At 39.6% G+C, this 61,358-nt stretch overlaps 1 protein-coding gene across 1 annotated transcript; it reads right to left on the minus strand.

Moving 5' to 3' along the window:
- Positions 1-9,853: 9,853 nt before the first annotated feature.
- LOC145993742 (nose resistant to fluoxetine protein 6-like) lies at positions 9,854-59,955 on the minus strand. Its single transcript, XM_083129493.1, has 14 exons — positions 59,634-59,955; positions 42,829-43,062; positions 41,551-41,807; positions 38,678-38,892; positions 36,634-36,710; positions 31,782-31,978; positions 26,422-26,582; positions 24,385-24,553; positions 23,261-23,454; positions 18,742-18,871; positions 17,074-17,263; positions 16,568-16,713; positions 15,142-15,244; positions 9,854-10,299 (listed from the first exon to the last, which is right to left on the minus strand). Exons 1-14 carry the CDS (start codon positions 59,854-59,856, stop codon positions 10,121-10,123), a joined length of 2,475 nt encoding a protein of 824 aa, XP_082985619.1. The 5' UTR covers positions 59,857-59,955; the 3' UTR covers positions 9,854-10,120.
- Between the last annotated feature and the right edge of the window lie 1,403 nt (positions 59,956-61,358).

Consider the following 61,358-nt stretch of genomic DNA (forward strand, 5'->3'; position numbering starts at 1 on the left):
CGACTATCCCTGCATCAATTTCATCTAATCATTGCTCATCGTCGCGATTAACCGAAAGTGGAAGAAAAGCGATGCTAAGTAATAAAAATTCAAACAAATGCAGGTAAATTTTACTGATTATTGGGAGCACATTTCCACAGCTGTAGCTAGAGATTCGTACGCCTGGGACGAGAATAACATTTAACGCCCTTGTAATGAATTCATCCCCTTCCCTGCTGCTTGAAGCTTACATTGTTCCCCTCCCCCTAGTTTACTCACTCTCCCCTTTGCTTTTGATATTCCCCGGACCCGAGCATTACATCTGTTTTGTCCCATGTGGTTGGTTGGTTGGTCTTTGACTCAAGCGAGATTCACCTGTACACAAAACACTTTGTCCCTCCTCAATTATGCGACAAACGTTCGAAAGGGGCTGGTAACCGACCATACACCATCGAAAATTTCGGTTTCTTGCCTTGTAATCTACAGATTGTGATACCTTAAAGTTATTTCAACATGCGGAAACCACAAATAACAGATATTTAACCGTAAAATGTGACCACGGCACGCAGAATGCTTCGAATCTCGATGAACTTTCACCATTTTCCTTATACAACGCACAAAAACACGCTGGAAATCGAAGAATAACGTATAATTACTATTGTTATGAAAACTAACATAATAGGACCAGAAAATTATAACTTTCACATGTCTTGAAGCAAATTTCGTGATTAAAAGCACATGCAAATTTAAAAAATAACGTAAAATTACTATCACCATCACACCTAACTTCTAACCTAACTAGATGGTAAAATTATCCATACCTTGAAAATATGCAGTTCCCGCTTATGGCCATCACCCCTATCATAGGTGGATTGGTGACGTCATAAATCATGCTACATGAAATCGCCAATTACTCGCTTTTAAGTCATCTCCGCGTGCTAAAATAAACGACAAACGTTCATATGCAACGCAATCTCCCCAACTCACTCAAAATTTTCAACTTTCTCGCGGGTGCATATTGGAAAAATGACGTCATTACTAGGGCTCGAAAGTTGAAGACTTATAAATTGCAAAAAAAGACCTATAAAAAGACCTAAAAATATTAAAAAATAACCTAAAAACGGAAAAAAAGGACGTATAAATGTGATCCAAATTAATTAATAACTTCAGTTTTAACCTCCCCACCCCCTCCCTCTGAGCGGCACCTTCAGATCTTTGCAGGCGTGTGCTGTCTGGTCCTATACACAGTGACTGCGAACCGAATTTGAACTCGAACTGAAACATGCTCCAGTTCGACTTATAGTTCGCACCGGAACCTGAACTGAAATGTTTCGCTACAATTTGGTGCACCATAACCCTCCGTGTACTTTCAGTTTAAGTTTTGTTTCGGAATAAAACTTCGTAGTGAACAATTTTTGGTATTTTGGGGGCTGCTAGATCCGAATATTTGGAAATAGATAAGATCCGAAATGCCATTAAGGCAGTCCCCCTTGACATAACTGAATATTTCTGTGTTCCCCCTGAATTCTCAATATTTTATATAACTAAAAATTGTATGAAATAAGTGAAAAATGACACCAAACACGAACTCATTGCTTCCAATAAGCTACATAATAATATGGACACGTACTTATTACTTCTGAGCTGCAATATGTTTGTAATTCGTATATTTTGGTCGTGTTTGGTGTAATTTTTCATATTTTATAGCCCAGATTTCAATTATAACAAAATAAATGTAATATTGTTACAACATAAAAAATAACATTGTTGATTCAAATAGTCAGTAGGTGACACACTAGTCACTAAGGTCCGTCCCGTCCAGTTTCTATTGAGTCACCATCTGTAGGAAGGGAACATGAAGTATATAAGATTTTCCAACAGTGCCTTACATCGCATTGCATTCCCGTTCCCAACCAATCACGTGGCCTCCTACCAGACTACCATGCCATCAAACTGTTTAAATCCAGGTACTATAAATAACCCTGTTCATACAAGATATTAATCAAATCCACATTGGAATCGCGTTTTTCACCACAGCTGCAGAGCAATTCAAGAAACAATTCTCATATCGACATTATCCAAGAGTGGTGGTCATTGGTTGTGCGGTCAGGAAAGAAATTTGATCGACACACTGTCGGCTTAAACCACAATACATTTTCTTTCAATGGGGAACTGGGGAAGGCAAGTGTTCTCAATTGTGTAGAATTGACGGTAGACTCTACTGACATCACTGGTCAAACTGGTCGCTGAAAATAGTCGTCCATTTTCCATAATCGATTATGCTGGGATGCAGGAAATAATTCAGCCCATTCTTAATGCAGTGCAACGCGACGAACGACGACCCATTACTTCACGTACTGTGAAGAATGAAGTTGTGAAACGAGCACAAATAACAAAAAATAACTTGTCATCAGAGTTCATGGGGAAGATACTCTCTTTAAAAGTCGATGCAGTATCACGGCTCGGAAGAGGATTTCTTGGAATTAACGTGCAATTTATTACAGATATGACAGTACAGCTAAGGACGCTCACCGTTAAAGAAATACTTGTATCTCACACAGGTGAGAATATTAGAAGACTCATAAATGGTGTGTTACATGATTAGTCACAGATATACTCCCTCACCTGTTATAATGGCAGTAATATGGTGAAAGCAGCCACCTTGCTCCATGATGATCAGTTGCAAGGAGGGGAAATAGTAATGGAATTTGTAGAAGAAAATAACTCAAAGGGCCAAGACCTAGATGAGGAAAACATCAACATTGGGTCAGTCCTTGACGAAAATGAAACTCAGGAGGAAATCATTATGTCGGGATTGGAGGAATGTTCCACAAGTGGCTTCGCCCTGAGTTGCATTCGTTGTGCTGCACATACGTTTCATCTTGCTGTGGCTGACACCTTGAAATCAACCTACGTGTCAGGACTAATACAAAAAATGAGGGTCCTCTGCAACGACTGCGCACATCAAAAAATATCAAATTGATTCACGCGGTCTAACTCAATATTCCTGCACTTGACTGCCCCACAAGATGGAACTCATGCATCTCAATGCTCGAGTTTTTGCTGCCACTGCAGAATTTTTGTCCGGACAACTGGAATCCACATGAGATAGACATATCCAAGGATGGCTTCTGTGCCACCAAAACACTCATTGACTCTTTACAACCAGTCAAGGTGGCTATGGCTTCCTTACAGCGTGAACAGCTCCTCATGGGAGACCTTTTGGGAACTTGGGTACAATGCAAACTCCGTACAAAGCGCGTTGGTTCCCAAACCGCCAAACAGCTTGTGCTGCACATGGAAGAAAGGAAAGTTAAGCTGTTCGAGAATCCTGCTTTTGTGGCGTCTGTTTATATGGACCCAAGATATCTCCGTCTTCGTTCCGAATCGACCTGTCTTACTGCATAAAAACAAAAAATGAAATTGTGGCTGCAATTAGAGAAATGCAATACTAAAGGCAATACTCTAGAAGCTGATACTAGAGACACTGAAGATGTGACGGCAGATCTGGACGAGGAGGATGAAGTGGAGTTTCTTTTAAAGAAAAATATTCGAGTCGAATTACTGCAGACGGAGGTCAGTCGAAGAAGAATATTCTTCCCTTGCTGAAGGTTTTTCGAGCTAGGACGCCACGATTGCCAAGGAACAACAACGTATTAGAATTCTGGGATAGGAGAAAGCATTCCATGCCAGAACTTTATTCTGTTGCCATGGTGGTTTTGGCTGCACCAGCCACCCAGGTAAGCGTGGAGCGGTTGTTCTCAAGTGTGAAGTTTGTAATGTCAGATTTGAGGTACAACCTTTCCTCTCCAACACTTGATGATCTCATGGTCTTGTGGACGAATGCTTTATTCCAAAAGCGTTCTGATCAACACTTGCCAGCCTTAAACCAAGTTGAAAATTCTTTCAGTTCCTCCATTAGCTCCAGTAGTATTTACGAGTTCGTCGAGGAGGAAGATGAATAGTCGTTGTCTTTCATGCTCGCATGTTTTCTGTCGTTTTTCATAATTCTCGTTTGGAAAGACATTTAAAAGATTGACATTGTAAGATTTATTATGTATGACCTAATTTCCTTTTTTATTCAAAATATAAATAATAGCTGTTAAAGTGCAAATACTATGTTACATACGAGGAGGAGGAACTCGTACTACAAAATTGATATGTATCATTTACAATCAACCAAAGTTTGTGAAGCATATTTTTAAGTGCTTTATCTTTAATCCATGGTTATTTGTAGGTGTGAAAATATCCATCGAGGATAGATACTTATTGAGTTTTTCATAAATTAACAGTTAATACACTATTTTAATTTTCTATTTTCAGGAATTAAGAAAACCAAACAAAATTATGTAATTACATAGAAAAGAGTAAATGCCATTTTCCATGAATTGGAAAATTTGCTGCCATAGGAAAATCTAATGTGTATTAATCTTATTGATGTAGTTTTGCGGGAAAATGGACACACTAATGAAGCTAGCCACAGCTCACATAGAATTGTATCTGTTTTATTAACTACAATTTGGTTGCTGTACTGTGATGACATACGCTACTTTCATAAATGTATTTGTTTAACTACAATTTGGTTACTGTACTGTGATGTCATATGCTACTTTCAGAAATGTATGTTTGATTAACTACAATTTGGTTACTGTAATGAAGATACGTAACTTTTTTCACAGTTAATTTTCATCCTTTTTTGAATTGAATGAACTGCGGGAAAAGTGACGCAACGGTTTCATATAAACTTTTCGTTTTCATTTCACAAATAATTACAAAAAAGTACAATTGTCAGTACAATGTGAGATACAGTTCTTAAATGAAGAAAATGTAAAAGTTACTCAGTATTTTTCTCGATCTCAAACGTTTAAGTTCGAGAACTGAAACTGAACTGAAAACTTTCATTCCGGGCCAAACTGGAAGTGAAAGTTCAGACAATCCAATTACAGTTCGGATATATATACTCCGGTTTCGTTCCAATTTTAGTTCGAGAACTGAAAGTGAACCGCAATGTTTCATTCCGGGCCGAACTGAAACTGAAACTAGGTTTCAACTGCAGTCCCTGCCTATACACCGTGCTGAAAGCTTCAAAACAAGAGAAAGTTGCCACTTACAGCGCGACATTTCCAGACAAGTTACGGTTAAAGGATCTTGTACCGTACCTGCTTCAGTCATCCAAATATATATATATTTCTTTACTACAGAAAGGATGTTTAAGAGGTGATGAACTGATGATGATTCGAATTGAGAATGGGCAGTAAAAACGTAGTCGAAAGAAGGTGAAGTTGCAAAAAGAAAAAAGCCGTTAAGACCTATAAAAAAAGCTAAAAAAGGATCAATACGCCAAAAAAACGTCGATAAAGGCAAAAAAGGACAAATAAAACCCACCTTTTTCTGGCCTACAATGACCCAAAATGGACATACATTATGTTGGGCCTCGTCTTCGGACACTAGGAAGAAAAAGGATTTTCCTCAACTTCAGAGCCCTAGTCATAGCTAACACAGCATAAAATCACTTATTTTCTTGACTATAGCATTTCTGCAAGCAAAAGACTACGAGAAACATTCATGTGAGACAATATTCATAAACCACGCAAAAATTCTCAACTTTCTCGCGGGAGTACCTAGGTATTACTTTTCCCTGCAAAATGCTGCTACTACAAACTGTATTTATACTTTTTAGCATAGACATGCGCACGGAGGGGCAAGAGGGGGCAATTGCCCCCTAATTTAAGTCCGCAGATTTTCCAGGGAGGGGGCAAGCAATGTATTTTTCCAGGGGATAAGCGAAGCATATTACCCACATACATGGGCGTCGGGAAGGGGGATCGAACGGGTCGGTGGACCATCCTGAAAATTGACATTGTTCATTTAAAGATACAAGAGAGCCGAAAGTTTGATACTCTTATTGTTAAGAACAGAAATAAAGTCCATGTAGTTAGCATTCGAAGAAAATAATCAATGTAAATATGCATTGGATCGAAAACATTGAGTGAAAAATACATTTCATCCAAAGAACAAATGGCTTCACAGTTTTCAAATTTCTAATAATTACAGTTGCAGGTGAGAAGTCACACAACACACATTATATATAAAAAATCCCCTTAACATTTAAAGCCTTTTCTTGAACGAGACGTGCAAAAGTTTATATCAAAATGCATTTCAGACACTAACTGTATAAAATGTAAAAGAAATAATGGAAAATTGTTGTGCTGGTATTCACTCGTTTGGCGGATCGAGTCTCCTCATTTACATAATAATAATAATAATTATTATTATTATTACTTCGAATAAAATTTATTTTTGTTAGTTTGTAATATTTATTATTGTATAATAACATTTATAACCGTGGTAATAATACGGTATGACTAAAGATGACCGGGCCCCTCTCCGATTTTCTTCATATTTGGAATACTTACTAATTGAGGCCTCCTAATCACGAATCTGAAGTTAAAATTTGTCGGAAACGTCTAGAAATTGCAAAATAATTGCGGATCATTGACGCTAGCCCCATGAACTATTGGCGCTAACCCAAGAACCATTGACTTGTGGTTAGGGTAGGCAAGCAGTTAATATTTGCTGTCGTGGTAGTATCAGGAATATATATATTTCCTTATCAACCAAAAAATGTCGCGAAAATCGACGGTTTCTATTCCGAAAACTAACGCCTTATTTTCGCTTATTTTGCAATTTCTAGATGTTTGCGACAACTTGTAACTTCAGATTCATGATTAGCGGGCCTCAATTAGTAAGTATGCCAAATATGAAGAAAATCGGAGAGGAGTCCGGTCATCTTCAGTCGTTCCAATAATACTTATTATTTATCTAATATTCAACTTCTTTCAGTTGCCCGACCACCCCTGCAAACATTTCTGGCGACGCTCATGCCCACATAATATTGTTGCCCCCTCAAAAGACACCACTTGAGTTTTGAAATTACCACGTTAATTAATGTAAATGACTGGACTGAAATCAAATTACATGTGTGAGATATATTCTTGCCCCCCCCCCCCATTCTGGACTTATATGCCCCTATATTGTTATGCTTTCACCTAGAAATTTAGTGTAGAGGAATCTTATAGCCGTCGTTATTAAACGATATAATACTCTCAAAGAAAATGAGGTATTTTCAAGCCAATGAAAGTTCCAAGCAACTACTGGGGGAGGGGAGCATTATTTTCTACGTAATCCAAGTATTCCCCTTCGTTCTCTAGCAAATTTCTTCTTATTAACACTCTCACATGCTTTATTCGTCAGTTATGCTGCTTCTATGTTGCTGCATTTAACTTAAAATTACAATAACGGGATTTTCGATGAGTCCGGACTCACACTATATACGCCCCTGTTTCGTACGCATCAAATGCAATAAAGCAATGAGATAGAATGAGGTTTTTCTTTCCCGACTGAACTTTCATCAGTGCCTGTGCACGCCTAAGCTTTTTACTACATACCTACCTCTCACGAGCAGCTCCTTTTCAGCTTCAACAGATCGCCATACACACTTTTCGAAACGGGACGCGACTCCATCGAACTTTCAAATTGCGTCAACAGGGCCTCGGAATCTTCCACAAAAGCAGGCACGTCAACGTTCGTCAACGTGCAAACTACCGCGCCAAAGTGCATATCAATAGTTCCAAAATCGGCCACTGTGAGGCGCAGTTGTTGAAACTGCAGGATGACGTAAGACTCCGAGAAAACACAAGCGTACACCACTTTGTTTTGCAAGGTTTGTCGTACTTTAAAAGCGAAGCAAGGATGTTTTAGCTCACCTAAGATACTTTCAAGCACCATCAGAGGCGTCTCGTGAGCGCATGCGTCAATTGTGGGAAAAAGGACAGCTTGCTCTGCGACGACATTCATGAGCATTTCTACATTCTAATTTCTTCATATGGGAGAAGTATTTATTTTACACGAGAGCGCTGAACTAAGCTTATATTACATTTCTTGGATCTGAAGTGACGCATGCGTCAATTGTGGGAAAAATAATTATTACTTTCTTTCACTTCAGATCCAAGAAATGTAATATAAGCTTAGTTCAGCGCTCTCGTGTAAAATAAATACTTCTCCTAGCCTATATGAAGAAATTAGAATGTAGAAATGCTCATGAATGTCGTCGCAGAGCAAGCTGTCCTTTTTCCCACAATTGACGCATGCGCAGCATACGTTCACGAGACGCCTGTGAACACCAATAAGTATATCAACACGACTTTTGTTCATGCTAGAGGGGGACAGGGCACGTAATGAGCAAGGAAATATGATATGATAAAAAAGTGAGAGAACGGGATACAGGAAGAGGTAGAAATTGTACAAGAAGGGAAAAGCAAAAGAGTAGGCGTTGGAGAACCGGGATTTTTTCCACCTGTTCAAGCGGCTCCGGCGCCCACCCAGCATCTATAAAGTGGCTACCTGGAGGAAACTCTGGGGGGTAAAGGCGGCCAGGGGCGTGGTGCTGATCACACCACCCCCAGCTTCGGCAGTGATCAAGAAAGTGTGAGGCCCTAACCCCAAACCCCTTAAAAACCTTCATGGCGTGGTGCAAAGCACAGGGGAGGACTTTACTTTTTTATCTTTTTACGTACAAAAAAGAACCCAACAACTTGCACCTCAAACTCATTACGTACATCACGTTAGTCATAATCTAAATTCGGTTCTTAAAGATGCCGTGGAAGGTAACCGTTACTTTCATTTTTAACAGTTTGGAATATGTATAAATTTTGGTAATAGTATTTCGCGACGGCAAGAGTTAAAATCTTGAATAGGAAATAGGGTGAACCCAAATCTTAAAACGCTTAAGCCAACACGATGGGCAGGAAGATTAGAAGTTGTGGATCCCACTTTAAACCATGGTTGTTAAAGGTCCAGGAATTTTAAATAAATTCAATTCCGGTCCTGGAGAGAAAATCAGCAAGCGTAAATGGGTTCTGGACCGTAAAGAATCTTTTTATCTGTAAAGTATTTCAATTCGGTCCAGGAACCTTTGCTCCGGATGATTTTAAATTCGGTCCAGGAACCTTTTTTCAATGAAACTATACGCAGCTTGGACCGAATTGAAATTGTGCGAGAAAAAAGGTTTCGGTCCTGCACCAACTCAGTCAATCAATCAATCGATAATAAGCTGTGTATGATCTTAAAGAGAAGTTTAGAAAGTTTTTTTCTTATCTAATATTAAAAAGCAGTAATCTAAATGAAAGAAGTGAAGCTATTGGTCTTGAATCTTTCAATTTAATTTTCTATTGGCTGTTCATTGTAAAGTCTTGGAGCAGATAAATATCACTTCTAAGTCATCACAAGCAGAATTTATTCATATTATTGCTGCATCTGATCTCTTAGAAATACTTCGGGGATCATTTCAATCACTTGATGAAATGATGAAAATATGTGGCAAGTGTTGGATTTCAAGTGAATTTTCTGACCAAAGAATCAAAAAGATAAAGAAGCGTTTTGATGAACTTTGACAGGGCCCAAAGACCAACCGGGACAGCTGGTTCAAAGTATCAATATTTTATCCTATTGTAGACAAAATTTACTCACAACTTGATAATAATTTTCAAGACATGGAAGCAATTCTAGACATATAGACAGTGATTTCATTAAAGTTTTTTTGCGTCGCTTTATCTGCCACTTTTGGCTAATCGCGACGATGAATATGGGTGATGATATATGAAATTTATGAAGGGATGCTCACATTCCCAGGCTCTTGTGAGTGTCCCATCACCAATTTCATCACTCATCCACATCATAGCGATTAGCCAAAGGTGGCAGAAAGCGGTGAAAAATAATCTAATTCAATGAACCAATCAAAGTTGCTGTCGATTTTGTCATTTCTTCAACCTGATTACTCTGAGGAAGGATTTGAACAATACCACAACATTTAGAAAACAATATGGCAATCATTTTATTACATATTATAACAGTATACAAGTAATAGTGGAAACAAAACATCCACGAAGCGACTGTTCAGTCGGTAGCACCCTGTTCGACCTACACACTGCTGCAGATCCACCCGTGAAATCTTCCGATTTCAACATTGAAACCGCCACTGCACTCGTCACAGAAGGGAAGTAGCATCCTTCTTTCTTATTGGTCGTTCGACCAAATCGGAAGCAATGATTGGTGGTCTCCTGACCACGATCATTAATGTCTCTCACAGTGATGCTGTGTCCTGGACCATTTCTTCGTGAAGCAGATCCTCGTCCGCATCCACCCCAGATGAGAGGAGGTCAGTCTCTGGTCTTGCCTTCCTCTGTGGCCTCAATGCTGGTACACTTATGTCTTTCTTTGGACTGCTGTTTACTGTAACTGAGCTCGGGTTTGCAGAACTCTCTGTAAGAAATAATGGATAGGGTGTATTACAGTGTGTCTACAATGTCATAAAAAACAAAATTTCCATCACTTTTCCAGACCAGGAACCAAAATTTTCCAGTCTCAAGCCATTAGAACATTTCATAAATATATGTTTGTATATTTTAGCTGTCGTCACATTTAGGTCCGCTTTAAACGAAAACATTTTCCTTAACATTTATGCCCTGAAAATAAACCTACCGTATAAAGTCAAAAATCTTTTGGTATTATTTCAGATGCCATGGCATTTCTCAAGGGTAGAAACAATCATTTCAAACCATTTCCGTAGCACTTTTCGTAGCATAACCAATCAGAAGCGACCTCTAGGTCACGAGTGAATATGTAATGGCGGCCGCGTGAGATGTAAACAATGTATCACTTCACATTTTTAAAAGCCGATAACTATTCAACCGAGAGGAATTACGTTTCCTATAAAACGGTATTAGGTACAAATCAATGGCACTGCTGAAATACATACTTTACAACGTTTACTGTACACGTATGGAAGAATATTTTAGTTGTTTCAAATGTAAACACCGTGCACTCAGCATAGATGGTGTAACTCAACGCGCCTTTCATGCTGTATATATTACACATTGTAATCGCAAAAGCTAACCTAAATGTTACATGAAATGCTTCCGTGTAACGTACTAACTGCTATAAGATTTTTTTATGAAGGATTTACGAAGCATTTATGCTAGCAAATATGTTAAAGGAAATGTTTTCGTCTAATCTAATGCCTCTAAGCCATTCCATGTGAAAGTGGACAAACATGGTTAATTCGTTTTTATTGAAAATATCACACATTATATATGAAATTATAGAGTAAACTATGCAGAATTTGGAATAATTAATACAAACATTAGTTTCATGGCTTTTAAATATATTGCTTCAAACCTATTACTTTTTATAGTAAAAATTGGATTTTATGTCTGGTGTTTCCATTTAATTTTGTTTCATTATGATGCATTCATATAGTATACGAAAACTAAAATGATTCTAATTTCGTTCTAATTCTCTCATGTATTGTTTCTATATCTTAAGCTCTGAAGTATCCTACTTCATTTCTGATACAAACCTTCGTCTGAAGAATCTATTTATATGATAATTTTAATAGCCTTTACATTGTTCAATAATCCTACATGTGCATGATGTCACATCCGTCACAACATTTGTCACAGGCAAGACATGTTTATAAAGGAAGTATGTAGTAATATTTTTAGAAACTAAAAGTATCTAAATGTCGAGTAAAGTTTGATTTGTGAAAATATAATGAAATTATTTCAGTAAATCGACATATTTCACAGAGGTTTCTGAACAACTGAGGAAGGTCCTAATGTCAAGTCTAGAAAGTGCCACACCCGTCACAATTACAAAAAAATATATTTAGTTCAAAATTGAGATGGATGAGGAATATTCTGAAATTAAATAACTTTGATCAACGAAAATGAAATTACGTGAATTGATAGAGTTACATATTAAAGGTGCTGAGAAAATAATTTAAAAAGTAATGTAAATTTGTCTGAATGTCACACCAATCACAATATTTTCAGAATATTCACTTCACATGTAAAAATGATAATGTAAGGTTAACCATAAAATAAGGTAAAAACTCATAATGACACAATAGCAGCTACATAATTATAATAAAAATTAGTTATAAAATCTGTATTACTTCTAATATCTAACAAACACAACCCAAATTTGCAAGTGGTAATGCCAACAGCTACTTACTGTAGTAGATCTCTACTTGAAAGTAGTTCAAAACATGACATTTTTGTAGAGCAAATAATATATAAATTCTAATCTAATTACAGGTAATGCTCAACATATCAAATTGAAATATTCTGTGTTCACAACAAATTTAAAATTTCTCGTTTGTCCTTTGTTTTCTCTGTTCTAAAACTCACTTTTAATGCACTGTAGAAAATAATGATTTTTCCAGACACAGAGTCAATTTCCCTGACTTTTCCAGGATTTCCAGCTTTTCCAGACTAGTAGGCACCTTGCATTAGCATTCTCTGAAGTCCACAACATATGTACAGAAAACTAAATGCTTTGATTTATTTATTTATTTGCTTTATTTTACTTCTATTTTCTGCCACATTCGGCTCATCATGAAGATGAGAATGAATGGTTATAAGATGAAATTGATACAGTGGATTATTTACAAGTGGATTATAAAGCAAGCCGAACATATGGTGTATGTATAAAACAGCAAAACAATGCAAATTTAGTATTATAGGTGATTTTTCCAGAGAGGGAAAACTAAACATATTTTCTTCCCGTAGCAGCGTTGCTCCCTCAAAAAACACTAACTCAGTTTGAAGTTATCCTATTCCTGCAACACACGCAACTGATAATTAACATAAGTTACTGTGAATGAAATGAAATCATGCGTGTGAAATATATAGTTTTGGTTGATATGCATTTTCTGTGGGGAGAGGGGGACCCTTTGTGATGACACCCAAACGTCAACCTACATTCCACATAATATATCCTGGACTGCATTTTGCACAGTATCGAGGCTCTGGTGTATGAATCCTCTATGAGACCAAGATTGCGTCTTTTCCTGTGTGTTGATTGGTTTTTATATTGTGGTCACTTCAGCACATAGGCTATTTTGCCCGCCATACCGTATAACACCCATATAATATTGCAGATTTTATTAGAACAGAAATATAATTCTCTCGATTCTTGGCTATCAGAATCACAGACAGGAAACAGAGACTAGGAATTCAAGGATTGCTGAGTAAAGAAGTTATATAAGTCTCAGTCTTCATGGGTCACTCGGATGGGTGGATTTCCCCCCACTAACAGTCTTGGCTTCAAAAATCCCCCCACCAAAAATTTCCGGGGGTGTGTGTTTGTTATAAAAACAAAAGGCGAGCAATTATCTTCTACTTCAAATATCCTTTACTAAGGATAGTATCGAAAAACACACAAAGTAATGTGTTTGTAAGGGTTGCATACTTTCTCTCTCTCTCATTCAAGAGACCATTTACAGATCTTACACCAATAACAAATGTTATATTGATATAATATATTCATAATAAAGGTAAAATAACAATGCAATATAAAAATAACTATGATATCTTATTGATTTATACTAATAGAAAGCAAAAACTAAGCAAAAACTAAACAAAAAATTAAAAGATAATAAAAATATTTAAACTATTTTGTCATTTATTGACATCCTTAACCAGTCAGCATAGGAATTAGTTTGATACTTTTAAATATCTGATATATATAAAAGTATATATATATACTTAATACTAATTATAATTATAATAATAATAATAATGTATTTTAAATCTTAAGTTACTTGTATATTTATTATTATAAATATGTATTATATGTATAAATATTTATATATTTGTGCATGTGAGTGTGTGTGTAGATTAAGATCTCCCTTCCCCCCCACCAATCTTCAATGATTTCGCACCCTGTACCAGAGGGACAGAGCTGGGTTAGTGACCTCTGATAATGGTCACTCTTCACGTCGACACGCTGTTGGGAAAAGTCTATTCTTCGAGCCAACATCTACTTCAGCACCTAGTTGAAACAGGTAATTTTCCAATCACCATGCTGAAACAATCTTAGGGATACAATAAGGCGGTTAAGACCCTTACCTAACACAAAATTGAGGACAAGCCCCTAAGAAGAATATAAAATGTATGTTAAAAACTTCCACTCAATCATTCACAACTAAACAAGAACTAGAACTATCTGTGAGGACTAAAATAATCTTAACTAGGCTAAAAGAGGCTGAGGCTGAAAAGGGTGGCCTGCCAGAAGCTGCTACCGGGGTTTGCTACGTGGAAGTGAGGTTGACTGTTACACTGTGCGAATTAACCTTTTTGCTTTGGGAGGGTGCCCACTCAGTGGCGCATTTGTGAATTCATTTTGGGGAGGCAGATTTTTTTTAGGAATGTATGCAGATTTGTATATGCCAATCAATGTCTGGCGGTTCTAAGAACCTTAGGATATTACTTCTAACCTGGGCCATTAAATTTTATGATAACATTTAAACGTAACTTACAAACACTTAGTACATATATTTACAATCTAGGAAAACCAAAACCCATACACAAAAACAGCTATCGAAGTATTATCAAGGAAAACATGACCACATTTCTATTCCCAACCTGCCTACCTATCAGAACTTTGCCATGAAAACTTTAGTGGAAAACAGCCTGCTGTAGGCTCGGTGAGTTGTTCAGTTGCAAAATGATGATTTTTAATTCACAAGGCTAGACACACTTCAACAAGCAAATTTTTTAAAAGTGGACACGAATAGTTTTTCAATTATGTTTGTTGCATAGTCAAATAGGCTTCCAATTCGATATTCTGTGAGGGGTATTTATTTATTTATTAAACACTACAGGCAAATGCCCATTTACAGTGCTGTGAGGTTAAGTTCACATACATGTTGTCAAAACAAAAGTAATAAAGAATTGGAAAAACATGGCAGGGAAAAATTGCTGTATTTTGCCAGGGATATTTTTATGTATGTAAGGGGATCCCCGGCGTCCCCCCCCCCCGTTAATTAACACACTGGACTTTTGGGTGCCTTACCAGAAGGTCACACCCCTTACGTATTGTTGCCTATCCATTTTTCCAGTTTCATCTTATCGCCGGTCATTCTCATCGCGATGAACCAAAAATGGTAAGAATGCGAAGTAAATCAATTGGAAAAGTTCAATAGGGGCTGGGTTCAGTGAGCCAATGCTTGACTAGTTCATTGTTAAAGTCTTTACCAGCGGGCTGCAAATGTGCAGATGTCACATATATCCAGCGCAAAGCTAGGGAAAACCAACTCACCTCTGTCCAAAAGAGCTTTCTTCACCTCCTGGAAAGGCAGGTCAAAGAGGAGGGTCAACAGTATTGATGTAACGGAAATCGCTCCCAGTTCCCACGCATTTATCTGAAAAGAACAGCAACAAAGATTTTTTTAAAAAAAAGTAAATAGATTTTGGCACAAAAATCACATTATCACACTATTAACTTAATTGTGATGATTTTATACTGAAACTGTGCCTATAGTAGAAACAACAATAAAACCAAAACAGCACAAAATGACACATAAAAAAGTACATACCAGATGGCCACATTTAAGAAGCCCTACTCAGAGCCCTCTGGAGAATGTTCAAGGCAACGGATTGCGCTGAAATTTGGTACAGAGGCTATGGAAACTATGGGAAGCGAGGGCTGACGAAAAACAAATAGTTAAAATTTTCACCACCAGGTGGAAATGTGGCGCATAGAATTACATTTCCACTGCTCAGAGTCTTCTGGAGCCCGTTGTAAACAACAGATTGGGCTGGAACTTGGTACAGAGGCTATGGAAACCATGGAGAAGCGAGAGCTGACGAAAAACAAATAGTTAAAATTTTCACCACCAGGTGGAAATGTGGCGCTTAGAATTAAATTTCCCCTACTCAAAGCCCTCTGTAGCTCATTCGAAGCAAAGGATTGCGGCGAAACGTGGTATAGAGGCTATGAAGAACATGGGGAAGCGAATGCCGACAAAAAATTGAAATTTTCAGCACCAGGTGCAAATGTGGCACTTAGAATTAAATTCCCCCTACTCAGAGCCATATGTAGCTCGTTCCAAGTAACGGATTGCGGTGAAACGTGGTATAGTGGCTATGAAGAACATGGGGAAACGAATGCACACGTAAAAAATAGTATAAATTTTCACCACCAGGTGCAAATGTGGCGCAGAAGTAACAATAACCAGTAATTTGAGTTTATGTCGGTACAGCAGTCAACGTGAATGGCCCAACCTAAAAAGAATAACGAAACAGTTTTCTATGCTCCGTCCCAGTAGTCTGTGGACCGACGTCGCGCATACATGTAGAGAAGGGGAGAAATTGAGTGGAGGGAGTGAAGCAGTGCGCACTGCTGCAAACGGCTGGTAGCTGCAGTCGCGTTTTCCCCTCCGTGCAGTTACTTCTCTCAAGCGTTCATTGGCCGAGCTCTCTCGAGTCACTACTTACGCAGAACACTTGTTTTGGCTCACGTGCTCCACAGACTTCTGTAACAGTGTGTAGTGAATTACTTGGAATGAAAACATAAGAACCACTATTTGTAAAGAAAATGTAACACTTGATATGGAAGTGATGTAAATGGAGGTGTTATAATTATTTGGCTCCTTTCATTCGTTACTTCTCAGTGTTGAATCATTTGCGCACCTTCAGTCACTCAATCTCATGGTTGCGTTGTATAAAGTTAAGCTATCACTTACCAGTGCTGGCAACGTTGAGAAGTGTTTTGGAGACCTTGTTGTTCCGACGTTGAAGAAGAAGATGGGAAATTGCGTCAGGTAAACAGCGTAGGCTACTCTCGTGAAAACTATGAACCCTTTCCAAGTCAGAACTAAGTTTAGGTAACCTGCAAGGCAAAAAATCGCATTTTGTATTCTAACAAGTTAATTTCCAGACATTAACGCCACAATAATGAAACTGTTAATTCGATATTGGTGAAAATGTATTATAAGAAATCGCAGTCCAAAAGTATTCTTCTTCTAGTTGTATTACTCTCGTCACGAAATTAGACCAGTGAAGGTCGGAGCTTCCCCTTGCTTCCACCACCCCCCTGGTTCTCCAGGGTTGCCACACTTCGCGCGTTGTACGTATGCGGTTGATTTCGTCCGTTGAAATTGTCACTTATTGGTAACACTGTAAGTGGGCGGCGTGACCTTGACTGGACTATTTTCATGGCTTTAGCTTTAACAATTAATAGATATTTTACCTCCATGTCCTGTATGGCAGACAACGATGCCGAAGCACAGCATTGCGCACCAGGCCATCGGGGACAGAGCTGAGTACAATGCTGCTTCAGAGGCGTCGTATTTGTACCCTTGCACTCCCATGTGGCAAGGCCCAAATATGGCGGCTAGCCCGCTGCCAACAGCAAGCGTGTATCCAAGTATAAGTTGAGGCTGAAATGCATAGAAGAGATCTTTCAGTTAGCTTGTCTACAGCAGGGAACAGAAAATGAGGCGGATAGCACAATTTGCGTTGTTGCCATATCGGCACTAATGGATTTAATTGGCGATTTGTCTAGTAGTAGTATTTCTAACAGTTCGTTTTATTTTTGAAAGGAAGGTTACTAGGCAACGCTGCGTGCTAAATGTTGCCAGTGGCACAGTGGCGTACGCAATTTTTTTTTCGGGGGTGCTGGAATTGTGAAAATTGATATCACATAGGTGCGTTCTAAGTATACGCTATAAAATATTATGCAATTACCTTTTTTTAACTTCGCCTTAAAAGTTGTTCAAAGACAAAAATTATAATCATAAGATTTACTACTTTCGTTTTCCAGAGTTCTTGACCGGTTTCATTTGAAACATTTTTTTTTAATGTTTGGAGGGTCTGTAGCCACGTCAGCTCCCCCCTGCGTACTCTAGTGCCCAGACGGCTATTGTAGACGCTGGTGTAACATACCAAAGCACATTACATTATGTACTTATTCAGGGTCCTAGTTTAGGAACGTAAATAAACAAGGTAACTCAATTTTTTTGAAAAAATTACTCTACTAGACGAAATAACAATATATGAAATTTTGTTTTAAAGATTAATATGTGAAGGTCCGTAACATGTGCAAACAAACAAACAAGAGCAATATATGCCGTCACTCTATTTTTAAGATTATGTCCTCAAAAGGCCTTACAAGCTCTACACTAATATGAATTCCTGCATTACTCGTCTAGTTGTTAACTCTGGCATTGCTTCGATATAATGAAGAATAGCATCTTTCAGTTCGTCAGTTGTCAGCAGTTTGCGTTTAAAGACTTTCTTGTAACACCCTGTCACGGCACATGCTGTTCCTTTTCTTTGTTTGTACACATTGTAAATCTCCAGATATTGTTCCTTAAAACAAAATGGAACATATATAAAATATAGAATGGGATTTGATTGCTTTTTTTATTTACGTTTCAATACTATGAGATCATTTTGTTGGACCCTGTATTACTTTGAAGAACATATTTTATTTATTTATTTATTTATTTATTTACATAAAGTTTCAGATACAGTACTGAAAGTCCATTTTATACTGAAACTTTAGCAACAAGAATAAAATAAAAATAACATAACAACAACAAACAGAATTTGCTGGTTAATTTTTATTTAATTTTAATTTATCTGGTTATTACACTTGCTCCAATATCCCAAAGCCCTAAAAAAGGACATTAACATTCCAAGTTGAATAACTTAAGGTAGGTCAATAAAACGTGACGTTATCAAAAACGCTCCAAAGCTACAATTTTACAAATGATCCTGGAGGAAGGGAGCAACATTTGAAATAGTAAAAATCAAATAACTTAATATTGCAATTGACTGGTGACACACAAATAATACTGCAATTAGGTGAACGTCTGTTGTGTCCTGTTACATGGTAAAGTTAAACGATTCCTACCTTTGTGAAAGCAAGATCTTTTGGCATTCTCCTAAGAAGATATCCAAGAACTATTCCAAACAGGTACGTCGTTGCACGATGAGTTGGAAGAATGTATGAAAAATTTGCTGTGTTGAAAAGTTGCGAAACTCTGGAATGAAGACATCGGAAAAAGTATGATAGTTGTCACAAAGAGAATTATATCATCTGCGTATAGATTTCATAAAAACACAGAATATCACATTAGTATATTTTCATAATAAGATATGCATTTTGTAAGCCAACTGTTCTGTCATTCACAACTAGTTAAAACACGAAACGCTATGTTGTTGATCGTATCTAATTGCTTCACAACCAATTTAAGAGTTTGTTATATTAACGGGAGAAATTACTTCTGAAAATGGAAAGAAATATGATATGCAACTGCTATTAAGAGAATAACGGGTTAAACTGGTAGATTGTGTACAGTGGGATACACAAGGATTGTTCCGCAAATTGTCCATGATTGTTTTCATTAAGTTTTCACTTGTGGTGGCTAAAAGGTTGTCAGCAACATATTTAACGTTTGTACCAATTCTTGAAGCGCTTCATTGTGTGAAACAAAGTGAGTAAATATGATGGTGAACAATTTGTTTGGTAATACTTATGCATCCTACTGTACCAAACAAGATAACAGGAGCTACTGTGACAAAATGTAATTGTACCATGTGACCAAATATAACTACACTTTATATTAAACCGACGTTCTCTTGTCAATTAATGAAACTCATTCTCTTTGTGTTCTTATCATTTTGTTGCTCAAGATTAACCAGTAATATTTTTGACTTACCCTCGTATATGTTTTGTCTGAACTGTGCTAAACGGTCCAAATACCAATGCGTATGGTTTATATGGATTATAGAAATTAAAATTCAAAACTTGTAGGGCCTCCCCGATGTGGTAACGTTGTTGCCTTGTAATCAAGGAGTCCCGGGTTCGATGTGGAGGCACATGGTATAGTGGTTCGGACCCCACTTTAAACTGTAGGTCCAGTCCCGATTAGCTTTACTGTGCATAAAGCAAACTTAAACAACAATTCAATCAATCAAAAGTTGTAGCTTGATCAAGAAGAGAAAACTGGCGCTGTTTTCGAATTTTCAACAGTAACCAAGGGGAGGAAGTTTGGGTGATGCAATCAGCTGCTTACATGCAACCCTGCCATTGCGTTTCCAAAATATGTTAAAATATCACTTCTGTATAATCAAGCAGGGGAAAACGGTACACAGCGAAAGTAGAAACGTACTATTTAATCTTGTTGAGTTTTTGACAAGGAGGAAAGCGGGGAAGCTATATAGATATAGCTATGGGAACACGGGGGCACAAGAGAAGGGGAAACCAAAAAAGAAAATAAATGAATGCAAGTTTCGCTCGTTTCTTCCCATCTTTGTCAAACTTTAGTTCCCATTTTGGACCGTAACTGTTGAAAGACTGAACAAAAGCAGCTTATGCTTTGCAAGCAACTAAGCAATACATTTATTTATATTTAGAATAAATACAACACTTTCGGTCAACACGAAATGTTGGAACCATAGGCGTAGCTAGAACTTTATATTTGGGTGTGCACAAAAAAAATGAGGTCTTATACCTTTTTAATAGCATATTTTGCAACACAATCACTTGGCTCCTTAACTGCACTGATGTTTGTAAAGGAATATAAATTCACTAAATGACAGTGTTGAAAATTTCTGAATATATGTAGTGGAAAAAAATCAAATTGCATAGAAATTACACACACACACAAAATGTTCATAAATGTTACAAACAAATACATCAAAATACACGTCATCTATAACAAGAGACGTCTGTCAAAAGGTACAATGTTCTTAAACTCGTCAATAACTTCATTTACATCAATAGACTAAGCCTTTTCCTGTTTCACAAATAGCAAGAGCAGGGCTTCCAATCTATCCTGAGTTGCTCTTCATTTAGTTTTAACTTGGGTAAGCTTGGAGAAAGCGCTCTCTGACACGTGCAGCTTGAGACAGGTATAGAAGAAAAGCGCTGCAGTACAGAGTAGAATGCAGTAAATATCTTCTTTCTCCAATGACATCAAAAACCGAAAATCTATAGACACTCGTTTCATTAGCGATAATGCACACGTTTGTACCAGGTAATGACATTTTCAACTTCTTACAAACTGCCGCTTATTTTCTCTCTTATTGAAATATCTATATTTAATTCTCTTTGATAAAGCAGCCCATTAGGATGTGCCTAGGCACACCCGGTAGATACGCCTATGGTTGGAACTCCCAACGGGGTATACTAGAGAGTTGCCAAAGATCAAAGAACCCATAAATTCTAATTGGTTCTATTGAGTTCCATAACAGGACCGGAACGTTCTTTCTCGCACAATTTAAATTCGATCTAAGTTGCGTGTTGTTTCATTTCAATACGGAACTTGGACCGAATTTAAATTGATCCGGGACCGAATTGAAATACAGCGTGTCCGGCTTATAGCTATAATTAAAGGAACATGCACTACAGTTTACGAATGCCTGCCACAGTCAAAACCTCCGTATGCACGGTACTGCCATCTGTTGCCGTTTACGAAAAACAAAACACGAGACTGTGTATCGCGCATGCGCGTGGGCACAGTAAACAAACATGGCGGAATGGACTCCACAACAGAAGGTGTTCTGTGCGTTATCGTTCGTCGAATTGAAGCTCGTCACCCTAGTGCAACGTGCATTTTGTCGTGAGTACAACCTGGGAGCCAGTGTCTCTCATTTTGTGATGTGTAATGGCAAGGTATTGTGAATCAGGATACACCTTCATTCCCAATAAATTCTTATAGCTCTAAGCCGGACACCCTGTATATACTTTACAGATAAAGAGGTTATATACGGTCCAGAACCCGTTTACATTTGCTGATTTTTCTCTTCCGGACCGGAATTGAATTTATTTACAATTCCTGGATCTTTGACAACACAACTTTTAATATATTACACTGCTCAAAATAATTAGGGGATCAGGCAAAAATAAGTAGGGGATCAGACCAGATATGTTGTCAGCGCCTGTATGAGCTACAATCAGGTGTTAAAGCCCCATAAACGAAGGTTTCAGTGCCTTAAACATGACGTAACCTTTGCACTGGTGATATCAAAGGGTAGAGGGGAGGAGTGTGTGCGTGCTGGTGTTGTATGCTAGTCGTCTCTGGTTAGCGATACAGTTCAGTTGGGGAAGGCAAAGGTTCAGGTGAGAAAGGCAATGCCACACCAACGTGATTTACCAGAAGCTATGGCTTGGAGAGCCATAGGAAGGATTGAAGCTGGGCAGTCAGAATCCCAGGTAGCACATGTCATTGGAGTGTCGCAAAGTGTGATTTCCAGACTATGGAATCGTTTTGAAACAGCAGGAAATGTTAGCAGAAGACATGGCCAAGGCCGTCCACGAGCAACAACATCGAGGGAGGACCGTTATCTCTTAATCACAGCCCGTCGGAACAGAGGGGCAGAATGCAACGCTACTGCAATGTGCCTGGCAAACAGCAACGGGATGCAGAGTGTCATCGCAAACTGTCCGGAATCGTCTTCATGAGGGTGGCCTCTATGCACGTAGGCCCATGGTGTGTGTTCCATTAACGTTACAACACCGTAGAGTCCATAGAAACTAGGCGGAGGAACATCGTGGTTGGGGACATGCCGAATGGAGGTCCGTTCTGTTCTCTGATGAGTCGTGATTCAGTGTGGAACTTGACAATCGACGTGCTCTTATCTGGAGGGAACGCGGAACACGAAACAACCCAGCTTTTGTGCATTAACGCTCCCGATATGGTGGCGGTGTACTGATGGTGTGGGCAGGAATCAGTATTGGTGTACATTCGGACCTGCACATCATACGCGATGGCACCTTGACAACTCGAAGGTATAGAGACGAGATCCTCCGACCTTATGTCGTGCCTTATGCTGGTGCCATTGGTGATCCTTTCCGTTTCATGGATGATAATGCTCGTCCACACCGAGCTGGGTTTGTGGACGACATGCTGGACCAGGAGGGTATCGAGCATCTGCCCTGGCCAGCTTGCTCTCCAGACTTAAATCCAGTCGAGCACATCTGGGATGCACTAGGCCGACAAGTTGCAGCTCGATCAACACCTTCCACAACTTGGGCAGAGCTGGAAATTGCCCTTCTGGCAGAGTGGCGACGTATCCCCCAACAGCTCATTGATTCCATGCCACGCAGGTGTGCAGCAATATTGGCCGTTAGGGGAGACCATACACCGTACTAGAGGAGAGTTGCTGTAGTGTTTGTGTCTGATTTTGTGCTTTTTTGTGTGCTGTCCTACTGATGCTCTAATTGTCATATCAAGTCACATGTCATTAATGTCATTAACATCAGGTATGATGGCAGCATATCTTGCTGTAACTAATCTCAGAATGAAATAAAGGCTCTGGTATTAGTATGCCTACATGAGTTTTGATATCTGGTCTGATCCCCTACTTATTTCTGCCTGATCCCCTAATTATTTTGAGCAGTGTACATAGAACGTGCATGTACTTACTTGACTCCATAGTAAACGACGACCGACAGGTCCTTGTTGTAGGTGACGACGTAGCGAAGAATGGTGGACAGGAGGCTAGCAGTGGCTGCAACAGCGAATCCAATCTTAGGCCACCTCCAGAGGGCGTACACGAAGAGGGGGGAAGCAATAAACAGCTGCATGTCCATTCCTAGTTGATGGGTGTGAGTTAGGCACTGCAAGAAGGGATCGAAATTTGATTAAAAAATTATATTACTCCATATATACCATATACACTCCTCCACAAAACTTAAGGAACACCAAGGGACTATGGGAGCAGTAGGGTATTAGAGAATATTGTAAATCTTGAGAGTAATATTGCAATAAAATATGTCTTCTGCACGTCATCGTCCCAAGTTTATTTATGCTTTGTCATTGTACACTGGCGTACGCAGAGAAGGATTGATGAGGCTTCTACCCCATTCGAAATTGAGAAAAACAACATTTTGCGTTCATATGTTCGCAATTTCCGTGGAGCGTTTGGTCCTGAGTTCCTGTTTATGGATGACAATGCTCGCCCGCACCGCACACATATTGTGTCGGAATTCCTGGAAGCAGAAGACTGAGTGGCCTGAATACTCACCGGACCTCAATCCCATCGAGCATGCTTTGGATGATCTTGATCAGGGCTTATGAACACCAATAAGGCACAGACGCAACATGCAACGAAAATGACCAGCAACATTGCAAAATGATACACAGGGTGAACCCTGTTTTGTGTTTGTTTCCTTGGTGTTCCTTAAGATTCGTGGAGCAGTGTACAATGGTATTTGGAGGGTTTCGTACAGTTCAGACAAACAATATCGTTTCAAAACTTCTATAATTTACAATTTAAGTATTCCTGATTTAATAATAGCTTTTTAAATTGATTTTTGAACCTTGTCATATTTTCTGTGTTTATATAATTTGGTAAGTTATTCGAGTTCCCTACGATTATGAATGGGTCCTTTACACATATTTTGTAACTTTAAGGTAAGTGTTTTAGGTCAGAGGATGTAATCCTTGTACATTTTGAAGGGTGCAAAATTGCTATACGATGCACCCAAAAATTTTTAACTCATCCATTCATTCCATTTAAAAAATACAACAGAAATGTAGTGACTTACCATATTTTCGAATCCAAAGTAGTTGTGGATGTAGAAAAGATTCTTCCACATGTTCTCCTGGCAGATGTCAGAGTAATGCTTCACGACCAAGTTCCACTGAGGACCGGAACCGAGGAAGTTCACCAGGTAAGTTGAGAACAGGATGACTGCCAGCAAATTTGGTGTCAGTCTGAAACGAGGAAATTTACGATGTAGCTATATTTACAAAATACTTATCATCATTTGTAAGCTGACATCTTCCTTTTGCAATTTTCCTAACTTATAAACCTGCATTGATTCTGAGGTTTAGCTCGATATATATTCAGTATATTGTTATATGTTCCATGCACTGTGCGAATTAAGCTTTTTGCTTTGGGCGGGGGTAGATTTTTTGGGGGGTATGCAAATTTGTATATGTTACCAGCCAGTAAAATAAACTAAGGGGGTGATATAATCCATATTTTTATGTGACGTCACTACTAGAAAATATGTCACTTTATTGTGATTGAAAGAGTAAATTTTGTGTTATTTTATGTAAATTGCACCTTGTTTGTAATGTATATCTCTTGCTTAATAATTATTGTATTTTATGTTCTATTTTGAGCGATTCAATGTATCTTTATATTTGAGAAAATGCATTGCGTGAATTGAGAATCTAAACTTGTGTAGATGTCAGTTTTGTCGCTAGTATCTTTTTGTAAATAGCAAGAGATTCATCTGTATTTGATCTGTGATCTTGAAATGATATAAAAGCGAGGATTTTGCATAAGAATTTAACACATTCGCCGCAGATCGTCGATAGATTTTAAAACCAAGAGAATTGCTCAGTGTTGTGCATACATCTTGGGATGGTAGTTCGGGGCGGAAGCTATAGGCCTATGCGACCATAGGTACGCCGATAGTTATGCATTGAGGTTATGTGATATAGCTGAGTCGGGACACCGTTAAAGCGAAATCCTCACATTCAAAAGAAGCATATTTCCATTGCAATAAACAATGAATCCTTTCATTTCATCTACAGCAGTAATGTGGTTTTATTCATCTGTGCTGTGAGATATTGTTACCTAACACTACCCCTGTACCTGAGAGGAGTCTGTGTACTTGAACGAGTCTCATTGTTCACCGCTGATCATCCGTTATTATTATTAAATAAAAATAAAACCACTGACTACCTCGTTAATAATAATAATAATAACATAATGATATTGTAGAACGTATCAGGGGGTAAAAAAAATCCCTCGCAGGGATAAAGATAAGTTCTTTGACGGGGATAAAATTCTTTGTGGGGGAAATCCTCGGCGTTAATTCGCGGTCGCACACTTGTTCCATGAATGAATTAATAAATTAGGTTCTTTTACGTCGCTTTTCGGCCACTTTTAGCTAATCGTCATGATGAGAATTACTGATGATAGGATGAAATTGATGAATGGACATACTCACAAAGAACACCTATGCCCAGGGTCCCAGGAACTTCACGATTGTTTAGTGATAACGTCGTCGGCTTGGATCCTACTTTAAACTGTAGGTACAGTCCCGATTAGCCTATCTGTGCATAAAGTGGACTTAAACTAACAATTCAATTCAAACCTATTCCCAGACCTAGATTCGAATCCCGGACAACTGGCGTCGTAGAGAGTTATGCTAACCACTCCGATACGGAGGTCGGTCGAAACTCCGGAATGATTTAATCTACTCGGAATTAAATTCCCTACTCATGTGTAAAGACTGAGTTATTTCTTCATGCTGCCCAGTTGCGCCGATTGTGTTCCAAAATTAGGAGGACAAAGTGCCAAAACTAGGGGGGCGGGCGAACTAGGGGACTTTCCCTTGGCAGATAAGGTTTAGCATAGCGCGAGAGCAAATGTGGCAAAAAATTGGGGAGCAACTGCCCCCTCGCCCCCCCCCCCTAATCGCAGCCACTGATGCTGCCAATACACCAAATTTTATTTCTGTAGCTCCAGCAGTCTCCGAGATATTGAAGGATGGATCTAAAGCTATTTCACAGCTCCATATACTTTCTACAGCAATTCAGTAACAATAATAAAGCGTAAGATTTACCTGATGAACCTCGACAGAACCTTCTTCGGGACGTTAATAGTGCTCTTCCTGTCCAGTTCCTTTGTGAAGTTGTACGCTGTCAAAAGCCCGCTCAGCATTATAAAAGACTCTGTGAAGAGTATTGCTGTCCTTAGTATTGACGTCCAGTACCCGCTTGACACCTGAAACAGAAAAGGTGATCACAGTATTTAAAAAAAAGTGTTAGCGAAAATAAATTATCTACCAGATAAGTTTGTTACAAATTCTCATTATACGCAGATCGGATATTTTAGACTGGGCCTACAGTAGAATGGAAACCACTGAAAAGTTTTTCCAAAGGAAATAAAAAATTGAATTGTAGAGAGACAGCCACTGGAAAAATCGAGACGAGAACGAGAATCCTCGAGACTTGATCGAGACTTGCTGTCGGAAATATGGCACCGTTTGCAACTTTCATAATTTAGAAGGTCAGGTGTTCGAAATAATTTTGCCCAAATGAAAAATTTATGAACACCGAACAGTTTTGAGATTTTGGCGTCTAGTGAGGGGCTGAAATTGTTAAATTGTTATTAGTTCATATCTGCATTCTAGGGGGGCGGCATACACAATAAGATATTTCGCATATATAGAACTTTCTACTCTCAAAAACTGGTAATCGGGGGGGGGTGCATTTTCTATTCTGTTTTCCCCCCAGTTTACTGCTTTTTTTCGAAAATGTTGATATTCTCAAAATTTAGGAGTAGGCTGTAGCCCCATCAGCCTCCCTCTTCGTACGGCAGCGAACTGGGGTGAATTTTAATGCAGACCTCGTTGCTTCATAATTTATTAAAGGCACGTGCATTGTGATTGTAATATTGTTTGGTGAATATGATTGATCTGATTGGAAGAAGAATGATAAAAGGTTTAATTATACTAATAATTCCAGTTATTTCCACACCTTGAGCAGTGGCACAACCATGGGGGGGGGTAGGGGGTGCATTTCCCCCTCAACATTGGACGGAAAGCAATTCTATGGGGGGAGCAAACATTGACGGACAAGGGCACCTGCAGGGGACACAAGAGGGGCAATTGCTCCCCTCGATTCCAAATTTTATGCAAATAAAAATACATCTCGTAAAATTTTCTTGATCGCTTCGCTCTCAACGCCTGCTTTTCTTGGTCTTATTAAGTACAGAGCCGTAGCTGGGGGCGGAGGAGTGGGTGGGGTGGGCCCTGGGTGCCGAACGATCTAAATGAAACAAGTTGTAAAAGATAGAATGTCTTGGCGCCCCGTGAAATTATTTGCGCCCTATTAAAATAATATTGTTTTCAGTTTGCAAAAAATTCAGTCTAATAATTGTTTTGCTCTCTTCGCTCGCAACATTTGGTTCTTTCGGTAATGCATTCTAAATTACCAGAGAGAAAAATAAGTCTTATCATAATTGGTTTTGTCTTAAATGCATGTTTTGAGAGGCAATATTAATATATTTTTTCTGTTGTTTTATTATGAGGTGGATGAAATGATTGTCTTGCATGTTATATGTAAGAAAATTATTATATTTGTTATGAATTTACGTATCATGCATTTTCTGTCTTTCAAAATACAGTTAGGATGCTTTTTCTCATTATTAATGTTAAATTGAACGGTTTGAAAAATATAGATATTATTATTAATAATAATAATGTTAAATAATGATAATTATTATTATTATTGGTACGTTTACTCTGATACTTGGCCCCCCTCCAGACAAAAATTCGTAGTTGCGCCTCTGACCTTGAGAAGGGAGAGTAACCTAGTTTAGTCCTCTTGCCTATTGCGATAGAGGCAAGGGCATCTTCCAATTGCTGCGAACGTAAGTACGTCACAAACTGCTATTATAATATTTCATTTTGTTGTGCTTAGGATAGATCGATCCCCTGATCGGGCTTTGCGTCATGGTATGGAATATTCCAACACAGTAGGACATGAACTTATAAGAGAGATCTGCCTCAAAAAGTGTCAGAGGTAAAGGGACAACGAAAACAATGTGACGTGATCATCTGTGACGTAATCATCTATGACGTGCTTTAATTTACAAGAAAGTAAAAGCAAAGCGTGTATGAGACCATGGGGATTTCCAGTACGCCATAGGTCATTGCGTATAATTATAGAACCATATTAGTGGCCAATGACCTTCCATTCGATCTTTTTACCACTTCCGCAGCAGAGAAAGATAGTGCCAGCAAAGCGAGATATTCCATGTGCTGCCATCTATACGCGATTAATGAAAGCAGTACTCATCTTACTTTACATAATTTTTCTAACACTTCTTGCCTTATCGTGACTATCAGGATGAATGATCACTAGATGCAGGGGCGGACTATAAGTACACACATTGTCCAGTCTCATATTTCGTCAGCATTCATCTGACAAATATACACTCACAGACAGTGGCGGCGATTGTGTTCCAAAACCGGGGGTCAAGGTAACAATACTAGGAGGGCAAGGACAGTTTATTTCCCTTTGGTGCATAAGGTTTAGCATAGTGCGGGGGCAGAAGTGTCGAAAAGTGTGGGGGGGGGGGGGCAACTGCCCCCACGCAGCCCCGTAATCGCCGTCGCCACTGTTCGTTCACACATGGCAGATTGTGGAACCGGAACAAGAACAAATCTGGTCAACGTGGTGTTTTCTACGTTGGTTAAGAGCGCGTGAATGAATTATTATACATTTCCTCAGCAACCTTGCTGAACACGGAATAAAAATGTCCCTCCCACAAACTATAAATGTAATGCAAGAAGCAGAAACAGTCAGAATGACGTGCTAACTATGAGAAATCCTTGAGCATGCGTGAATTAATGTTTAGCTGATAAAGAGAACGCAGAAAGGGGCATTTAGTGCGCCACTGCTTAGTCTACTGGCCTTATCTGCAAGCGCTAACGTAGCAGAACGGAACAAGGAACAGAATAACAAACCAGAATTATGCAAAGCAGTAGTAGACCTTCTGGAACAAAGGTACATTTTATGCCTGCTATGATTTTTTATCACGCCCTCTCCACTTTCGACTATTGTGAAGCTGACTGTGTCGTTAAGAAATAGTTAACATTCTCTTAAGTGTTTCTAGAACGAGGATTAAGCGTTTTACTTTAGGAGGTGCAAGAAAGTGGCCTATGTATTGTTGTTGTTGTGTTCTTATTACGAGGGTGCATCAAAAAATGGCGGGTCTGATTTTAGCACTATTGGCTCTCTCTATTGAGATTCGTTCAAAAGCTTTCGAAATAGTGTTCTTCTCGTTGTTTGCAATCTCTGTAACTTGGCATATTGATTGTTGTGTTATTTTACTATTTTAGACAATTTCTGATGACGTCAGAGAATAGCGACTTGCCTGAAGTATGTACATTTTGAGAACTCTGTTGCTATTATTATGGTGATTGCATTGTATTGTTTCATATGGTTTAATGGGGTTGAGAAAAATAAAAAGTATGGATTAAGATTTAGTGGTGTAAAAACTTGTTAAAATGAGTTGTGAAAAGTTATATTTTTTCACAAACGTTTGGTATTATACGTACGAGTATCGGGGTTGGTAGAAGTGAAATATATTTATTCAAATTTGCCAAAATTTCGATTTAATTTTTATTTATATAATGAATGAAGGAGTGGCATCTAGTGAATGATCTAGTCTCGTAACATATTTTCACACTTTTCAAAGTTCTTGTAGTCCTTCTTTTTCAGTCTCTTTAGCACACCCAAAACATCATTGTTCAGATTACTGTCTGATTTAAAATAACGCCCACGAACACTGCCCCCGCACTATGCTAAGCCTTACGTACCAAGGGAAAGTAAACTGTCCTTGCCCCCCTTTTTTGCACCTTGCCCCCCTAGTTTGGGAAACCAATCGCCGCCATTGCCCACGAAGTTCTATTCCACAAACAACTTCACCGGTATTAGAGAATTACTGCGCAATGCCTGTAGACTGTAGAAGAACCGCTTTATTATAAATACAGTAGAGCGTCGATTATCCGAACGTCGGTCAACCGAACGACCGCTTAAGCGAACTGTGTACTCGCTCACTTTCAGATATCTGTAATGAAAAAAGTACGTGACTTAGCTGCTCGTAAGCGTGTAGGCTTGCTTAGACAGACCAAAATAAAGGATTTTTTTAAACGTTAATTTTGTGCACTGCTGTAGCTTCAATTCCACGCTAGGATCTATAAACACGTCTTGAATTTGAGTTTGAATTTATGTTTTAAGTCCACTTTATGCGCAGATAGGCTAATCAAGACTGGGCCTACAGTTTAAAGTGGAATCCGAACCACTGTGCCAGGTGCAGGTATCGAACCCGGGACCCCTTGATTACAAGGGGACGACGTTAGCACTACGCCATCGGGGAAGCCTAGAAACACGTCTTATTCGGATGGTTACCTCTCTCCAACTGAATAGTTTCAGGACAGCGGCAGACAGTGGCGCTGGCGATTATCTGATGACGTAATTCAAGGTCACGTGCATCTGTTAAGAGACACGCTAGAGCGCGGTATTTAAACAGAATAGAAACGTAAACAATAACATTAAAAACAACATAATAAATAAATCTGTCACTAATCTCTTCTCCGAATAATCATTGAACCTACTCGTATTGTGACACACTTTTACTGAGTGTGTGAACCTCGAAAGGTTCGGGGATCAAACCTGGAGCCTTTTGGATTAAAGTAATTATTCTATTGGGGGTTAGCGGTAGCTCGTAAGCTCTCGCTTGGCTGCATCTGCTAACTGCAGGAGGTACCTGAATAAACATAAATTTACAGAACACTTTATAGAATGGCAACTCTCTAGATTTGGGTTACAATGACCTTAAGTCTGCATTGGCAAAGGATGGCATTATAAAAGTATATTACCTGTCTTTCTTTAGAAGCGTGGACCGAAGAGTTTCTAAAGTAACTGTCACTCGCTTGCTGAAGTTCGCCTCTTAAATTCTCACTCAGCTTCGCTGCACTCCACTTCCAAACAAGTTTCTGAAAGTCTGCATCCAGCCTCAATCTCCTTCAAAATCCAACTCACTCTCCTCTCTCCAAAACTCAAAAAAACCCTTTTCTTACTCCCGAACCACTCTCCTGTTCTCTTCCAAAACTCAAGCCCAACTCCCTGTCTCCCTAGCGCCAGATCCAACTTCCATTCCTCCTCATCAAAACTCCTCCCCTTTTTCTCTGTCATCAATTTTCCTTTGCAAATATTGGCAAATGCTTTTCGCTGAGCTGGTGCTGAAGTTAACACTTTCCTATACTTCCTGCGAGGCTGCTTAGCTAAACGTAACTCGAAAATGAAAATGAGGGATACGTAACGTACTGAAGAGAGCGTGCTTAAATTATTATAAAAACCCGTGTAGAAGAGGAAAGAGTTTTTTTTTTAAATAGCAGGAATATGAACTTACCTCGGCCATGCCAGTCCTGTTTGTGTATGGATTGAAATACAAAGCCATGGCTTTGTGGCAAATGATGAGAGCTATGGCGTTCAGAGCTCGAATTCCATGGAGGCAAGTGATGTCATCCTTGGAGGTGCTCGTGTCCAATAGCGTCTTCACATTTCTTCTGAGAGAAAACGCAGTGAAGGCATTGGTTTTGTCAGACTCTGAAAGAGGAAAAGAAGAGATATTAGACACAAGATTTATTAAGGAGAAGAGCATAGACTTCAAATAATATTATAAATTAGAATTGTCGTTAATTAACAGCCTTATTATCTGCTCAGGTTTTCGATGTGTATTATATGTACAGTGTCTCTCAAAAGTTGAGGACAACGACATTTTAAACTAGGCAACCCAATTTACACAAGGCGTTGGTGGGTTGCGTGTAGAGTTAGGCTCAATTTCAGGGTTGCCACATGCACAATAGATATTTATAAAATACGCGAAAGAAATAAAAACAAGTATTATTGTATAAAATTATTTAAAATATCACTATTATATCTCAAGTGACAAAATTCTTTCTCAAAGAAAAGAAATAGGTTTTCTAGTATTTCATCGCTGACGAGTCTACAGAAAGGAAAAGAGGTGAGAGAAAACGAAGGGTGACAAAGGACAGGAGAAAGAGAAAGCGAGAGGAGAAGAGGAAAAGTAGAGGAGAGAAGAAAGAGAGGACGGACGAGGAGAGGAGATGTAGTGAGGAGAATGGAAAAATATTCTAGGAGAGATGAGGAAAGTGTAGCAAAGAAGAGAAAAAAGGAGGAAAACGAGATGAGAGAAGAGGAGATGAGAAGAGGGGAGTGCAGAGTAGAGTAAAGGAGAGAAAAATAGAAGAACGAAAGGAAGAGGAGAAGAGTCCAAAGGAGTCGGAAATCTAAGACAAGAGAGGAGATACGAGGAGTGGAGATGAGTGGGATGGAGATAAGATGCGAGGAAAATAGGGAAAGCGATACGAGATAAAAGCAGAGCAGAACGAGGGAAAAGAAGAAGGAGAAGGGACTGAAGAGAAGAGGTAGTTGCAGAAAATATCGTCTTAGCGTCAAGAATTGATGCATTGGTCAAATTATCGACATGAAACATTCAATAACATTTTGAAAAGTATTGGAGAATGTATTAGATCGGTTCGAAATGCCTTTTGGCTTAGTTCAAATCAAAGATATTACATGGAAGATTTTACCTGCGATTATACCACTAAAAATATGAATGAAGTTTTAATATTTATAAGAATTATCTAATTTTTGTCCCCTTCTCGGTTCGTTGAAATGGAGATTTTGTAATTTATTATTTCCCCTCCCCCATCGTTAATTCCAAACTGAATCATTCCATTTCACACGGCGTAGACAATGAACACAATGGGATTGGTCTAAACCTTACGAAAATTTTCTGCTACGGGAAGGGTTTGAACCTACGACCATCAGATTGACAGTCCTGAACGGTAAACACTACCCTACAAGCTTTCGCTCCTGAAAGTAAGTAGAAAGAGCTGACCAATGTGAAATGTAGATGCAACTCTCCTCCTACATGTAGTGTGCAAACAAGTATTGTTTGTTACAAAGAAAACGAAGGTAGTACGACTCGGCGAAAACATTTAATGGAGAATTGCACATGATGAGAACTTTTCATTCGATATTTGCGGAGGTATCCTTGCATTGAACTCGAGTGGGAAAAGGGTTAAAATTAGTATGTCCTGAATTGCCACAAATATAAATAGTCATTTCATTAATATTTGTCAATGTCTTTGAAGCAGTACACAATTATCGTTAGAGTATCATAATTCACTATCTTATATATAAAAATATCTCTTTGAACGTTTGTCAATTCATTTTTTTTATAAATTCCATATGCAGAACTATGTAGCCACTATACACTGCTATTACAAAAAATGTTACCATATGTTATAATGTATAATAAAAGGAGAATTACAAAAATAACGCCTCCTAAGGAGGATCGAACCATGGGACCGCTAGCAGCCCAATCGAGAACTCTAACCACTACACCATGCCTTTACCTTCGATTTAAACAACAATTTTACGTATTCTGCCTCTCCAATATTGTAAATATCGTTTGTATACATGTAGATGAACTTTTACTTTAATTTTTAATTGCTTTATTGTAGTATAGCACATATCTTCGAGAAATAATTTTCAAAGTGATGAAGAAAAACGAGAATATTGGTAGTTAAGAAAATGCGAGTTATTTCTTCTAACTTATTATTGTGATTAGACATTATTAATGGAAAATATCTAGAGGCTTGAACATTGCAGGACGATATTCTTTTCCTGTGATACTGCAACAGACGAAATGCTTGTTTACTGACGCAAGTCTCGTGTTCAGAACAGTCTTATGAAATGTATTTGCTGTTGCATAAGGTTACACGAAATAATTACTGCGTTTGCGAACTACCAAATCTGCGCAACGTTAGACGTAAACAGACGGAAATTTGTATTCATAAAATCACTTCATATTTGACAGTATTAGTCAAGAGAGACTCGTGGGACATTGTTTTAAGGTGCTGGAGTAAATCCTTCTTATTTTTCTTTCTCGAAGGACAACAATTTTGAAAGTAGAGCAACAGTCGTTCTTGTTTCTTATTTCTTTTAAATTCTTCCACATTCCTTTAATTGGGTTAAAAATAAATAAAAATATTTTTCCATTCTCCTCACTACATCTCCTCTCCTCGTCTATCCTCTCTTTCTTCTCTCCTCTACTTTTCCTCTTCTCCTCTCGCTTTCTCTATCTCCTGTCCTTTGTCACCCTTCGTTTTCTCTCACCTCCTTTCCTTTCTGTAGACTCATCAGCGATGAAATACTAAAAAACCTATTTCTTTTCTTTGAGAAAGAATTTTGTCACTTGAGATATAATAGTGATATTTTAAATAATTTTATACATTAATACTTGTTTTTATTTCTTTCGCGTATTTTATAAATATCTATTGTGCATGTGGCAACCCTGAAATTGAGCCTAACTCTACACGCAACCCACCAACGCCTTGTGTAAATTGGGTTGCCTAGTTTAAAATGTCGTTGTCCTCAACTTTTGAGTGACACTGTACATTTATCAGCAGCTATTACAATTCCCTTGAAAAATGTTTATGTGTAAGATACACAAAACGTTGAGCAAACTAGTAATTTAAGTCACTCTTTTTGTTTGTAATATTGACTGTAAGATGCCTGTATATACAAGGACTATTTGTAAAGTTTTACATACATTTCAAACTTATAAAAACCCAAAACTCTGGTCTGACTATTCTCTTTCAATTTTGTCGCCACCTAACTGAGCCATTGCAACTATATACATAGTTCGCATGATTGAACACGTACCACGTGACCATACACCACACTAAGCCGCTCGAGATGGTAGTGCAAACGGTGCAGACACCAAATACACTACTTTACACTAAATAAACAAAGTATACGACTCGATGTTGCACTTTGTAACGAACTAAACGGGTGAGTACAAAGAGAGTCAAAAAGTGCTGCGAAGTAGACGGGGCCATTGAATCTCTCTCTCTCTACACACACACCCATACACATATGTGCGTGTGCGTGTGTGTGTGTGCATGTATGTGTATATTATATATATATATATATATATATAGTCTCATAAGTAATAGCGCAAACTAACAGGTGAAAGTACACGATAATAGAAGCAAAAATGTCTCAGTAAACATGGGTATGCAAACGAGCCGTTTTCGAGATAATCGCGAATGTGTGATTACAAGCCTCCACTGACTTCATTGTTTGTAAACGTCATCCTAATTGGTAAAATGCTAAATATACAGTAAGAAAAGTCATTGGAGATCTCATTGCTTTTATTGAACATTCTAATCTAACTGTGTACTGATTGTATCCGTCCTGTTTGATTACAACGCCACCTCTATTCTGTTTTGTAAACAAAGAGCAAACCTCGGAACGCGCAATGAATAAAGCACTCTATGTTTACAAAATGCAATCCGTGACGGCTTCTAACCACACATTCGCACACATTATTAGCATTTTACTAACTAGGTCGACGTTTACAAACAATGAAGTCAGTGGCGGCTTGTAATCACACATTCGCAATTATCTCGAAAACGGCTCGGTTGCAGACCCATGTTTACTGAAACTTTTTTGCTTCTATTATCGTGTACTTTCACCTGTGTCAGTTTGCGCTATTACTTATGATACACCCTGTATAAACATAATTACACACACACACACACACACACACATAAACAAACATTATAAATGTATCTAGTTGTAAGTGTAGCGCTAACAATTAGAAATTAGGTCTGCGTTCAGAATTTTATGGGAGCGTCGATAGAAATTCAGGGATGGGTTAAATACTTCTTGGACATGTTAGATTAATCACTGTTGTGGTCGAAATCAAATTTTTAGAAAGCTTTGCTACAAAACTCTATCCTTGTTTTCAGCTTATTGATCATTCTGCCAGTTTGTTGAAGTTGGAGGAACTTTTGTCTCGTGCAGTACACGCTTTGTATTCTATCTGGTCTGTCCACATGACTTGAGGAGAATGCAAAGAGTAGAAAAATTATCCAGTGTCCAGTGAATATATTGAGACTCAATCCGGAACACGATATCCTATTTTAACTAACGTCTCTGAAGGAATACATTCTTGAGAGGTTAGGAAGATATTGAAGTGAGTGGATTCTATGATATGGTAAAGCATGTATTTCCTATATCGTAACATGGTACAAGAACTTACACAATGAACTGAAGAAATCATGTTCTGTGCTGTGTTTACAGAAAGACTTGTAACTGTTCAAATGAACAATGCTCAACTGTCATCAGTTTTAAACAATTAACAATTTAAAAGCATTGATTACCTTCGTTTTCATTGTTGACCAAGTAATCTCTTATGGTGGACGCCAATGCCAGTAATAACACAGTTCCGAAGAAATACCTGAAAAGTATTTATGAAAAATTATCAACTTACATAAAGGCACACTCACACAAAAGCATAAGTAACATTTTACATTGCTTTTCTAAGGGCCTTCCCAATGCATGGTGGTAACATTGTCAACTTATAATCAAGGGATCTCGGTTCGATATCCAGTTGAGTCACGTAATGGTTAGGATCTCACTTTAAACTATAAATCCAGTCCCGAATAGGCTTTCTACGCTTAAAGTGGACTTCAAACAACTACAAAAATTACTATACTACACTGTAAAAATAGTACACTTTTTGGTACACTTTATAGAAACTACTTTTGATCACTTTTAGTACACATAATAAGTGTATATGTTTAGAAAGAGCACTAAAACTGTTCTAAAAGTGTTCTCAATTCAAATGTGTTCCAAAAGTGTTCCCAATAAACTACTTTTGATAACTTAAACACACGCTTTTAGAACACATAGAAAACACTTTTTGATCACAATGAGGCATTGCAGTCAATAACTTTCTCAGTCTGAAAAAGAAAATCTTATTTGACTTTTCTTACTGGACATCCCACATTTTTTGCAATAGCCAAAATTGCCAAAAAAAATTTAGTCATATTTCTTGTGATACACAGTGTAACAAAAGTCTTATGATTGATTGATTGAGTTGGTGTTTTAAGTTCACTTTAGACAAAAGTATTATAAAAGTTTACTGAATTACTGTTTTAAAAGTGCGCAGAAAGTGTTCCAAATGTGTACAAGAAGTGTACTTAAAATGGTTTCCATCGAGTCGTCACATCTGGTACACCTTTAGTAAACTTTCAGTACAGATTTTCTGCACATTATATGAAAGGAAGTAAACCAACAGTGTTGAAGAAGTGTATTTCTTACAGTGTACAATGTCTCATTGTGAGCAAAAAGTGTTTTCAATGTGTGCTAAAAGAACTTTACAAGTGTTCAAAAAGTGCTTCACAATTGGAAAGGGTCCTAAATGTGATGAAAAAGTCGTTTCTTGGGAACACTTTTGTACACTTTTTGGAACACATTTGAATTGAGAACTTCAAAAGAAGTTTCTATAAAATGTACCAAAAGTGTACATTTTTTTTACAGTGTACCTTTAGGTTCTCTTTGTCTACAGGAGGCTGATTGCATGAATATGATGAAAGAACAAACTCAAAGGAAGGAATTTCCACCACCTGTTAACGAACTTGAAACCAGGGAATTCAAACTGTTTGAATGATTTGCACAATAAGTTATAAGTAAAAGTGTTAATGAATGTTAAGGTTAAACTATTGTTGTTTCTCTGAATTACTACTTGTAGGCTATAAGGACTTGGGTAAACTATACCAACGCCCAAGAACTTTGGCGTCTGGGCAAAATTGAGTTGGTGCCACATAATGGAAAAGTAAATCGAGGAAAGACATAGAATAACTGGTACCGGCACGCAATGTGGCAACATTGCCCATGCAGCGTTGCCTAGTCTAACCGCCAAGCGTCCCTCCAAAGCGACAGATGGTAAGGATAGCTGGTTTCAGGACACGATGTGGCAACAGCCACCATACAGCGTTGCCTATTATAAGCCTCAAACATTACTCCAAAGAGAGTGAGGGCCAAGAAACGTTGGTTACATCACACGAGCAACATTCACCATGCAGTGTTGCCTACTCCAATCGTTGACAATCCTTACAAAGCGAGCAAATGGCCAAGAATCGCTACTTCCAGAACATGTTGTGCCAACGTCAACCACGCAGTGTTGCCTACTCGAAGCGTCAAAGGAAAATAGACCATTACCATCCTTAATCGAGTATCTATACAATAATGTAGCATGTATACTAAAAGGACAGAACTCTAAAGTATACACTGTCGTTAAGTTGTGATAGTACACTTATTCATAACAGCGCAGATTCTGCTAGTTTCTTATCTTCTGGTTCCCAACTAACAAATAGCAATAATATAATAAAGAAATAACTTAAGTAGCATAACAAATCTTACATGGTAAGCAGCGTGGCTCTGCTCATTTCCACCTTCTGTTCTTCTTTGACGTAACACATATTCTGGTCGACCATGACGTCAAACCTAAATCCAGAAGTATTGTTGTACTCCTTCAGCGAGTCCCTCAGAGTCACCTCCAGATCGGCAGAGGAACAGGAGGCAGGAATACAGAAGGCCCAGTTGACGGCGGAGAATCTTGGGAGGCGGTGACCAGGCTGGAAACAAGATGAATTTGAACTTACACTAAATTCTTTGATTGACTGGCTGAATTGGGTTATTTTACGTCGCTTTTCTGCCACTTTTGGCTAATGCGGCAATGAGGATTAGTGATGATAAGTTAAAATTGATGAAGGAGCGTTCACAAAGAACAGCCGTGCCTAGGCTGGGAATCGAATTCGGAACCCCTGGCGTCGTAGCGCCACGGCGCAAAAGTATCACACGATGTAACGTGACGATAAATCAAACATATGGTGACTGTCATTCTTGATGTATTATCACTTAATAATAATAATAATAATAATAATAATAATAATAATAAAACAGACTTCTTGTTTCACGAACAAGTTGCTTATTACAACAATGTAACATTGACAACATCCATTGTATATAGTACATATGTCAATATTTCTATAATCCGTGGATTTTTGAATGAAGGGAATATATGACTACCGGTAATACGTTGCTAGTGTGGTTCATAATAACATACTACCAGGTGTTTTGCCGGCATTTTTTGTGGCAGAAGGCCTGTGTGACGTCATAAATCCAAGATGGCTACCGCTTCATGCACTAACTAGGAAAATCAATCATATCTTCTTTAATAGTGGTTTTGGAAACAAATGTATAGATACATGTTTTGTTCAGAATTGAAAAAGAAATAAATTATATTCTTACAGTTTTTTCGTATCTTACACTGTTATGGAGATATATCTAGTGAAACTATTTCGTGCCCTTTTCTGCAAGGACTCTGTGCATATTTTACACTTTACTTGACATTCTGGCATATAAAAGGGGAAAATTTTTGCCTGTGATATTTTGTTGATGCCTACTATTTTGGCGTATTGCCTGTGTGACATCATACATCCAAGATGGCTGGCTCTGCAGACATTAACAAACAAAAACGACCATATCTCCTTAACTCCTTTAGGAGTAATTTTGACCATTTGTAAGTTTGTTGGGTCTCTACACGAGGGGGAGACATGTCCATGGAAGATGCTTTCATTTGGAGGCATGCAATCATGTATTACAATGTGTCAGAAACCATACATAACGTCCGAAATCCAAGATGGCCGCCTTGGAGGTTCTGCACATGAAATACTGTCCATATCCTGATTTAGAGTTCGATTATCAGATTTTTCCACACGTACAATATGTGTTGAGTTGGTGTTTTAAGTCCACTTTATGCACAGTATGGCTAATCGGGACTGGACCTACAGTTTAAAGTGGGATCCGAACCACTTGTGCCTCCACCGGGTATCGAACCTGGGACCCCTTGATTACAAGGCAACGACGCTACCACTGCGCCATGGGGGAGGCCACGTACAATATTATTGTAAGGATAAAAATCGTTGAAATGAAGAAAGATACTTCATTTTCACTCTTATTAAATAAGTATTATGGGATATAGTAAAGTGTATGAAAACTCCTGAGTTGATTTCTGTGCTTTGTTTATCACGAACGTATAGGTGGGTTTCATGTAACGTCAGCCATGTTTGAGGTCAATTTTATTTGTCGTTTGCAAAAATATATCCACCACGTAGAGTTCGTTACAACAGCACCAACTCCACGTGTGTATTTTAAATAACGAATGCATGTGTGAGTATCTCCCGCCCAACCGGTTGAATTCCGTATGCTTATAAGAACTAGCCTCAATCATGGCTGCTCAAAGCCATAATTCAACAGTTTGTGACGTAGGTGAAACACAACTATGGGCTTTGCGTTTGTTGTGAATGTAAAAAATCAAACAGCAACAATATGGAAATCCGCGATGGCGATATGATGAGTAGGGCCCAGGACTTTATGTCCTATAAAACTGTAAAATATGTATGTAATTATGTCATATAAATTGGAAAATATGTCATGAAAAATTACAAATATGTGAGAATAATGCAGAAATATTCCCTGTAAAGTCAAACATATGTACAACAGTACTCTCAAATTTCTCCCATACTCGATAGAGTAGGGGCTGTAATGTACCGAATGTTATTTTTACTTTTGACTGATTTTTGTGAAAAGCGAAAAGGGCAAAGAAATGAGAACGAAACTTCTTTACTTCCCGTGCAACAATGAGAGAGAACATTTTTCCTCAATAATGTTTGCATGGCTATCAATTGTCGGCGGGATAAAAAAAGTGGGGTATTATTGTTCTGTAGTAAGAAAAGACGACACCTTTCTTCCTCCGTAATTTCCATATCCTGCCATCGACAATATGAACTATCCGTTGTGCTAAAGCTACGAAGAAAAAATTAGAAAATAACCGATTATGTGCGAGAGAATTACGAAATTACACAGAAATATGTCTTATTACAACAAAATTGAAGAAATATGTTGTAAAAACGCGAAATTGGTGAAATATGTCAAAATATGCTTTGTCAAGTTTGTCTATTTCGGCTAATTTTCATCAGATATGTAAAGATCTCACCCCAATATTAGATCCGAAGCCAAATGAAAAATATGTTATAAAGTCCAGGGCCCTAATGATGAGCTTTTGTGGGAGGGGGCACAATTTTTATAGCACAAGTTCGGATAAACTTTGAGCTTGATATCTCACAGAAACATAAAATTGAATCATGACAAAAATGAAGGAATGAGACATGCCAATAACCAAGGTAACCTTACAATACAGGTCAGAAATAACTTGCATAGGTTAGACTCACATCTTCCAGTTTGCTCCTCATTAGATAGTGGGAGTGAAGAAGGTCCGATACTTCGTTCAGCTCGCCGACTACATTCGATCCGGGAACTTCCACTTGAAGATTAGCGAGGCAGTACTTTCCCAGGATCCTGCTGTCTTCCAAACCGTAGCCTCCTCCTTCCACGTTGGATTCCACGTTAAGGCACTCGTCGAAGTCTCCGAATTGGTTGACATTGCCCCTCAGGATGCCAGAAGGGGGCTTAGCTGAGGAATCGAACACTGGAAAGAAAAATTATGTAAATGTATAAGTGTAAGAAATATACATGATTTGGCTTACTTATTCACTTACAGTTTGAGACACAGTACTGCCAAAAGTGGCAGAAAAGCAAAATAATATTAACCAAAGCAATCAAACATTTCACCATTTGAATTATATGAAGTCTTTCCAGATATCTCATGAGGGCAAGTTCCCGCCCTGTCCCCCCTCCGCGGGCGCCTTTGAAGGGATTGAACTGGCTCTTGTCTCAAAACAGTACAAGGTTGAAGTCTTATGTTGCTGCAGAGCTTATACTTCAGGTTCATGAATAGCAGAGAGAGGGAACGACGAAAAGATAGACTGGAAGAAAGAGATAAAGGAGATAGAAACAGAGAATGAAAGGGAAGTAGTGAGGAAGAAAGAGAAAGTGTGGAAGAAAGACAGAGAGAGAAACGGAAAACGACAGAAAGAAGAAAGGATGGAAAGAAGAAAGAGCTAGAGAGAAATAGTAAGAATGAAAGAAGAAGAGAGATGAAACGGAAAGGAGGGAAGAAAGAATGTTAGGGAAGAGAAAGAGAGAGAGGAGAAAGATAGTGAGAAGAAAGAGAAAGGAAGAGAGGAAAAGAAAGAATGGCAGAAAGATGGAGGTTAAAAAGAGGTTGTAACAAGGAGCGAGAGAGAAATAGTGACCATAAAGAGGAAGAAATAGAAACAGTGAAAGAGTCAGGTAGGAACAGAGAACGAAAACAGAGTGACGAAGAAAGAGAACACGAGAGAGAGAGAGAGAGAGATGAACAGAGAGCAAGCGAGGAAGAAAATGAAACAGAGAAAGAAAGAGAGAAGGGGGAGAGGAACAGAGAATAACAAGGACATAGTGAGAAAGGAAGAGAGAAAGAGAGGGGAGCAGCAAACGAGAGGAATTGTAAGAAAGAAAGAGAAAGAATGTGAGTGAGAGAGATGGAGAAATTGTGAGGAGGAAAGGAAAAAAATGATGAGGTCGCAGAGAAAAGGGAAAAGAAAGAAGAGAGAGAAGTATGTACTCACTCTGCAGGGCCCACAACTTCATTCTCCTCAGCTCTTCGAGGAAGACCCGGCTGTGATTTCGACAGAGCTCGTTCTCGGTGACAATGGCATCAGGTATCGTTGCTGGAGCGCTGGAGAAAAATTCGCCCAACCTCTTCAGCTGCAAACCTATCTCCAGGCGTTCCTCCAGGTCCTCAGAGCCATGTCTAGAGAGCTCCACGAACGCTGAATGTTCTGACTGGATGATCTGTGTGCCTGCAACAAGAAAACTGACTGTTATAATCAGGAAAATGGTGCTATCCTTTCTTTATAAATAATAGTGATATACTCGTATGTAACAGATATTTCCATTAAACAGGGTGTTTCACTCGCTCTCGAACACTGATATTTCGCTTATAAAAATCAAACTGTTAGCCATAACGTAATGAAACTTGCTATGGACATACCTTTGTGTATGAGAAACATGATGACGTCATTGGAGATGGCGCCACAATCTCTCCTTGCGTGGCCATGCGCGTGCGTATGGGCGATTCTGCCAATCGTACGGACGTGTGCTTTAAGTCTAAGTTCTTGGCCCTGCTGTTGTGACGCACCTGATTGTAGTTCGTGTTTGTTTTGGGTTCTGTTGAAAGTTTGTGCTCACAATCATCAGTTCGTGATTACAGTACGGTAACAAAGCAGTACAGTTATGAGTCGATACTCAGTGGAACAACATGTGTTTGTCGTTGAAAACGAAGTCCGGAAATCGCCAGCAAAGTCTTCCATTCAAATATTTGGCGATGAAACTGGAAACAAAGTGTGCAGGCAGAGGCGGCGATTAGGGGGGCGAGGGGGGCAGTTGCCCCAAACTTTTCGCCACTTTTGCCCCTGCACTATGCTAAACCTTATCTACAAAGGGAAATATACTGTCTTCCTCCCCCCAGTTTTGGACCTTGCCCTCCCGGTTTTGGAACCCAATCGCCGCCACTGTGTGCAGGCATGCATTGATGCTAATGGCGACCACTTCCAATAGTCGCTGTGACGTCACCATGCTTCTCATACACCAATGTATGTCCATAGCAAATATCATTAGATTAGTTTGATTTTTATAAGCAAAAATCAGTGGTAGAGAGTGAGTGAAACACCCTGTATTATATGATAAAACTGAAGGTTATCCAGATTATTATAAAGAAATACTATATTTGTTATTGTTAGCTAAAGAAGGTTTGATGAAAAGAAAATTCACGCCATTGCAGATCGTCGTTCGTTATTATGACATAAAGTTCTAGCACAAGATGGCGCTGATGAATTCTTATTGATAATTCGTAAAGAAAAATGTACCAAATGTGAAATTAATTTAATTATTGATTTTATGAAATCGTTATTTTTTGGGGGGAACAAAATAATGGCTTATATAGTAACATGTAGTGGAAGATTATTTAAAAATCCAAAGTAGATAGGAAAAGCTCGGGTACACATTGGTATGAGTAAATTAATTAACCATTGCTCATGTTTTGTTTAGAGGAGGTATCAAAATGCGGTGGTATTCTACTGAGGTAATAGACAAGACCATTGGAGACTTGTAGAGAGGAGACAGCAACGAGAACTAGTATCCGAGACTCTCGGTCTCGTTTGAGACTTTTGCCGACCTCCGTGGTGGAGTGGTTAGCGCGGTGGGCTACAACGTCAGGGCCCCGGGTTCGAATCCCAACATTTGCATGGGTGTTTACTGACTTCTTCAGACATATCAAGTCCATGTCTACCTGATTCATAATATATTTTGTAACAGATTTATTTATAGGTAAATTCATATTGTTACAGAACTGCGAAGTCAATCCATGAGTCTCAATTGTGATAACGTAGCGTGGGTTGCATATGTATTCCGAAGAAAAAATATATTATTTTAGGGTCCGTAGCTTCGCAACGAGGCGTCAAACAGAAAAATTTCACAAAAAATTTAGTCTTAACGACTTGTATAGACGGTGTCAATGTTTATATCGTTGTGTGCTTTACACGTTGTTTTTACTATAGAATTCGAGAGTATATACAAGACCGATAAACGGCAAATTCTCGTCTCGTCTCGATTGATAGATTTCGTTTATCTTACTTCAGTTTTCTGCCAGTTCTGGCTAATAACGAAGATGAGTATGATAATATGGTGAAGAGACACTCACAAAGAACACCCAAGCTAAGACCGGGATTCGAGCCCGGGACCCCTGGCGCTGTGGTAATCACTCCGTCACGGAGGTAGGTCGGCTCGTCTCGATACCATCCATAAGTTTGGTCAGAATTTTACAGAAACCTGTCGACAACTCTCGATTTTTTAAAAGGTCCTCTCGGCACTAGAGTCTTTTCCTGTCTTAGAAACATCCCTTGAGCCGGCCCCCGTGGCGGAGTGGTTAGCACATCGCGATACGACGCCAGGGGTCCCGAGTTCGAATCCCGGCCTGGGCATGGATGTTTGTGAGTGTCCATTCATCAATTTCATCATATCATCACTCATCCCCATCTTCGCAAATTACCCAAAAGTCGCACAAGTAAAATAAAGCAAATCAATCAAGAACCACCCCTTGAAAACCCCAGAATCTGATATTGATTTTAATCATTGATTTGGTTTATTTTACTTTGCATTTCTGCCACTTTTGGCTAATCACGAAGATGAAGATGAATGATGATATGATGAAGGAACACAGAAATAACACCCATGCCCAGATAGGTATTGGAACCCGAGACGCGCTGTCCTTGCAACGCGATGTGATGACCACTCCGTCACGGAGTCCGGATCCAGAAGCGGATATAAGCTAACTTAAAAATTTAAAAAATGAAAAAAAACGGAAGAATAAAAGTAAAAACACAAAGAAAAGAGAATTATGGCAATCTAAGCTTATGCAACACTAATCAACCTAACCTAAAAACAGCGATCAAATATTCTGACTCTGCACCTTAAATTATATTCGTTCCACCCAAGCAAAGTAATTGAATGTTGTCTATTCTACGGATTTCGGATGCGTCACGTTGCGAGAGAAACAGAATTTGTATTCGAAGGTAATTAATGTGACCTTCAAGGTTGAGGCCTGTAGCTCTCTTCCTCGCCGCTTTTATTTCCTTTGAATGTTGCTTCTCTTTTATGTCGGGCCCATTGAAGGTACAGTGACCAGTCACTTCCGTGTTTTTTGCCTAGGGACGTTCTAAGGAAGTAAATTGCAATTTTGCTACAAGGTAAGGACAAAGTACATATCGCTGAATATTTGTGGAGAATGTTAACCTCGTATTATTAATATTTTCTAGTCAAATGGTAGCGGGAAATGGCGAGAAATGAGTTTACATCGGGCCAAAATTTCGCTATAGAAGTATTGCCGATTTTGAATTTCAATTTGGAATTTAAAATTTTGGGTGCGTCAGCACTAAGGCTATTTTGCACCCGTCACATTATACGGGGTCCAGCCCCTTATCGTTACACATAACAACTCTAACGTTGCATAACTAAAATCATAAAATACTCTGACTTTCGTTAAAAGCTGAGGCTGTATAGGAGCACTCAGCACGCATAAGGACAAAACACAGGACAACACAAACGAAATGATACTGGCCATGGGGCCAGTCGCCAGAGCCTCGTTAGTCTGCAGTCCAGGGTGTACGTGGAAGCGAGGTTGACTATTGGGTGCACTACGTGGAAGGAGCACCCCTTACACCCCAAGTATTGCCGATATCTGTGGCGGAGTGGTTATCACAGCCGGGTTCGAATCTGGGTCTTTTTTTGTGTGTTGATTTGATCCTTGTTATTTGGCGTCGCATTTCTATCACTTTGCCACGTCCTCTCACGTAAGCATCTACCAGCTTAGCACAGGGGAGAGACAATGAGATACCTCTGGGTACAGACCAAGGTTACTAACGCTAAGAATATATGAAAGGAAACAACAGATTTAACCCACTACGGAGGGTACAATTCGTACTATATTCTTGAATAATTATATACAAATATTAATATCTTTGTAAATCCCTTTATACAGTATTATTCTTCTATTGTAGCTAATCTTCTTTGAGCTGCTTCTTCTTGTACTCAATATGGCCTCTTCTTCTTATGGCATCTTCTTCTTATAGCCTCTTAATTAATATGGCATCTTCTTCTTATAATCAATATTGCATCTTCTTCTTATAGCCTCTTAATTAATATGGCATCTTCTTCTTATAATCAATATAGCATCTTCTTCTTATAATCAATTATAACATCTTCTTCTTATATTTAATATTGCATCTCCTTCTTATAATTATTAAGGTGCCTTCTCCCTGCAATTAATAAGGCTTCTTCTTCTTGTAATCAATTATTCTTCTTCTTATAATTACTAATGCTGCTGCTTCTTCTTGTAATTAAGGCATATTGTGTATTTTTCCTTCTTTCTTTTCTATATCGATTTTATCCAAATTGACAGAAATATAAAATCGATCTCCCAGACAAAGAGAAAAGGGTTAGTTAAAGATCGCCGCCTAACCGGCGCTAACCTTAACTTGGAGCTACAGTGTATTCGCTTCCAAATGTGCTTGGGTGCTGCCGTGAAATGGCGCTACACCTGGGGGAAACAACCCAAAAGCCGCACGAAACTCTCAGTTCGTGGGAACTGTAATAGACACAAAATCGAAATTACAATTCGACTTCTTTACTTTTGTATATTAATCACTTATGCCATTACTGAATGATAATTCCCCTTTTCTCCTTATTTATATCCCATTATAATGTTCAATTTATTTATTTATTTCCTCATAATTAGTATTAATATATACAATCACTATTTCATCATATCTGCTTTTTCCGTTGTCTCTATTTACAATCGTATAAGTTCTCCTGGGTGGTGCCATCTCTTACCCACTTTCTAAACTGCTTTATGCATCACCTCATATAACCGTTGTTCCTTTTGCATGCTGCCATTTATGGTCCTTTATTTCAAAGAATAGCAATGCAGTTTGTGTACGTGACAACTTTTGGCTAATCGTGACGGTGAGTGATGATTAGCTGAAAGTGATGAAGGGACTCTCCCAAAGAATGCCAGGCCAGGATTCGAACCTGGGAGTCTTGGAGTTGCAGCGCTCTGTCGGCTGTTTTTGTGTGTCACTTTTTGACAAGAAATGTCACTCTGTTGACAAGAAATGACGTCTCACGTATTTCTCTTTATGTACAACCTTTATTTACACCGCTGCCCTTCTCCATATATACATTTCTCCATTACAGATCCAATATCAACTACTCCCGGTTGTCTTTTGCCCCATAACACAGAGAATTGCACTTCTCAGGACTTTTTTTCTACGAGCGCACTATTTACCATAGCGCTAACTCGTCCCCGCTGTTTATCACGCAGAGGTCCCTAAACCTACAGCGCTCACTCTGTGTGTATTTCTTTGCATCAATAAAAAACGGCTTCACTACATTGGTCCTTGGATTCTAAGATATGAGAAAGCGTGTAAAAAAACACGCCACCCAAAGGGCTCGCGGGGGTGAGTGGCCCCCGACCAGAGTCAACTGGCGACTGCCCCCAAAGGCGCAGACCTCGCTTGAGACGTTGATGCACTCTTGAGTACATCATAGCCCCATGTTCGGTCTTTTGCCTAGGCGCAGTTTTCCCTTCAGAATAGATTCAGTCAAGCCGGATTTCTCCCTTGGGGAAGCCTCCATTCATGCTCGGCATGCACTAGTGTGCTAACTACCTACAAGACATCGGGATTTGTTTAAATCTGGTTTCAATCTTGTAAAGAGATTTTTACCAGGCGGAGAAAATAGAAAAGATGTTTGGAAAAACTACAAACTAGGAAGAGAACAAAGAGAAGGGAAGCTCTCGAGGGTAAAACCAAGTATACTTGTAAAACCTCGGCTGCGTCTAGTATGCAAAGCTTCGTAGATATATGAGAGAGCGTAACAAGTCGGAACCGGTATTTATACCTCCGACACACGACCCGCCCCCCAACCACCGAGGCAAGGTCCTATTGTTACCTTTCAAACGGGGAAGCCGTTGAGGGAACCCAACCGTTGTTGGCTTCCCCGACTGCCGAGCATAAAACAACCTAGACAGAGCATGTACACCGAAATACACGTTTACATAAATATTTCTATTTTTGCAGCTGTGTGCGCAAAAGCCACACAGCACACTTTATCTCGCGATTATTAGCCAAATGTAGCAGAAAGGTGAAGTAAAATATACCCCATCAATCTGTAGAAGCATTGTGTCCCAGTTAACCTATTGATATTACCTTTTGTCTGTGCCGTCACCTGCAACAGCAAATCATGGAGTCTGTGTCCGGTCATGTTAAGTGATACAATTTCGATCTCGCAACAGATGTCCCGGGTTCCAGTCCTGTTCTGAGCATGTATGTTCTTTGTGAACGCCCGTCCATCAATTTAATCTAACCATCATTCATCTTACCGATCTCCGTGGCGTAGTGGTTAACAGAATGCGCGTTGACGCTAGGGGTCCCGGGGTCACAAACAGCCATGCCCAGGCCGGGATTCGAACCCGGCACCCCTGGCGTCGTAGCAGCCTTTACTGAAGTCAGACGAGTGGGCATGTGTCGAGTCACTGACTCGTGAGGGGTCCCGGGTTCGATACGCGGTGAAGTCACATAGTGGTTTGGATCCCAGTTTAAACTGTAGGCCCAGTCCACATTAGCCTTTATTTGACTCGTGTTCTGCATTTGCTGACATCACAGACTAATGAGTTTATAGTAAAGAGTTTTTTTTAAGGATATCACCGATTTAAATCACCTGGTCGACATCCCGAGAAAACCTCCTTTATCACTCGCCGACAGGAAAGCTTCAAGAATTAATCAGTTTGTCCAGTCATAGACTTGTAACCTGTCCTTGTTCAATTCACACGAGTCAGTTTATGTCGAGTCATTGACTCATGAGCTGTATTTCATAAGTTCGGACGAATTTATGACGAGTCATGAGCTGTCGTCATGAATTCATGCAAAAATGTTTATGTCGGATGTCATAATACTATCAGCTGCTTTTAGTCGACCTCCGTGGCGGAGTGGTTAGAGTTTTAATCCTGGCCTGGTCATGGGTGTCCTATGTGAGTGTCCCTTCATCAATTTCATCGCATCATCAATCATCCGGGCCTCCCCGATGGCGTAAGGGCAACGTCTTCGCCTTGTAATCAAGGGGTCCCTGGTTCGAGGCACAAGTAGTTCGGAACCCACATTAAAATGTTCGTCCAGTCCCGATTAGCCCTCCTGTGTATAAAGTTGACTTCAAACTCAAAATCAACTCAACTCATCACTCACACACATCTCCGCGATTAGCCAAAAGTGGATTAAAAGCGAAGCCAAGTAACAAAAATCAAAGTAACGAACGTACATCCGGTCCCGATTAAGCTACCTATACTTCAAATATACTAAAAACACAAACTCTAACAATAATGCAACAAAACTTTCCGTTCTAGTGTAATGTCGACGAAGAACCTACAAGGTTATTAAATCTAGAGAAAAAGTAACAGAGTTTGCAACTCCACTGAATTAACTAACTCCTCAACCTATTTCCTACGGGAGATGCAAACCACTCGACCTTGTTCGACCGTATTTCGTCGCAATAATATTTACGCTACCAGTTTCCATTTCATTACCGATCACTTACGCTGCAATCGCTGTCACCTTGACCTCGAGGACGTGCTAGAAAGAATATTTGCAATACGTTGCCAAGGGAATCATGAGTAAAGATACAGGTTTACCGCATGCAAATGCATTCCCGCATTGTGTTTGTTTAGCGGCGTGGAAGCTTATTGCTTTCAATGCATTATAATGATGGGATACATTACTTAGTACTGGTCATGACGACTTAACGCTGTTATTTCGTTCCACCTTAACGCGCCCTTGGACCATCAACCTGTGCCAATATAATTTCTAGAATATTTCCCCCGTTTCCAAAAACCCATCACGATGTTCCAAACTGGAATGTGTTTAGAATTACTTCTAGACCATTCTAGAGCATCAGTGGCGTATACAGAGTCCAATATCTGGGCTATCTCACTATGTCACGTGGTCTTAGGCTATGAATAGAAATAAATTTACAACTAAGAAATCAGGTTGCCAACCTATAAGAAATCAGATTACCAACTCATAAGAAATCACGTTGCCAACTCATAAGAAATCACGTTGCCAACTCCAGAATCAGCATCATCATGTCACTGATATGAATTTCTGGTCGATTTTCTCCTGTATTTTGTTCTCTAGGTATAAGAGAATCTATTTGGTCTTTGTAATCCATATGATGCAAACTGACAGTATTTTTGCTCGAAAGGTCAGGGATGATACAAAAGTGCCCCGGAGAGAGGTCAGTCTGACGCTCGAACTAGGCAACGCGGCCCGGTTGACGTTGCCACACAGTGCGCGGGAACCAGCGACTTTTGTACCACTCTCGCTTTGCTATTCCCACATGTGGCACCACTGCAATCCCGCCCAGCCGCCTATTTTCATGACCGAGAGTTTACATACGAAACAGCTCGTGGCGTCTAGAAACTATTAGGTATCTAGACAACAGCTAAAGCAAACCATACGAAGATTCCGTTAGATTCTAGAAGGAATTCTACGCAGACAAAAATTTTTAGAGTGAAATATCGTACAGCTTGCATTCTTTTCACTGTTGTCTTCGTTTCGTGCTTGTTAATTAGTTTGTTTTTGTTGTTTCTGAAAAAGTCAGATTCGATCCACTAGGTGTCTCCACTTGTATCGAACCAGGGCCCCACTTACTTCCGGGCGACGACGTTACCACTATGCCATCGGACGAGAGTAATAAAAGAGAAAAGACGAGGAAACTTTCGTGAACTTCATTAGAGGTACCATCCCAGCCTTTACCTGGATAGAGCGGGAAGGCTTTAATAGTACATGTGTGTGTTCTACTTGATCAGATTTCACATGTAGGAGGAACAAATTCCTAAATCAACTTGCATTTAGGCCTGTAGTAAATTTCATGGGCCTCACCTCGACGTACAGCTTCAAAGACGTCCGGGGTTCGAATCTCTAACCACTGTGGTAAAGAATAATATATTTCTATTTTTTTTTAATAAAGCCTATACTCTGTCCCGGTTATCTTTGGAGCAAAGCTGCGCATAGCGGCAGAGAAGGGGAAGAATCGAGTAGGCAGAGCGAAGCAGTACACTGCTGGAAATTGCAGTCGCTTTCCACCCCTCCACGCAATCTCATTCCCTGCCACGCCACTGCATGTGCAGAGACTTGTATCCGTTCGCTTGCTGCAGACATAACTGAGACAGAGTATAACTTGATTTGCGATTATTATCATCATTCAATCTGAACGTCGCGGTTAACCTTGAAAAGCGAACAGCAACTCGAAACTGACAGATATTAATGGCAGCTCAGTATGAAATGACACGAAAATAATCCGGAGAGAATGAAATAAGAAATTTTTACCAACACTTCCTGAAGATGTCTTATTTCTACCAGCGTTGGAAAAGGTTTTTGTTTGGACGAAAGACCTTCAATACCTTGCCTCGTGGATCATGATTTCGCAAAGGTCAATTCAACCCACAGCTTTTTTTACTCGGAAGTGGTGGGGGGGAGCATCCGTCTCCCGTACACCCCTCCCCCAGGGGCAGGGATAGTGCCGAATCGCCAATGAGAGACCTCATCGTCCTCCATAAATCACATATTGTCAGCTTCGTTCTTAGGAAGATGATTAATAATTTGGGATAGCCTTGAACAGATCCTTTAATAAACAACCATAAAATCCTTCGAAAATGTACTTAAACCTGACTTCAAATTACACAGACCGACAGACCGGACATTGAGAAGGATTAAAGGTACATAAAAAAGCTATAATACAAAGTGGATATAAAAAATTAAGCGCATATACTTCTTTTTGTAACAAATAATATATGTTTCTATTGTTTTAGTTTGTGTTTCAAGTATAGTTTGTGCACAGTAAGGCTAATCGGGACTGGACCTGCAGTTTAAAGTGGGAACCGAAACACTAGGAGCCTCCACCGGGTATCGAACCCGGGACCTCTTGGGCCGGAAAGACCTACTAAATATATAATAAACTTACAAAAACTAATTGACTGTACACTTTTAATAAAAATAATATCATTTGCTTTTTACTAGCCATGCTAAGGGAGGCCATTGAACCCCCCCCCCTCCCTCAGGAAAGGGTCTGTCCCTAAGCCCGAAAGTATGAACTTTACAAGATTTTCTACCCGGTGGAAGCACATAGTGGTTAGGATCACACTTTAAAACTGTAGGTTCAGTCCCGATTAGCCTTACTGTGCATAAAGTGGACTTTAAAAAAACAGATCAATCAATTTATAAAATTTTCTGAAGTTTGTGAAACAGTCATGAGCACATCTGAGTTGTAGCCACTCTACTTTAAATGAATACAACCGTTACAATCCAGAAGTGCCCATGAATGTATTATCCATCTCGATCTAGCAACCAAAGTTCCTGTGTTCGAGTCGCAGACGCGGCAAAGATGCTTTATTCTGTGTCCCTTCATCCATTTCATCAAATCCTCACTTCTCATCGTCGCGAATAGCCAAAAGGCACAGAAAAGCGGCGCTAAATAGCAATTTAGCCTACTTTGCATTTAGACTTAAGAATACGGGGACCTCCCCGATGGCGTAGTGGTATTGTCGTCGCCTTGTAACCAAACTATCCTGGGTTCGATACCCTGAGTGGTTCGGATACCACTTTAAACTGTAGGTCCAGTCCTATTTTGGTTTATTTTACTTCGCTTTTCTGCCACTTATGGCTAATTGCGAAGACGGGTGATGATGTGATGAAATTTATGAATGAACACTCACAAACATCCATGCGCAGGCCGGGATTCGACCCCGGGACCCCTGGTATCGTAACGCGATGTGCTAACCACATTGCCACAGGAGGCCGGCGTAGGTTCAGTCCTGATTGGCCTCTCTGTGCATAAAGTGAACTTCAAACAAAACTCGACTTATGCAAAATGAATAGAATCCTTAATAGCTAGCCGACTCATGAAATGAAAGTATAAACACGCCACTGGTTAGAGATTCGAACCCTGGACGTCTTTGGAGCTCTACGTCAACACTGTTGATGCAAGTTCCACGTGGAATGTGAGAAAGGCCAAGAGCATGAGTCAAGGGAAACTGGTTCGAGCATTGTAGAGGTCAGAGGAGCTGGCTTTGGCAATGAAATGATTTCTTGTGGTGTATAGTGGAGCATGACTCGGAAGATTATTGCCTCTCTGGTTATTGTGTACACTTTTCGTTGTACTGAAATGAGTTTTTCACTCTAATCATCTGGGATTGAGACTTAAGATAACACTTTGTCAACAGGATTATGTACAAGTTTATCTGTCATGTCTCCTGTCTCCATTTCTACCATCTATCTCATCCCGCTCGCTTACACTTTCTCTCTTCTATATTTCCTTTCTCTTTCTCTCCCCCTTCTCTCTCTCTTGATTGTGGAGAGCTCTCTCTTCCTCTCTATATGTCTCTCTCTGCTCCTTGCTCTCTTTCTATATCTTCCACTTGTTCTATTTCTCTCTCTTCCTATAGTTCTATTTCTCTCTCTTCCTCTGGTTCTATTTCTCTCTCTTCCTATAGTTATATTTCTCTCTCTTCCTATAGTTCTATTTCTCTCTTCCTCTTGTTCTATCTCTCCCTTTCTCTTGTTCTATTTCTCTCTCTTCTTGTTTTATTTCTCTCTCTTCCTATAGTTCTATTTCTCTCTCTTCTTCTTGTTTTATTTCTCTTTTCTTCTTGTTCTATTTCTCTCCCTTCCTCTCGTTATCTTTATCTTTCTCTCTTCCTTCTATCTTCTTGCTTTCTATCTTCTTGCTCCGTGCATTGATTAAAGGTAACTTCCCATCAAGAACGTGGAGTGACTGAGGAAATCATTGTCGCCAGAGTTTCTTATGTTCCGCCTATAAACTAAAAATTCGAATCTAGGGAAATATTTTGAGGCTTTTTCATATAAGCGCATTCATCATCGGTTTGTTAAGGAGTTGGCTGCGAAAAGTAACGACGTCATAAACAGTAGTCATTAATTCAGTTTGAGTTTTTAAGTGCACTTTATGCACAGAAAGTCTAATCGGGACTTGATCCAGACTTTAGACTGGGATACGATCCACCGGGTATCGAACCTTGATTAGGAGGCTACGACGTATTTACTACGTCACCGGGTAGGCTCTGAGAACAATTGGGGAGCTACTCTTAAAGATGTGGTGCGCACGGGGGGACAGGGGGCATTTGCCCATTCCTAACACTCTCTCTTAGAAATTTAGTGTATGGAAATCTTAGTACCGTTATGAAACAATATCATTCTCTTCAAAAATTTAAGTATTTTGAAGTAACTACGACGGGTTTATTTCCTATGTAATTGGACTTCGTTCTCCAGCAAATTACTTGTTATTAAAACTCATGCATTTCATTGGTTAGCCTAGTTTTGTTCCACCTATGTGGTCGCAGAATATAGTGGTCACACATTAAAAATGAAATCATTTGTAGTTGTTTTGAATCTGCTGTACAGGATCAACGAAGTTAGTAATGTGTTTTATGAAGCGTATATTGATACAATTGTAGGTTGAATTTCATCATCTGCAAATATGCTGTCTAAAGAAACAAGCTGCCGGAGTACTAAGTGATCTGAGTGTACGAAATCATATTTACATGTAAATCAGTCTGAACCACAGAGGAGGAAAATATGAGGAAAATATGCCACAACTAGAGTGATTTTTGGTGGGTCTGGGTGCACACAATATTCGCCCATGTTTAGTACACATCACTACAATAAAACAATGAGTTGGCATGATGTTTTTCTCTCTCCGACTGAAATTTTATCAAGGCTTTTGTCCCCTTAATCAGAGGGTCTGCGCACGCTTATGGTTGTGGTAGATTCTGGTTTAGAAAGGCAAAAACAGGGGCGCTGGGACTCGATGCATTGACCCCCTAATGAAAAGCTGCTTAGGGACCTTCAAAGGGCTGTTGTCCTGCGCATTTTAATTACGTCAATCTTCATCCGATATCCACTTTCCTGCCATTTTCAGCTAATCGCGACGATGAGGATGATATGATGAAATGACACCCACAAAGGACACCCAGGAACAATTTGAAACCCGGGATCCGTAACGACGTAAACGCACGGTGCTAACCACTCCACCACGGAGGTCGGCGAATTAGATAAATCGTGACTGTGATCATGAGCTGGTGAAACTGTTCAGCCTTATCCTGGATTCGAACCCAGGAACCTCAAAAGAGTTTGTCAAACTTTGTTTTTAAGTCTACTGCATGTTCACGTTCATCGGGACTTTCCCTACACTTTCGAGTGGTCTAAGAACATTGTGCAATGTGCCTTCACGGAGATCGAACCCAGAATACCTGTTTCCGAAGGCGACGGTGTTACCACTTAAAAAGTAGAATATAATAGAATATACTAGGTTTATTTCAGTATGAGCCTTTGCGGCTGTACACACATTTCCATACATCAATGATTTTTTTTCTATTTTCCTCTCCCCCCCAACCATATGTCCTCACATGTTCAACTTTACCTTTCATATTAATTGTGGGTGGTTCTCCCACTACTATCTATCAACCTCTTTTTCTCTCATACGTTTACACTTATAGCACTACTTATTATGTCAAAAAGAAGCTTTCTGCACACCGTTCTCAGGCACTTTCACTCATCCTGTCCCTCAACTTATTCGCCCTCTTTGTCCAGACGTAATGTAGGAAGGTTCCCAGGTCCATTTTTGAGTTTCGTCCCTTCCAGCCATTTCCCTCCCCGTAATGGTCCTCATTATCCCCTCCATTTTTGATTCGTTCATATCCCTCATTGATTGATTGATTTCCTTTATTTTACTTTGCTTTTTGTGCCACTTTTGGCTAATTTGGGGATGAGTGATGACATTATGAAATTGACGAAACATCCATGCCCAGGACGGGATTCGAACCAGGGACCCCTCGCGTCGTAGCGCTATGTGCTAACCACTCCGCCACGGGGACCGGCTTCATATTTACGTATTCCCGTCATAGTCTCTGCTGTTTCTTTGCACTGGAGGAATTGATTGATTGATTGACTTGGTATTTTAAGTCCACTTTGTGCACAGTAAGGCTAATCGGGACTGGACCTACAGTTTAAAGTGGGATCCGAACCACTATGTGCCTCCACCGGGTATCAAACTCGGGACCCCTGGAGGAGAATGTGGAATAGTAGTCATTGGGGACTTTGCCCCCCATCTTATAACTTAACCATCTAGAAATTTGATCTAAGGTGACCTGTTACTAGGGTTGGCACAGTCTACCAGCATGCTAATTTTCGAATATCCATCTATTGTAGTGTTTGCAAAATTAATTGGATATTATCCATTGTATAGTGCTTCTAGTCGAACCTACTGTACGGCTACGTTTTGCAAGAGAACACATCTTCTCTCGTCTTCAGGGCAATTAATTTGTTTTTATCGATAATGGTGATTGAATATGCGACAGACGACTTGTAATTTACTAAAACTTCTGGACGCCTACGCGAAATAGTTAATTAGTGCAGTATAATAAATCAATAATCTATCGTAGGTTCGATCCCCACCACTGGCAAAAAAAAAGTTCACCTACAGACGAGAGATGATTTGCTCTCTCGAAGCGCTATAATACAGAGTGGTTATAAAAATTAAGAGTTATGTCGTATGTTTTTGTTTTACAATAAGGACGCCAGTTCCCACTCAGTAAAAATGTCGAATTAATGACTCATTGTCTGTACTCACCTGATGTATCACCTAATGACTTCTTTTTGTCCCCACACATGAAAAATAAGATGCGTGGTGAGCGATTTGTGTCGTCTGAAGCAGCTGTTGACGCATTCTGAACAGCAGTTTCTGAGGTATCAGCTTCAGAGTGGAAAAAATGTTTTCAAAATTGGTTTGAGCGTATGCAAAAGTGTCTCCATATTAAGGGTGAATACTTTGAAAAACAATATAGCCATTCCTAGAATTTCACATGTCTTTTTTCATATTGATTGCAGAAACTATTCCAGCAGCCCTCTATACGTTATCCTAGAAAACAATGTATCTCAAATTTGTCAATATTAAAATAGAGGACATTTCAAAGAATGAAATAGCAACACTGTTATAGGAGATGCACGGTATTTCTCTGTGGACCATAAATTAGTAAAACTACAAGGAGAAAGTTGAAGAGCCAAGGATCAAATCTCGGCTAACCACATACACTCTTACGCGACCGAAATCACAGCCAGTTTGCACACGACGAATGCAAAGCTTTGGCAAAGTTTTTCCCCATAGCTGCTTATGCATAAATAAGATACCAGAGGCTGGAATGATGAGCGAGTGCGATAAGCAATCAACTTTCGACCTTCGCCACCGAACTTCTCAGGTTCGAATCCTGACATGGGCACGTCACTGTGAGTGTCCTTCATCAAGTTCATCTTATCATCACTCAACCTCTTCGTCGCGATTAGTCAAAAAGTGGTAAAAGAATGAAAAATACAAATACAGGGAGAAGTTTGATCCAAAGTACTTCCAAACTGTCGAACGAGAGACACCAGACACGTTGATTGATTTAGTTTGTTTTACTTCGCTGTTCTGCCACTTTTAGCAAATCGCGAAGATGAATGATGATATAATGAAATTGATGAAGGGACACCCACAAAGAACAATCATGCCAAGCCGAGATTTGAACCCGGGACCCCTGTGAAAACCACTCCGCGACGGATATCGGCAGAACACCACACAGAAGGTGTATGGATGATTGAATTTCAGAATCAATGACAAGATTTGGAAGCTACTTCCTGCACACTTTTAAAGTAAGATCGGAATCACTTAAGTGTCCCCCAGTGGGAATCGAGCCCTCAACATCTTGTCTTTTAACCTCGGGAGCACTCACCCAAGACGTTAGCACAGCGCGCTATGACGCCAGGGACGTCGGGTGGCCGTTCATTTTGAGTGCCCTTCATCAATTTCTACATGCATCACTCATCATCATCGTCGCGATTAGTCAAAGTGGCAGAAAAACGACGTAAAATAACGTGATTCATGGAATCAAACCCTTGTCACGATGACGTATCCAAGTCTTATAATATTGAGTTTTACTAAGAGCACTTTATGCACAGATAGGCTAATCGGGACTGGACCTACAGTTTAAAGTGGAAACTGAACCACCAGGTATCTTGTACTATTCTAACAAGGGTTGTTAAAGGTCCAGTAATTTTAAATACGTAAATTCAATTCCGGTCCACGAGAGACAATCAGCAATCGTAAATGGGTTCTGGACCGTAAAGAACCCTTTTTATCTATAAAGTATTTCAATTCGGTCCAGGCACCTTTAAATTCTAATGGGTTTTATTGGGTTCCACAACAGAACTGGAACCTTTCTTATCGCACAATTTAAATTCGGTCCAAGTTAAGTATTGTATCATTGAAGCAAAGGTTCTTCAACCGTATTTAAATTGATTCGGAGAAACAGGTTCCTGGACCGAATTGGGAACGACTGAAGATGACCGGACCCCTCTCCGAATTCTTCATATTTGGAATACTTACTAATTGAGCTCTCCTAATCACGAATCTGAAGTTAAAAGTTGTCGGAAACTTCTAGAAATTGCTAAATAAGCAGAAATAAGGCGTTAGTTTTCGGAATGGTAACGGTCGATTTTACCGAATTTTTTTGTTTCACAAGGAAATATATATAATCCTGATACTATCACGACACCAAATTTTAACTGTTTGCCTAACCTAACCACACGTCAATGGTTCGCAATTATTTTGCAATTTCTAGACGTTTCAGACAAATTTTAACTTCAGATTCGTCATTAGCAGGGGTCCGGTCATCTTAAGTCATACCCATGATTCGAACATGAAGAATAATTTGAACACTTACTGCCATTCAACCTCGCAGCTCCATGCACCAGAAGCTTGTCCGTACAGCATCCACTTCGACTTGGTTCCGACGAGCACGCACCAAGAGTTTCCGGCGAACCATCACGCCTCCAGTTGGTTCCGGGATCCGCACCGCAAAGTTCCTTCCCGGTGCACTCCTCGGTTCGAACACACGCACCGACCACCAGCACCACAAACGCGACGGCCAACATACCGAAGGTCATACACTTGCACAGCTCAACCAGTCAGATGTTTTCAGCGACACAGCCGAAGATGGTCTAAGCACACCACCCAGGCCAGCGGGAGATTATATAACACCACGTAAACACACAGGCCTTATCGAAAGACAACACGCGGATGGTTAGGGAACTCTGTTCCCATCCCCCCCCCCACCTATCATCCCCTCCACTATTTCCTGCTCAACGCCAACAGAAGACCATTACCAAGAAGAAGTGTGTGCACAGTTGAAAGCGCGTGACCTTGGCTACGATTAACATAAGAAATAGAAAGAAAGCAGTTACGTGAATCACCGATTCGGTCATCTCAATCTGAACAATTAGATCTGTATCTTAATTCAGACCCATTCCACAACAGCGTCAGATTTACGCACAAGATAGCCCATCAGCGTATATAGGTTATTGGTGTTTGAGCTTGTTTTGTTTATTGTTCTGAATGCAAGCAAGGGCTGTCGCTCCGTTACACAACCCTTCTGAGCGTCCACTGTATGCACAAGGCAGCATACGCCTTTCTGAGTACAAAGACATTACGAAATATTTATCTCCGTCATCCGTTTCTCGACCGCGCTGTCTCGTCTTTGGAAAGTTGTAAGGCATTGGCCCTCTCTGTTTACGAACTGCATTGGTGGTGATGAAGTCGTGTGGATTCAGGAAAGGAAAAATATAGGAATTGAATGCGTTGACGGACTGGTCGGAGTTGGTGATTGTCATTCATATATCGCTGACCCCATTTGCGACAATTTCCTACCTGTAGGACTCGTATTCCGGAGGTCGTCGGTTCGAATCCCGAGCACGACCATCCTGGTTTTGTCAATTAAGACAAAATTTGATTGATTGAATTGGTGTTTTAAGTCCACTTTATGCACAGTAAGGCTAATCGGGACTGGAACTACAGTTTAGAGTGGAATCCGAAGCACTATGTGCCTCCACCGGAAGACGAAATTTGAGATGATATAGTCACCGGCACGATGTTAGTATACTCTGTCTCGGGAATCTGTGAAGCAAGGCCTCGCATAACGGAAGAAAAGGGGAGCAAGCGAGTGTTTGGAGCAAAGCAGTGAGCGATTCTGCAAAAGGCTTGTAGCTGCAGCAGCGTTCTTCGCTCCCCTCTCACGCATTCATTCCTGACCCTTCTCAGGTCACTACTTGCATACAGGATTTATTTTCGTTTTCTTGCTCCACAGATTCCCGGGACAGAGTGTAAACCCTGTCCGATCTAACTGTAGAGCAGGGCCGCGCATATCGGCAGAGGAGGAAGAGGAGAATCGAGTGGTGAAATCGCAGCGTTGCCAACCGTACGATCCAGACCTTAGTCCGTACGCTAAATGCACGGCTTGTCAAAATTTGCTCTTGCAGTTTTATCCCTATTATTTCCATAAGAAATTCTTAAACCAATCGTACTGACCTGGAGACAAAAATACGTTCCGTTTGCCATGTGCGTTCGGTATTATTCTTTTCAAAAGTTTGCAACGCTGCATAGCGAAGGAGGA

Source organism: Lepisma saccharinum, chromosome 10 (assembly GCF_977018435.1).
Source record: "Lepisma saccharinum chromosome 10, izLepSacc3.1, whole genome shotgun sequence".
Taxonomy (NCBI): domain Eukaryota; kingdom Metazoa; phylum Arthropoda; class Insecta; order Zygentoma; family Lepismatidae; genus Lepisma; species Lepisma saccharinum.

Coding starts and splice junctions, on each gene's coding strand:
- LOC145993742 (XM_083129493.1), bottom strand. CDS start 59,856: ATGACCTTCGGTATGTTGGCCGTCGCGTTTGTGGTGCTGGTGGTCGGT. Junction 41,808..42,828: donor GAAGTTGTGGGCCCTGCAGA/GTGAGTACATAC, acceptor TTTTCTTTCCAG/TGTTCGATTCCTCAGCTAAG. Junction 26,583..31,781: donor ACAGGACTGGCATGGCCGAG/GTAAGTTCATAT, acceptor TTTCTGTTTCAG/GTGTCAAGCGGGTACTGGAC.